Source organism: Pseudopipra pipra, chromosome W (assembly GCF_036250125.1).
Source record: "Pseudopipra pipra isolate bDixPip1 chromosome W, bDixPip1.hap1, whole genome shotgun sequence".
NCBI lineage: Eukaryota > Metazoa > Chordata > Aves > Passeriformes > Pipridae > Pseudopipra > Pseudopipra pipra.
In genome coordinates this window covers 63,931,362-64,003,450 of record NC_087580.1, presented here as the reverse complement: position 1 = coordinate 64,003,450, position 72,089 = coordinate 63,931,362, and the positions used below count along the sequence as shown (strand labels likewise).

At 42.4% G+C, this 72,089-nt stretch overlaps 1 protein-coding gene across 2 annotated transcripts; it reads left to right on the top strand.

The window, feature by feature from the left end:
- Positions 1-23,714: 23,714 nt before the first annotated feature.
- On the top strand, positions 23,715-57,179 carry LOC135404389 (ubiquilin-1-like). 2 transcript variants are annotated; one of them, XM_064639120.1, is made up of 11 exons: positions 23,715-24,076; positions 33,686-33,837; positions 42,175-42,290; positions 43,410-43,672; positions 44,467-44,625; positions 45,250-45,490; positions 45,995-46,137; positions 47,223-47,306; positions 49,476-49,591; positions 50,769-50,937; positions 52,623-57,179. In XM_064639120.1, the coding sequence occupies exons 1-11, from the start codon at positions 23,918-23,920 to the stop codon at positions 52,773-52,775; spliced, it is 1,755 nt and encodes a 584-aa protein (XP_064495190.1). In that variant the 5' UTR covers positions 23,715-23,917; the 3' UTR covers positions 52,776-57,179. The 2 variants fall into 2 exon arrangements, with proteins under 2 accessions (XP_064495190.1, XP_064495189.1); XM_064639119.1 differs by having other exon boundaries at positions 23,716-24,076; positions 52,620-57,179.
- The last annotated feature ends 14,910 nt before the right edge of the window (positions 57,180-72,089 follow it).

The window sequence follows — 72,089 nt, the reverse complement described above, 5'->3', positions numbered from 1 at the left end:
TTTTTCTTTCTCCATACTTCCTCAATTGGAGCCTCTTAATTTCGGATTTACAATTGCTTAGAGGGAGGAGCTTGGTCTTCCTCATAACTTATCCTCCTTAACAAAACACTTCAGTCTCATTAAACTGAGACAGTATCATGAAGCAAAACCAAGAAATGCACAACTTCTGAAAATAATACAACAAGATGAAAGTAGAGTTTTGTCACACAAACTTGAAAGTTCTTTTAAAAATCTGGAAAGCACTTTCAAAGCATCTTTCTAAAAAGAAGTTGATACAGTGACAAATTGTGGTGATTTGAAAAACCTTTTCTCTGAAGTAGTAATGGTTTACCCCACTGATAACACTGGACCAATCAATAGTCCACGTGCGCCCTACGGAAATTACATGCCCACAGAAATGGAAGAGAAGGGAGTGAAGATAGTGTAGCCATGATCTGAGCCACAAGGAGGCAGGGGACCAGTGAGCCCCTCTGGGGGCCAAGGGCCCCCAGATCCCAGCCGAGGCTACGGGAGACCCGGTATAGTGTCAAAGCTGGACCGGATCCTGTAATCAAGAGCTGGAAAAGTTTCCTTACTGTCAGCAGCAGCAGAAGACACTGAAAGCGGCAGCGGAGCAGTCCTGAACAGAGACAGCGATGGTTGAAAGCCAAAAGATAGCCAGTAGCAACGAGATAACATGAAGCCAACTGAAAGACACAGAGATGTTCCTGCAGGAGGGAGAGCTGGCAACCAAACAGAGGTAAACTCAACAGAGCTGATTTGGGGTAAGACTGTATTATTTTCCCAAAACCAGAGACTCTCTGAAGAGGAGGGGTGGACTTCCAAACCCTTAGGCAGTCCCGAAATGCAGCAGCAGCTAGAGAGAGGGAGAAAGGAGCTGAAAACCCAGAGTTTGTCCTGAGAGCTGAACCAGGACAGAATGCGGAGGAGGTGGCCATGCCCTCTGCTGCTGCTGTTGCTGTTTCTATCAAGCTGTAGAGCTGGGACAGAGCAAAAGAGCTTTGGTAAGACTGAACTGAAAGCTGCTTTCAATGTTCTAACCCAAGAGGAGTGAAGATCTACAAGGAAATTCCCTGAAGGCTCAGGTTCGGGAATGGAATTTCCACAAAGTAAGAACAAAAATCCGGACGGCCACACTTAAATCTGCTGCCTCAGGAAAATGAAGGACACTAACCAGTGCCACAAAAAACTGAAATGAAGGAACTGTGGCCTGAGAAGTGACAGAAAGACTTTTCTCTTTTCTTCTTGGACTTTTATTGAAGAAGAGGAGAAATTTAATTTAATGTAAATATATATGTGGGTGTAAATAAACCTTTGTAAATATTTTCCCCTTCCCCCCAATAACGAATGGTTGTGTTTTGTCTGAAAACTCTCCACATGGGGTGAAAAAGATATCAAGTCCATACCATCACTAATCCCTCTCACAGGGGTAAACTGTGAGGGGGGGGGGTTGAACTTAAAAATTAGATTCTTGGGAGTTTCAAACCACCACACAAATATAAAGAACTAGGAAGTTATTAATATGCAGTGACTCTAGTGAAATATGCAATTTGGACCAAACAATATTGCATTTCTTTGATTATATAATTATCTTTCAAATAATTATATTAAAATGCAACTGATTAATTCCAATAATGCCTAAAAAATGAGTGAACAGTTGAAGTAGACTTTCCTTTACCAGTGACTTAATTTCTTCTATACTGATCTGACCATAATCTCTGTTCAAACCCTCAAGGAAGCTGTTTAGTTCAAAGCTGTGCTTTGAACTGTTGGAAATGTAATACTACACCTAAGCAAATTTTTTGCCATACAATGAATAGGGCCAACTAAGCTAACATTCAAAGAGTATTATATCACATTACAAAATATTCTGAGTTGAAAGGGACCCACAAGAATCATCAACTCTTAAGTGACTGCCCCGTATGGGGATTGAACCTGCGACGGTGCATATATGTAACTGTGTGATAACTTTCTCTTGTTGCAACACTATTCATAGTTTTTATAATTCAGAGCTTGATGTCAAAGATTGAATATATAATTAAATTTCCTGGTATCTTTATACTTGTTACTTGTAGTTATTCTTTAATATTCTTCATCATATGAGACCAGGCTCACTAAATATGTTTATAAAATTGCCTTTTCAAGTTTTAATTTAGCTCTTAAGTGTAGTTTCTTCCCAGGACTAAATTTTTGAACTAAAAAAAGAGCTGAATTTTTGTTATTTAAAATATGTTTTCAAACAAACTATGGCTAAGCCAATCCAGATGTTCACAATGTCATTGAGCACTGCAAATTTTAACTTGTTGGAACTTTATTACTTCAGGTCAATGTCTGAGCCAAGATGAAATATTTCATTCTGAAAGGAAATAGATGAAGTTCTTGCTTAAGGTTGGGGTTTTTTTGAGTTGTTCCCCACTCCCCTCATGTTTGTGGAATAGTACTAAAAAATAGTAATTCTTTGGTTTTACCAAGTCTGATCTTCTTTAGAAATATTCTCTATTTGGAGGAAAGACAGTTCATTGCAGAACTGAGCTTGAAAAACCTTAGTTTCTGCATCTTGAGACTTTTAAGTTATGCATAGATATTTCATTGATGTTAACTAAATAAAAAGTTTAAATATCCTCATTTTGGTAAATGTTTAATCCTAGTATAGGTTTTCATAGCTATGTTTGAACTCACACATGAAGTTTAAAGTCTCAGAATCTTGGCCCATGGCCAAGATTCAGTTTTCCTATGGATTTTGTTCACAATGGATGTCTATCAAATCCATGCTGCCTACAGGGTTAACTATGGTGAAACTAGAGCAAGGTTGGGTGTTGTAGGAATTATGTGGATGCCACCTAGACCATGGTAGGAATTAGGCAGACACTACCTAAACAGGGCTTGTCACTAGGTTCCACTTTAATAAAAGAATCAGACAGTTCCTTTTTCTACTGATGCCTGTTGCTGATGCTAAAGAAAAAAACTCAGGAGCAGTTAACTGAGGGTGAGATAAGGAAAGGGTTTAATTTGTGCCAAGGCATAGATGTTACAGGATGCGCACCAGCTGTGCCTGAGATGTTACATTTTATAATACTATCTGTCCAATCCCAAGTGTTTCCACCCCGTAGCCTTTGCTCTCGTCCGCCCCGGGCCCACCCCCTGGGAATTGGGTCTGGGGACGTTTTGGGACCCCCTTTTCATCACCATCACCATCTTCAGAGCACAAAGGGTACACGGTCACCTAGTTCTTGACTGTGTTCTGTTGTTCAGGCCAAGATATGAGTGTTCTCTAAACAGCATAGGCCTTGCCTTGACAAAAGACTAAACATTTCTATTGAATTCAGGGGTAGAATTGATATGGGGAGCATGGAATGGGGTAAGAGGGTTGAGGAATGTGTAAACTACTTGTGCTACAGGGTGAGGGAACAAGGGCTGCTGCTTCCACTTCTTATAAAACTTATAAAGCTTACAAAATTAGAAAAATAAGAAACTAAAAGGGTCTTAAGGCATCATCATCATGGCTAGGATTCACGAACGAAGATTTGAGAAGGCTCTATCCACATTTGTTACAGGCACGTTGGTGACTTATGAGGCCAATACGAGACAGACATATCCGATTGCAAAAGGCACAGCAGAAAGACTCCTTAGATGGTATATTCTGCAAGACACAGTTCTTTCTGCGTTGCCTTTTCTCCTCGAGAGTGACCCTGCGTGTGTTCTCAAAGGAGACAGCTGCATTATAGATGGTGTGTCTCCAGGTCTCCCGGTTGGAGGCCAGAGTAGACCAGTTATGGTGATCAATATAACCAAGGCTGAGAAGTTGTTTCAGGGAGTCCTTGTATCTTTTCTTCGGGGCTCCTCTCATGCGGCAGCCAGTGGCAAGTTCACCATAAAGCAGGATCTTCATCCTGGAAACGTGCCCTGCCCATCGCAGCTGTGTTCTCAGCAACATGGCCTCTATACTTGTGACTGCTGCTTGCTCTAAAACAGATGTATTGGTCACAAAATCTGACCAGTGGATGTTTAGGATTGTACGGAGGCAGCATTGATGGAAGCGTTCTAGGAGACGCAAGTGGTGGCAGTAGATGACCCATGATTCGGAACCATACAGGAGAGTAGACAGCACTATGGCTTTGTAAACACTGATCTTGGTACTTTTCTTCAAGTGTTTATTACGCCATACTCTTTTGTGGAGTTTTCCAAAAGCACTATATGCCTTTGCTAACCTGTTGTCTATCTCTCTGTCAATCTTCCCATCCGAGGAGATGAGGCTACCTAGGTAATTAAACTGCTGGACTGATTTGAGTTCTGATTGGCCAATGGTGATATGGGGATGATGGGGGACTTCCTGAGGTGCAGGTTGATGGAGGACCTCTGTCTTCTTTAAACTGACTTCCAGCCCAAAGAGCTCAGCAGCATCTGCAAAGCAGGATGTTAAACGCTGCAGGGCTGCTTCTGTGTGGGCAACAAGGGCGGTGTCATCAGCATAAAGCAGCTCCCGGACAAGATGGTTTAAGGTCTTGGTGTGGGCCTTCAGTCGCCTTAGGTTGAATAGGCTTCCATCAGTACGATATCGAATGTAGATACCGTCCTGATCATCGAGGTCTGCTGTGGCCCTTTGGAGCATCATGCTGAAAAAGACTGTGAATAGGGTAGGAGCGAGAACGCAGCCTTGTTTCACACCATTTTTAATTAAAAAGGGCTCAGGAAGTGTGTTGCCATATCTGACTTGGCCGTGTTGATCCTCATGGAGTGAGATGATCATTTTAAGGAACTTGGGGGGACATCCTAAACATTCCAAAATCTGCCACAGACCTTTTCTGCTCACAGTATCGAAAGCCTTGGTGAGGTCAACAAAGGTTACATAGAGACCTTTGTTCTGTTCCCTACACTTCTCTTGCAGATGTCTGAGAACAAATACCATGTCTGTGGTACTCCTGTTGGCTCTGAAACCACATTGACTTTCGGGTAGGATTCCTTCTGCTATAGTGGGTATTAGTCTGTTCAAGAGTATTCTTGCCAGGATTTTGCCAGCAATGGAGAGCAGAGTAATACCACGGTAGTTTGAGCAATCTGATTTAATTCCTTTCTTCTTATACAAAGTGATGATGACTGCATCACGAAGGTCTGATGGTAGTTCGCTGAGTTTCCAACAGTGCACCACAAACTCATGAAATTTGGTGTGGAGTGCAAGGCCCCCATGTTTCCAGACTTCGGGTGGAATTCCATCAACCCCAGCTGGATTGCCGATTTTCACCTGCTGTATGGCCTTGAGGGTTTCTCCTAAAGTGGGGGCAGTATCCAATTCATACTTTACTGGTTGTTGTGTGATGGACTGAATTGCTGAGTCTTGGACTACACGGTTGGTACTGAAAAGAGTCTGAAAGTGTTCAGACCATCGATTCAAAATGGAGGTTTTATTTGTTAGAAGCGTTTGACCATCACTGCTGAGTAGAGGGCTTTGTACCTGGTATGTAGGCCTGTATGCTGTTTTCAAGGCCTCACAGAAACCTTTGTCATCACCTGTATCTGCGCATAATTGAGTTTTTTCAGCTAGATCAATCCACCACTTGTTCTGGATGTCACGGAGTTTCTGTTGGAGTTTGCTGCATGTGAGAGGAGAGGCTGTTTTTCTTGCATGACAGGATGGTAGTGCAAGGTGGGCTTGGTGGGCGGTTCTCTTCTACCTCAGCAAGTCCTGGATCTCTTGATTGTTTTCGTCAAACCAGTCCGTGTTCTTCTTGAGGGAGAACTCTAAGGATTCTTCGGAGGATTGCAGGATGCTGTTTTTAATATGGTGCCAAATTGTTTCAGGAGTGGAATCTGCAGAATCTGTGGAATGGTTTTCAAGCCTAGTTTGAAGGTTTGCCTGGAATCTGTCTCTTACTGTGGCTGATTGGAGATTGTTAACTTGGAGTCTTCTCCTTGGGATATTGCCCCTTTTAGGTATGAATTTGAGATTGAAGTTAAGTTTACAGCGCACAAGCTGATGGTCTGTTTGGCATTCTGCACTGGACATCACGCGGGTATGGTGGACATCCCGAACATCTCTCCATCGTACCAGGACATAATCGATGAGGTGCCAATGCTTAGATCTGAGGTGCATCCAGGTTGTCTTCAGACTATCTTTCTGCTGAAAGATAGTATTAGTGATGGTGAGCTGTTGCTCCGCACAGAATTCTAGCAGAAGTCGACCATTATTGTTGCAGTTTTCAACACCATGCTTGCCTAATATACCTTTACAGGCTTCAAAATTCTTACCTACTCTGGTGTTGAAATCACCAAGGATAATGATCTTATCATCTGCAGGCACCTTTTGGGTAAGGCGGCACAGGTCAGCGTAAAATTTATCTTTTTCGGCAGGGTCAGCTTGGAGAGTTGGGGCATATATACTAAAGACGACAACATGTTGTTTGTTGTGGAGTGGAAGGCATAGGGAGATAATGCAGTCAGAGTGACCTGTCGGCAGATTTTCGAGTTTAGGAACAATAGAGTTTTTGATCATGAAGCCGACTCCTGAGAGATGTTTTTCGGTTCTGGGCTTACCTGACGAAAAGAGTGTGTAACCAGCACCATGTTCTCTGAGGTTGCCTTCCTCGTGAAGGCGAACTGCACTGAGAGCAGCTATGTCGATGTTAAGACGAGCCAGTTCATGGGAGATTAGGGCAGAACAACGCTCAGGACATCCACTATTCGCAGAATCGAGCATGGTTCTGATATTCCAGCAAGCTAGAGTTAATTTAAGTACACCTTTGGAGGCAGGTGCATGCCTTTGTCTTTTGATCGTTGTGTGACCGCATTGGAAGAGGATTCCCGTTGGCCGCGGTTAACCAACCGGGTGAAGGTGGAGATGAGCTTTGTTTAGGTCACCTTTTCTAGGCCCCTCTCTGAGTGGAGTAAGCAGTGCTGTCCTTGAAAAGGCTGCTTGGTCGTTCAGCGTGCTGCCCCAAGAGACTGTCATCTCCGGTCAGTCTCAAATGACCAATATCCTGAACCGCCTGCATGCAGGGTTGGGTCTGCGGCTTCCAGTGCACCTTTCACCTGCCGTTTCGACCCTCACCCTTCGCTACAGGGCATTTCGCATGTGGGTAAAGCCTTCAAGCCTGCGCAATGGATTTTTTAGGTGAGATGCAGTATGTGCGGAACTGAACCCACCCTTTAATCCTAAGGTTCATCTGCCAGGGCCGAGCGAGTTTGGACGGTGGCAGCAAGGTCCTCAGGACGTAGGTTTAATTAGAGTAACCTTCTCTTAGATGGATGGCCTTACAGGGCTAAGCGAGCTCCATCTGCCCGGGTTTGGGATTAGAGTTGTCCTTCTCCTAGGATGACTGCCAGAAGGCTAACAAGCTCATCCTGCCCAAGGGTGTATTGTATCTGGTCCTGCGGTTTTGACCTGTCTGGCATGGGTGACCCTACCGAAGGCATATACCATCGCCAGCATAGCTCGCAACCGCATAGGATTACACAGGCTACGCTCCTACTATTACACTTCCTACTATTCTGCCACCTGTCTATATTCAATCCAAGGGAAACATCCAGGGAAACACGCTTTGTCCTGACCACCCTTTCAGGATGTAAGAAATATAACCAGAACATACTGAACCTGGGCAGTAGCCGCAGGTGAGCCAAAAACAGACAAATGAACAAAACTGTTCTGGCCACCGTACCCACCTAGGGCTTGAGTACCTCTCCAGGCATAAGCCTGGCCGAGATCCTCAACCCCCAGAGGAAACCATTATCCACCCTGACCTTATCCTCCCCCCATCGTGTTACCACATATCTTCCCACACACCGCTTACCTGCCCAGCCTCCAGACCGAGGACACCCACAGCCCGCCTGGTACCCTTTCCCTCCCCCGCCCCCTCCTCCCCCCCCAAACCAGACCGGCAAACCTCTGTGTGCTCCGAGGCTTCCACTCTCCTCTCTCTCACGAGGGCACAAAGCAATGCTGGTGAAGCTCCCTCTCCCCATTCCCCGCTGGGGGTGAGGGGCCTGGGGGCAGGGCGGGCCCGGGGGCGGCCCCGGGCCCGCGGGCCTGACGGAGGGGCGGCCCCGCAGAGCCGCGCGGGCTTCCGGGGGGGGGTGCCGGACCCCCACAAAGCCGCACGGGCTTCCGGGGGGGGGGGCCGGACCCCCGCAGAGCCCCTTAAGGCATCACTACTATGTTTAATATGCAATAGTAGTTACAGCTCGAGCTGTGTGCCTCTGAAGAGGAACCCTGCCTGTTGAATATTACTGGATTTTGTAGTCTCAATAAGTTGCTTGATTTCCTGATGGCTCTTCTGCTCATCCAGTATTGGGGGGTTGTCTTCTGATTTGCTCTTGCAGTCTTCAGACACCCTTTTTGTCTGTCTTGAGACATTTCCTTATCTTCTGTTACAGAATATCCTGTAGTTAAAATTTTACTTACACTTCCTTACCTACTGGCTACATTTCCATAGATAAAAAACAAGGTTGAAGCCTTAGGCCATTGTCATGGTTTGAGATAGTCCCAAAATCCAATTCTCTAGCTCCATTCCCCCCTCCCACATCTCAACCTAATGTGAGATGGGTTTTTCCAGACAAAATACACCAGACTCAGAGTGGGGGAAAGGGAATATATTACAATGACTGTACAAATAAATACCATATCATATTATACACACGATCACAACTATCTCTACCATGACATATAGTATTTACAATGGACCAGATCTCTTCTCCCCTCCAAATAAAAGTCCAGGAGGGAAAGAAGGACAGATCCCTTCCAGTCCTTAAGCAGCAGCATCTTCTGAGGCAGCAGGTTTCTTTTTCTCATGCATGCAGCAGCTGTGGCTGGCTTTCTGCCAGGATCCACGAGGGAGGTATCAAACTCCCTCGGCCCCCTTGACACAGGCAAAAGGGGTCTTCCGTGGGCTTCGTAACCCCAGACAAGGTCGTATCACCACGTCATATCACGAAGACACAGGGGGGTCTTCATGACGGTCTGGTATCCCAGGAGACTCAGCTCCTTCTTGCAGGGCCTCTGTGCCCTGTCTCTCAGGCTGCCACCGTGGCAGCAGTGCGAGGGGGGGAGCCAAGGTCAACTCCCCCCGCATTCCATCTGGCTGTCCCGGTCCAGCTCCGGGACGTCTCTTGAGCTTCTCAGCTCCTCTCTCTCTCCGGTGCTGCATGTCCAAAACTGCTCTCCAAAATAGGAGTCCATGTCCCTCTTCTCCAAGAGGGGTCTCAAGGGAGTTTTGGGGGATCTGGTACAGTCTTACCCCCAAGAACTCTATCTCTCAGCTGCTGGCTCTCCTTTCTCTCTCCCTTTCCAGGAGTCTTCTCTGCGGTGTTGCATGTTTCTGTTGCTTCTTGGTCTTATCTCTCCTGGCTCTCTGCCACCGTTTCTCTGGTCAGCATCGGCTGCTGCTCTGCGCCCATGGAGAAAAACATCTCCCGGCATAACTACAGGCACCTAGCCCAGCTTTATGCTGTTCCAGGTCCCTGCAGCCCCCCAGCCGGGGTTGGGAGGCCCCAGAGGGCCCAAGGGGCTCAGAACCCCTTCCTCGTGGCTCTACAACATGGCCACCTCTCCTCAACAACCAAAAACTACAACTCATCTCTTCCGGTCTGGTTGTGGTATGTTTACATTTCCGCAGGAGCGCCCATTGGATAGAACTCCAAAACTTCCAGAGGTTTCCACCCCTTGGGGTCTACCACTTCTCTTAGCCTCTGGGGGAAAACAAGGTCCAAACCACGACAGCCATATAATTGTTTACTTCAGTAACTAGTGCTAAGCTCTGGCACAAATCAGTCTCTCACTACATTGAGGATTACTCTTCAGAACTTTTCAAGCTGCTACTAATAGCACAGGTAACTAATGGTTGTTTTTTAATTAGCATCTACTGTTCTCTCAGTGAAAATGGGAGCTATTTTAAAACAGTGAAATAGAGCAATATCACAGTGCTGCTGCAGATGAAGAGCTGTAAATCTAGAAAAATCCTCACACTCAGTGTCTTTCTATGTAGTGAAAGACAAAGCAGGAATATTCCTACAGGTTGATGAATTGCAAAGTATTAAAAATGAACTGACCTTACAGGTAAGCAAGGATTTCTTAATATAAAATTTCATGATTGTTTCAAAGATGTAATTTATTGTGGCACACACCAATGAGTTGACTAACAAGCAAAAAAATCAAGAGTAACAAGCTATTTCTGGAAAGACATACTTCAGCATGCCTAAAAGGATTTCGCCCTCAACAGCACTTTAAGAATATCATCTCCTGGTAACCCAAGCTTAGGAAACTCTGAAAGATACTGCAAAAGAAGGTACTTGTTTCCCTTTTTTTTTTGCTTTCTAGTCTCAAGTTTGAAAATGGCTGGTTTACCAAATTAACTAAGCAATGAATTATTTATGGACATAACTAGTGGGGTTCCACAGGGCTCCATCTTAGGCCCTGTGCTCTTCAACATCTTCATAAATGACTTGGACACAGAACTGGAATGGGATACTAAGTAAGTTTGCAGATGACACAAAACTGGAAGGAGCTGTTGACTCCCTCGAAGGCAGAGAGGCCCTTCAGAGAGACCTCAACAAATCAGAGGACTGGGCAATCACCAACCATATGAAGTTCAACAAGAGAAAGTGCCAAATTCTGCACCTGGGATGGGGCAAACCTGGATGGTTGTATAGACTGGGGAATGAGATGCTGGAAAGCAGTGCCATGGAAAGGGACCCAGGGGTCCTGGTCAACGGAAAGTTGAATATGAGTCAGCAGTGTTCCCTGGCAACCAGGAGGGCCAACCATGTCCTGGGGTGTATCAGGCCCAGCATTGCCAGCTGGTCGAGGGAGGTGATTGTCCTGCTCTGCTCTGCACTGGGGCGGCCTCACCTTGAATATTGGGGCAATTTTGTTCATCGCAATATAAGAAAGATATTAAACCATTAGAGAGTGTCCAAAGGAGGGCAATGAAGATGGTGAAGGGCCTTGAGGGGAAGCCATATGAGGAGCATCTGAGGTCACTTGGTCTGTTCAGCGTGGAAGAGACTGAGGGGAGACCTCATTGCAGTTACAACTTCCTTGTGAGGGGAAGAAGAGGGGCAGACACCGATCTCTTCTCTCTCATGACCAGTGGCAGGACCCAAGGGAATGGCCTGAAGTTGTGTCAAGGGAGGTTTAGGGTGGATATTAGAAAAATGTTCTTCACCCAGAGGGTGATTGGGCACTAGAACAGGCTCCCCAGGGAAGTGGTCATAGCACCAAGCCTGACAGTGTTCAAGAAGCATTTGGACAGTGCTCTCAGGCACATGGTGTGACTCTTGTGTGCAGGGACAGGAGTTGGACTTGATAATCCTTGTGGGTCCCTTCCAACTCAGCATATTCTGTGATTCTGTGATAACTGTTAATAAGCCACTGTAGTAAAGAACATGCAATGTCTCCATTTATTTTTGTTTTGCAGTGACTGTTAGTTCGGAGTCCTTAACTTGCACAAACCTAGTATCATAGAACACTACTAATTTTTGAGGGTGATGTAATAAAATCATCTGTATTGCATAATATTATATCACTTAAGTGCTCTATGGCAGGAATTAATGCAGAGTCCAAAACTTGGAAGAGTTCCTAACTTTGTACCATTGCAGAGGTAAATCAATGAATGTTGCTTGGGAAATAATTGTCATTGTGCAATATTTTACTTGTACTTTCAGTTCATGCGCAATCATACTGTTAATCTTTCTTGAAACCAGCATGTATTGCCTGTTTGTCCAACATGATACTTGTGGGGGAATGCAAAGATTATGAATCCTGGAAAGAACGACTTTAGAAGCTGGTCCGTCACAGCGGCAGCTCTGCTGGATTGAGCGGAGTGGAAAAACACCGACGATTCGCATTTTTATTGTACGTTTTTCCCTTGGACTATGTAATTCCCCTACTCACACAGCTCCCCCTGCGCAGTGCCATGTTGTCTCCTCTCCCGGAACCGGTCCCCGCCCCTGCACAAGCATGATTGGTTGTCTCATCTGCTTCTCCCCAATCCCAGTTATTGGACTTTGGTCCTCCTGTATCCCCCATTGGTTAGCAGAGCCCTCAAGCCACTCCCTTTCCCCCGGACCTTGGCCCAATCATGTTCCTCCTTCTAAGCCCTCCCCCGGAGACCTTAAAAGCCCGCGGGAGTTTCAAATAAACCACTTTTTGCCCTGGAATCCAGAGAAGAGACTTGGTGGCTCTTTCCTCCTACCGAAGGGGGACCGTGCCACTGAGACCTTCTCTGAGAAACCGCGAGCGAGGAGTTGCTACAATCAATTCTGTTAGATACTAACAGACAACTATTTTAATTTGGTAAACTTGTGGATGTAAAGCATATTTTATAAATTAACATTCTATGTGTTTTTAGGTAACTATGCTTCATGTTGCATTAGAGCAAGAAAGATCCAGAATTAATAAAATATCAGGTATTCTTATTTTCTGTAGATATAAGTTTACCATTTTTTCAAGATGGTCTCAGTTACATCAAGTAATGTGCTTTGAACTGACTTAGCTCTGTTTTTTTTCAGGTTTAAAAAAAAATCTGTAGTGATTCGTACTGTAAGGAAAAAAACAGGAGCAAACCTAAAGCACAGTTTTGGCAAGTAGAACTTTGCCCATTTTGTGCTTTGAAACTTCTTGAAGTATGCTGGTAAATAAACAGCAAACCCAACAAATTCCTTTCATACTCAAACTGTGTGTACCTAGATAACTTAGACTTCATGGCTTTTTTTGCCATGTGGTCTTTCACGTATTCTATATCTTGTTTCTGTATGTAGCCAAGTCTTCATAGGACATTCAAAGCAAATTATGTTGAAACGTGAGTGATAAGATCAGCGCTGATTGTGCATATGCTGTTTTGTTCAATTTGGCTGCGAATGCATCTCATGTTAGTGAATTTCAGTTAACTTTCATATAAATAGTATGCTGCTTAAACTTCTGAGGACTTAGAGTGTAGTTATTTGGTCCCATGAGAATTATAATTTATACTTGTGAATAAAAAAAATAACCATTTTGCAATTAATTGTAATAAATTAACAGAATAAGAGCAAAAGAATTGACAAAAAACCTTGGTCTTTGTTTCATGCTTCATAATTACTACAAAATCATTCCCTCCCTTGCTCATTTTGCTCCCCCCCGTCTAATATGCTGCTATCTTTACACATCTTTCTTTTTGAAAATTCAGTCTTGTCTGCCTTGCAGGGATCATCATTACTGCTTTTGTTATTCTCTCCTATAATCCTCCCAGTCTGTCCAGAATAACTCTTCTAATACTACTAATTTTCTTGTGCTGTTGTCTTTATTAACATTGGATTTGCCTTCTTTATTGAAATACTAGGAAGCTCTTTAAAAAAAAAAAAACAAACCAAAAATGTATGAGTGGGTTCAAAACAAAAAGAAGAAGAAAAAAAAGACAAGCAAGAAACCAGTGTGGGTTTTATCTCAGATGTTATCTCAGTTGTGTTTATATCGATATCCGGTATTCAGATGGGTTTGTGTCCCATATAAATAAACTTGTATTATTTAGAAAAGTATGCAGTTTAAACAAATCCTGAGTCTTTATCTTGTAAATTTATAATACTTTAATATGGAAAATAATTGCAGATATAAAGTGTCTAGTATATTAGCTAAACATTTTTTTAAATTCTGTCACAGAGTGGAAAAATAGGGAAAAGGCATTAGAAATATGACCAGTGCAGGTGATCTCTTCCAAAAAAACCCCCCCAAACCACAAAAAAGCCCTCAAAAACCCCCCTACTCAACCATGCAGTTTTTGAAGAGAAATTAACAATTACTAGTTTGACTAACATCCTAAATGATTGATCTGTTGCACTTTCTGCTAGTATTCTAGCAAAGCTTAAACTCTAATTGAAATGCTATAATTAGTTTTTCACAATTAAATGAAACTTACTCTTCCATTTGTATGTTTGAATTCTTGCTTTCTTAAAATTTCTCAATTAGGAATACTTCATTTAATGACTATCAAGATACAAATGCATTAGCGTGCAAATGGTGAAAGTTTCACCAAACCAAAACTAAAAATGAGGCAGCTCATGCAAAGCCATCTTCCTGTGGCTGAATCTGAATCTAATTAATCTCAACAATCATTATTTCCTCTCTCTGTATAGCACATCTGTATTCTTTTATTTCCACTGTATGTGTATATATGTGTGTTTCAGTTGCAATATACAGAAGCTAGCACATGCAACTACCATATAAAAAGAGCTTTTCTATCTTTTGGCTCTGAAAAATGCCCTGTGTCTTGCCTCAGAACATGCCCAGTAGTAAATAGTTCATCTTGTGCTAAGAGACAAAATTCAAACTTTTTTTGCTCCATGTGTACTTGTTACGACCCACCCCAGAAAAAGGGGAGGGGGGTAACCCAGGTTCTTATCAATAATTCCCTTGGGGTGGATTAGAGTGAAATGACACTGAATAATCGGTGTCTGAAAACATATATAGGTAGGGTTTATTTTAACAATTTTGTTTGAACAGGTATGTTAGCATTTTGGGTGTTGTCATCTATATTATCTATCATAGGGATAACCCCGGGGGGAAAATGCATAAGGGAGAGAAAGGAAAGACAGGATAAGTAAGGGTAAGGGAGAGTAAGGGAAAGAAAAGCTGAGAGTGGAAAGATGTATATAGTCACTGCCCACGGGGTCCAATGATGAAACTTGGTAGTTGCAGCTTTCATGTCTGTCAGTTAAAGTGGTGGCCTTGATCCGTTGGGGGTGAAGGAGGGCAGCCCCCACACTCAAAGAAGTTATGAGTCACAGGGCATGCCATGAGCCTCCAACACCTCCTGGGTCTGAGCTGAGTTTTCGTGAGGGGCCTGGCCAAAGGGTTTTTCCCGCCCTACAAGACTGGCAGGGGGGGGATGGGCTTTGATGGGCCATCAGAGGTATAATGCAAAAGTCCTGCAGAAGCCTGCAAAGTCCCTTGGCAATCCTAGAATGCATAAATCATTAACCGTTTCAGTCTCTGACAGTACTGTCAGTGAGTATGATATGGTTATGAAAATGCAAAATTGTTTGTGCAGCACTGAATTTAGAACTAAATCCTGGAATCTTGTTTTATCTTATTGGGATAGTTGTTGAAGTGGTGTATTACAGAGTACAAAAAAGGAGCTGCCTGACTTAAATTGGGTTAGCAAATCCCTATTAGGTGCCTGGGCAGTCAGCAGAGAACACAGGAGCTGGAAGGAAAAAAGCAGAGAAGAGAATAAAGAGGAAACAAAGCAATATAACTGTAGTTCTAAAATTGGAAAATTAGAAAAAAGATCAAAAAAGAAATTTTTTTAATGCAATGAAGCACTGAGCAATTTCCAAAGCAAGATATGTATGAATATGGCACTTCATTAGGAGACAGGAAAGTAGGAAAAAGGTCTTTATCAATTGATTTCTTGATACCATGACTCTATTAAACTTTTATAGTTATCAGTGACTTCTGAAAATTAATAGCATGAAGGTGCTAACAGTGGAATAAAAGTTCAAGAAATTAGACATTATAGTTAATAGTCCAAAATTATTTAAATGTCATAATACTGGCAGTCTTGCTTCACAGACTTATTTATCCTAGGTTGTAATAGTTTTGTGGTTGTGTGTGTGTGTGTTTTGTTGTGGTGGTTGTTGTTCTGACCAGCTCTTCAAAATTTACTTCCAAATACTGCATCCTAGGGACTGATGACACTTTGGAATTAGTGTAACCTGCACTGATACTGCTTTTCCAAACTGTGTTCTGTGACCAAATAGGAACTGCAGCATCTTGACCTAATAGATAAAACATTACTAGGTGGATCAAAGTAATGTTTTTTAATAGTCTAATTCAAATTTAAAAACTCCAATTCTTTTTTGCTTCCTTGTTTGTTTTTCATTTTCTGTTGTTCCTTGAGAAATATTTCTTTTCCCCAAAAAAGGCTTGTAATTTTAAGATATGCCTTCTTTCAATATATTCATATTTGTGAGCAATTTTGAATTAGGAAATCCAGGATATAGCTTTTCCTGAAATCCAACCACTGTTTCAAGTCATCACTAAATTGTTAAATTATATTTAGAGATAAGAATTCAGAGCTGTATCACTTCAGATGTCTCGAGGCCAAAAGCCAACAGATTGTCTTCCTCTACTCTTTAACTTTGTCTTCCTGTAAATTTTAAATTACCCTTCTGTCCCTCCTTGACATAGATTTTACCACTTGTTGTCCATAAAAATCGAATTCATTATCCCATGTGCAACAAACTAATAATTAAACACTTGAGAGAGTAATTGATTATTTATTTATTTCAGAGTTGCACAAGCCTGGGTGCTCAGTGGTATTCCACAAATCAAGGATGCCCCTCTGGACTTTCCGCACCATTATTTATACATAGAAATTCAGTGTAAGTAACCTCCCAAGTACAACTCCTCTATTACAATTGGTTAGTAATTTCCATACAAATTACGTAATCCCATCTAACTTCTACGCATGCCCAGGGGAAGGATCTTTACCTGGGCAGGGGTCTTTTTGACCTGTAGGCTTGATTTTTAGTACTATAATGAAGATAGTTCAGCTATAGGATACATGGACCTTGAGTCTTTTGCCCAGTTGGCAACATATACATCAACATCTCAATTTACTATATCCTTAAAGCTTGTTAGTTACAGGATGTCCCTGACTAAGGGATGCTAACTACCACCTGTTCTACTGATGAAGTTTCCTTTCTTGCTGAATAGGTTTGAAAGTATACAAAGATCAAACATCAAAGAAAATCCTGACAAGATAATTTTGACATATTCCACATTTTGCAACACCCTGACCATCAGTAAAAGGTGTCTGTCCGTTGTCATGTGTCCTCCCCCCAGCACTGTGGAACAGTGATTTTTCTTGTCTTATTGAGTTTGACATAAATGAAAATTAGCTTGTATAATGCTTGTTGATTAGCAGCAGAAGGAATTCTATTAAAAGGAAAAAGAAGTAGTATTCTAAAAATGCATGTTCATCTCCTCATAAAAAGCTTATTCTGTTTTTAACTGCTAAAGAAATAGAGACACACTTCTAATTTGGGCAATGCTGAATACAATTCTCATTGTTCAACAATTAATCTCAGTCCTCCTTTCCCATTTCACCACTTGATATATTAGCTAAACAGTTCAGTATAAATTGCAAGGAAATTCTTTAATCAGCTGATTTGTTCTCCACTATGTCACCTTTATTCTTAGAAGTTAGTTGTGTATGACTGTTGGGGGGGAGGAATGCTATTTTTCCATATCTTGTTCCTTTTACATTTGTAATAACTGAATGTTCATAAAGAGAAAGCTTATTTTATAGTTGTTGCAGCCTGTTTTGGGGGGCTGGGATGAGAATAGGGGAGAGGGGGTACAGGGGGACAGACACACACAGACTCCCAGTATGCTTTCTTCTGAAAATTTAGCAATTCTCTTGCTACTTTTCCATAATATGATTCATTTTAGATTGCAAGTGTATAGGCAGATTTGATAGTTGGTGCGTTTGATTTATGGAATACCACTGAGCACCCAGGCTTGCACAACTCTGGAATAAATAATCAATGCCTCTCTCAAGTGCGTAATTATGGGGTTGTTGCACACCAGCTAACAAATCTGATCTTTGTGGACAACACTAATAAGAGCCATGCCTGGCATGAAAACAACCCTGAGGAGATGCTGTTGGTCAAGAACCTTTGCTTCTTTTCTGCAATCGACAGATTTATAGCTGATAACAAAGTTCAGAAACCAGGTCATCAGTGGATTTCTCTACTTAGTACAGCAGGTGAAGACTGGCAAGGCAGCTGGGGTTGATGGAATTCCACCTGAAGTCTGGAAACATGGGGGCCAAGCACTCCATGTTAAATTTCACAAGTTCATACTACGCTGTTGGGAACTTGGCGAACTACCATCAGACCTTCGTGATGCAGTCATCATCACCTTGTATAAGAAGAAGGGAGATAAATCAGACTGTTCAAATTACCAAGGTATTACTCTGCTCTCCATTGCTGGCAAAATCCTGGCAAGAATACTCTTGAACAGACTAATACCCACTATAGCAGAAGGAATTCTACCTGAAAGCCAATGTGGTTTCAGAGCCAACAGGAGTACCACAGACACGGTATTTGTTCTCAGACATCTGCAAGAGAAGTGTAGGGAACAGAACAAAGGTCTCTATGTAACCTTTGTTGATCTCACCAAGGCTTTCAATACTGTGAGCAGAAAAGGTCTATGGCAGATTTTGGAATGTTTAAGATGTCCCCCCAAGTTCCTTAAAATGATCATCTTACTTCATGAGGATCAGCGCGGTCAAGTCAGATATGGCAATGCACTTTCTGAGCCCTTTTTAATTAAAAATGGTGTGAAACGAGGTTGCGTTCTTGCACCAACCCTATTCACAGTCTTTTTCAGCATGATGCTCCAAAGGGCCACAGCAGACCTCGATGAAGAAGATGGTATCTACATTCGATATCGTACTGATGGAAGCCTATTTAACGTAAGGTGACTGAAGGTCCATACTAAGACCTTAAATCATCTTGTCCAGGAGCTGCTTTATGCTGATGACGTTGCCCTCGTCGCCCACACAGAAGTAGCTCTGCAGCATTTAACATCCTGCTTTGCAGACGCTGCTGAGCTCTTTGGGTTGGAAGTCAGCTTGAAGAAGATAGAAGTTTTCTATCAACCTGCACCTCAGGACGTCTTCCATCATCCCCATATCACCATTGGGGAATCTGAGCTCAAATCAGTCCAGCAGTTTAATTACCTAGGTAGCCTCATCTCCTCGGATGGTAAGATTGACGGAGAGATAGACAACAGGTTAACAAAGGCATATAGAGCTTTCTGAAAACTCCATAAAAGAGTTTGGCGAAATAAACACCTGAAGAAAAGTACAAAGATCAGTGTTTACAGTCATTGTACTGTCTACTCTTTTATATGGATCTGAATCATGGGTCATTTACTGCCACCACCTGCGACTCCTGAAATGCTTCCATCAACGCTGTCTCCGTACAATCCTAAACATCCATTGGTCAGATTATGTGACCAATACGTCTGTTCTAGAATGGGCAGCACTTACGAGTATAGAGGCCACATTGCTGAGAACACAGCTGCGCTGGGCAGGGCACGTCTCAAGGATGAAGGACCACCGCCTCCCTAAGATCGTGCTCTATGGTGAACTCGCCACTGGCTGCCGCAAGAGAGGAACCCCAAAGAGAAGATACAAGGACTCCCTGAAACAACATCTCAGCCTTGGCCATATTGATCAACATAACTGGTCTACTCTGGCCTCTAATTGGGAGGTCTGGAGACACACTATATAATGCTGGTGCTTCTTTTGAGAACATGCGCAGGATCATTCTCAAGGAGAAAAGACAACGCAGAAATAACCGTGTCTTGCAGAATATACCACCTAAGGAGTCTTTCTGCTGTGCCTTTTGCAACCAGACTTGTCTATCTCGCACTGGCCTTTTTAGCCACCAGCGCGCTTGTAGCAAATGTGGGTAGAGCCCTTCCCAAATCTTTGTTCGTGAAGCCTAGCCATGATGTATAGGCAGATTTGTCACTCTTCTGATTTCCAGTACAAATCTTCAATAGTATTCTGTATTTGTCCTTGTTGCTTTGAAATAAGCTGTAAATTGTGTATGTAGCAACATATATAGCAAGACTCAGCAAATAAAGATTATGCCTTTTAAAAAAATAAAATAAAAATTCCCAGTTTCAAGACCAAAGATGAGATGAGATGACAGAAATTCAGAACAGAGAGAAAGAAGAGAAAGACTCATATTTACTGAGATAATACTGTGCATAAAACAACAAAAAATAAATAGGGCTAATGCTTAGATAGTAGAGTCTAATTGGAAACTGCCTGTCTACTGCTTAGGATAATAAAACTGATGAATGTTGGGGGTTTTTGGTTTGTTTTTTTCTTTTTTCTTTTTCTCTCTCTAGACTTTGAAAGAGTGATTCCATCTAAGAACTAGCAGTCTTAGTTCAGAAGCTCAGGGCTCTGTTCCTGTCTAATGCTCCTGTTGTCCGCAAAATCAGAATCATTACACAGTGTGCAACAAGACAATAATTACATACTCAAAAGTGACACTGATTATTTATTTCAGAGTTGTGCAAGCCTGGGTGCTCAGTGGTATTCCACAAAGCCAGCATACCAACAACTGGTGAGATGCTTGACTTGGAGTAAATCAGGTCTATTAGATAAAAGGCAGAATTTTTTTTATTTTCAGATATGTATTAACAAGAAACAATTAAACAATTTTGAAAATTATATTATTTGGAATTATTAGGAGTATAAAGTATTTTAAACTTGTCATGGTTTGAGATAGCCCCAAAATCCAATTCCCTAACTCCATCCCCCCTCCCACATCTCAACCTAATGTGAGATGGGTTTTTCCAGACAAAACACACCAGACTCAAAGTGGGGGAAAGGGAATATATTACAATGACTGTACAAATAAATACCATATCACATTATACACACGATCACAACTATCTCTACCATGACATATAGTATTTACAATGGATCAGATCTCTTCTCCCCTCCAAATAAAAGTCCAGGAGGGAAAGAAGGGTAGATCCCTTCCAGTCCTTAAGCAGCAGCTCCTCTTCTGTCCTCCATGCAGCAGTAACTGGGTTGTTGTAGCTGGATCTCTGTTCAACATACACAAGGGGGTCTCCAAGCCCCTCGGCTCTCCTTCGGTCCAAGCGAAGGCCTCACCTGTGGACTGCCAGCAGGGACAAGACTCGCATCACCACAGGCATATCACGAAATGCAGGGGCATCTTCGTGAAAGTCCCTTCCTCAGGGGATTCAAATTCCCGTTTGCAGAGCTCCGTGCTCTGTCTCCAGGCAGCGGGGGGGGCGAAGCCCTCCTCTACATTCCTTTGGCTGTCCTGGTCCAGCTTCAGGACGCCTTTGAGCTTCTCAGCTCCTCTCTGTAAGTGCTGTAGCACTCCAAGGCTCTTTCAAGTAAGAGTCCGTCATCTTCCGCCTTCCAGGAGGTCTCAAAGGAGTTTTGGGGGGTCTGGTACACTCTTACCCCAAACTCTGTCTTTCAGCTCCTGGCTCTCTTTCTCTTCTCTTCCCAGGAGTCTTCTCTCCGGTGCTGCATGTTGTTTCTGCTGCTTCTTCAGTTCAGGTTCTTATCTCTGGCTCTCTGCCACCGTTTCTCTGATCAGTCCCGGCTGCTGCTGTGTGCCCATGGAGAAAAAAAACATCTCTTGGCATAACTACAGGCACCTAGCCCAGCTTTATGCTGTTCCAGGTCCCTGCAGCCCCCCAGCCAGGGGCTGGGAGGCCCCAGAGGGCCCAAAGGGGCACAGAGCCCCTACCTCGTGGCTCACAACATGGCCACCTCTCCACCAACCAAAACTACAACTCATCTCTTCCGGTCTGGTTGTGATATGTTTACATTTCTGCAGAAGCGCCCATTGGGCAAAACTTCAAAACTTCCAAGGGTTTCCACCCCTTGGGGTCTACCACTTTTCTCAGCCTCTGGGGAAAAACAAGGTCCAAACCACTACAAAACTATATGGAAGAATGCTCAGAATTTGACTTCTAATGAACATTTACAGCACCTGGTAAAGTTCACATTAGTGGTCTGACCCAGATGCTTAAGTTTAGAGACTTCACTGGAAGGAGAGATGTGCAAGATTTCTGTCTTTTTACCATCAAGCCAAACCCACAGATCTCTTTCTGCAGGGCTGCTCTCCAGCCTCTTGTTCCCCAATTTGTATGTATAACCAGGATTACTCTGTCCCTGTCTATCATAATAGATGATTATTGAAAGAGGGAATAAAAGCACAGGAGGAAGGAAGTAGGGAAAAAAATAAACCCAAGAAATTAAAAATAAAAAGAAGTTCAAAATAAAAACAGCCTATGGAAGAGAAAGAACTCAAAATACTTTGCTGGATCATTTTCATTTTCTATGTATTGTGTATTAGCTGTATTCTGAACTATCTCAATTTGAACACACAAGCATGTTGACATGTTTCAGGGTATTTTCTACCTTGACTCAATATAGGCAAATAAACTCACTTTTTCATTTTATCTGTACTAAAATTAAGATTATGAAACTACCATTAAAACTTCCTCTTTGCTTAATTAAGGGTTTTTTATGATTTGCAAGTTATTCTTTTATATGTATTTGTATTCTTTGTCCCTTGGATATTCTCATTAAATAACACTGATTATTAATTCTCTCATCTGACTTGTAAACATGAAAATTAGTAAATCTCCAATAAGTTAAAGCAGGTAGCATTTGTGCTATTTCAGTACAAACTGTACTCAAAGTAATAATACCATACAGCAGTGTAAAATGATATAGTCAGCATAAGCTAGCATATAAACTAAGAGCCATGGATGAGGAACATCTCCTTGTCCTTTGATTGATTTCTGCTTGAAATCACTACTTGATTGCAGTGCAAAATGTTATTTCATAATGGCCCTCAGTCTGCTTGTTAATAGGACAATGTATCACTAGCATGTGTCAAGTGCTCTCCTGGATCAGAATTCAATACTTGGTAGGGTCAAGTTCTAATGTGTGGAAAAGGAAACAGCATGACCAAGGAAAGGCTCAGTGGTTAAATAAGCCTGAAATAATTTAAATAGTTTATGTGAAATTATCCCAGTAGTAGACCAAGCCAACAAAGGATAAGGAAGAAAGGACATCTGACTCTAGAATTTAAAGCTATCCATATATTTGATACTAAAACAGGGATATGAATGTGGAATTTCCTATCTGATGGATAGGAAAATCACTAATGTTTTGGGACAGGATCTAATTTGGTGATACTAAATTTAAGTATGAATTGGGGGGTGGGGGCGGTGGTATGTGGGGGGGTTGTGTCTTTTTCGTCCAAGTTTGAGGAAAATCTGATTCCCAGCTATGGAACACTTCCATAGTAACTATAGTTCTAAAGTAGTAAAAGGTTGTTATTTGAGATATTAAGTTTTACCCTTAAGCTGATGCTAAACAAGTAACCTAGAAGCAAAAGGCAAATTTATGATCTCTCTTTACATAGGTTCAGAAGCTGTATGTAATTTTTCTCCCTCTTTTTAACAAGAAAGTCATACAGGTCATGATACGGCTTTGTTACTTCATACAATATCATTGTGCATTATATTATAAGCAAGTAATAGTGTAATTATATGTAGGACATCAACACTTTAATATTCTAAAACTCATAACATTTTACTGTATTTATTTGGATCTTCAGAGTACTGAAGTCACCTGACTATATCGAAAATAAATTTAAAACTTCCATATGGTGATTCAAAGAAACTTCTGCCAATCTGAAAAGCACTTTTATTACGGTCGGGGAAATGCAAAAGGGGCAGGTGTTCTCCCCTAGAGCACTCCGCCGAGCCAAGAAATAACATAGCCTTTTATACAGTTTGAAAGTAGCAAGTTCAAAATTATCTTTACACACACTCTTTTTGCAGTCTGTCTTATCTAAGTAGACACTTAGTTTTACCCTCTATTCTTACCATTATAGAGTAGTTACAGAAAGTTTTATCATTTCAAGCAGTTTCAGGTTCCCCACCCCTCTCTACGTGCTAAAAAAAACCTTCCCTATTTTCTAAGTTATTTTATCTCAATTGCCCACAGTTTGGGCAGAAACTTTTAAGCAGTTTTACATTTTGCAAAGTCACACTTACATTGCTGAATACCTAAATTTTATTTCATTTTCTATTTCAATGGCAGTTTAAGGAACTGTTTGTCACTGTTTCTTTTTCAGATTTAAAATCTTCAAACTACCGCCCCTAGCGCGCAAGCGCGCCGAAGATGAACTCGCCCGGGGAGACAGTTCCCCCTTTCTAGTAACTTCCCTGATTCGGATCGTCATCAGTGCGCGCCGCGGGTGAGTTGGGTTGTTTCTGTCCGCCGCTTTAGGACTGAGGCCGCGGCGCGGAGGACTCGCCAGGAACCGTGTGGTTGGAGCGAGTCGGGCCCTACCTGCCATGTCGGAGAGTGCGGAGAGTTCTGCGGAGACCCACAGCTCCTCTGAGTCCTCCGCTCAGAGCTTCGCTGCTGCCGAGCCGCGGATCATCAAAATCACGGTGAAGACTCCCAAGGAGAAGGAAGAGTTCGCTGTGCCCGAGACCAGCAGCATCCAACAGGTGAGGGGTTGGGGGCGGGGAGTGCAGCCAGGGGCAAGAGCCTTGGCCTGTGGTTTCCACCTTCCACGCTGGAGGGTGAGGGTCCTTCGCGATGACAAAGCAGCTTCTGCTTATCCGAGCTGTTTTCGGTGCTGTTGGGCGAGTATCGGGGCTGGCCCGGCCTTGTGGAGGGCCGCTGCTTACAGGCTATTGGGAGTGGTGAAGTAACCTTCTGCGTCGTCTCCTCCACGGCTCCTCCCTTTTGCGATTCTGAGAGCCGGCCCGGGAGGTGGACGTAGCTCGTTTCGTAATTCTGAGTTGCCCTGCTGAGCTGACTCGGTCTGGCAATAGGAGGCTCACTGGCTAACTAGTACAACTGTAGAAAACATGCAGTCACCTACGTGGTGGTGCTATAGTGTCAATAACTATCTTGATCTAAAATTTGCTTTAGAAACAGCAAGTAGGCTATGGCAATGATCTCTTAATTTTAGAAAAGCCACGTCTTTAGACTGTACAAAACTTCCCGACAAATAAAGCACAGCTTCTGCCGTGCTTCAGTGTAGTAGTGTCTGATAACTGAATTGTTAGGGTCTTTGCTCTAAGTTTCTATGAAAGTTAGTATCTTGTGCCTTTGTTTCAAGAGAAACAGTGGCACCTACTGAATCGTTGACACTATTTCCTGCAGCACTTCAGTTTTTTGGAGGCCTTCCATGGGAGTATTTACCAGGATTTCATTAGTTTAGATTGGGAGGCTACAAATTGTAGGAAAGGTGTGGTCAAAGCATAAGGCAGATATCTATAAAGCCACTCTGTCCTACTTGTGAAGGATGTAGATATTGCTATGCTAAAATACTTGAAAAGGTGAAGGTCCCTGAAGGATATTCAGAGCTTACTTCATTTTCTATAAAATTTCTCTGAAACTCAGTGTGTGCAGCTTGACATCATGTTATTTTTTTTGTGCAGTTGATAACTGTGAACCTCACAAAAATGATTACATATGTAAGAGTGCAATTGATATATTGAAATGGAGCTTTAAATCGTTAATTGCTGATGAGTCAGAAAAATTTATTTTCAGGAGGGAAATACAAAACGTGAGTTAAGCTCTGAGTGATCTTCTAGCCAGGGTGTGCCACCTAATTTTAAAATTCTTTGTAGTTGCATTTTGGTTTTTTATATAATATGCTGGTTCTAATTTAAAGATCACATTTGACCTGAAAAGCAGTTTGATTGCAATAATATTGGGGGCTTCAGGAATTATAACTAAATTCATTTAAGATGTAAATTCATAATATATCTAACTTTAACAGCATGATTTCAAATGTGAATCCCAATAGGAATATCAGGTTTTTCTAATAGATGGTTGTCTTAAAAACTGAAATAGTTATACAAGCTAACAAACCGATATTTTTTTACTGAAAAAACTAATAAAAATTAAGTGATTAATAGAACATATTGCTTTAAAATATCTTCATTGTCTATAGATATCTTAAACTTTAAATATTACTTTGATGTCCCTTTGAGCTGATATTAACAGATTAAATATGCAGTTGAATTTTCCTCTGAAGTAAGACTGCTGCTGCCCCTGTGGGTCCACCATTTGCTTTTTCTGCACAAAGTTACAGCTAGTACAAAAAAATATGCAAGACTGTAGTGTGACTAGTATTTGCTGTATTTCTTAAACAGTCAAAATAAACTGTTGTTAATAATAAGCATTATGTTGTATAATAACAATATATTGGCATAATAACAATAGATGTGAGGTTTCTAGAGCCAGCCCTGAAAATAGATTAGCCTCAAATAAACAAATTGAGTATCTGTTCAAATGCATATGGGATCAGCAAGTGGGTTGTTCTGTTGGTATAGGCAAGCTGACAATGTCTGCCCTGTTGGAGGGGAGGAAAGGTCTAAATTCATACAACCTAATAGCTTTTAGTTTGCTGTGTGTTCCTGTAGCTAATAATATCACTTAGTGACTTGATTTTGTTTACAGTCACTTCAGAATACAGCAAACCCCCCCCCCCCAAGTCTTTAAGATAAATATTTTGGGTTATCTAGCCTAAATTTAGGGCTACACAAAGTGTATTTTATGTTGCTCCATTGATGTAAGTCAGGTTTGCAACAGTTCAAATTTGAGGAAGATTTTCCTGCGTTAGAAGACTTCAGTAACAAAGGGTTTGTTATTGCTGATCCTATGTTGTGTCTCTAAGAACAGGCAGTTATGTAGGTTAGAATGGAAAATAACCCTCAAGTACCAAACTGCTCTGAGAGGTCAGTTTATTGTAAGTGCCACCCATCTGTCTTTATTTTCCATGGAACTTATTTGATTATGTTGAGCACAGCTTGGTTCAGTATTAGGACAAGGACCAAATATTTGCTTTCTTGACTTGGTGTGATACTGAACTTGCAGGCCCATATACTGCTCTGTATAAAGACTTCTATTCATGGTAGATAAAGATGAATACCTATAAGTCTGCTGGTTTGAAATCCCAATATGCAGGAGACTAGCTCTGCTTGTCTTCCATTTTTTTTCCTTTGTTTTATTTTATGGGTTCTGTGGGCTTGACTTAACAGTGTGTTTTGGTAAAACTCATACACAGAGAGAGTGGGCAGTCATATTACAGACTACTCATGCACTGCTGTCTCCTCTTAGTGAATGACTAATTCGCTGAGTGATGATATGTTGGAACCGGTTCCATTAAAAGCAGCTTTACTTTCTTAATTTAGTTTACCCTGTAGGCATTCTTGGAATGCCAACATAGCAACATTGGCAAAGTTCAAAATGTTATTGTAATTGATTTAGTGTTACTATCCACCAGCACATATGCAGACTTTAAGGTATCAAAATGATCCATTTTGTGAACACTGTAACTCTTAGAGAATAACATTGATTACTTTATATTTTTAATTATTAGGCTAACAGAGTTTGGATATAGCAAATGTATGCTATTAATTTTAAAAGCCTGCAGTTCTTGCAGAGAATTATTGTCAATCCTATGATTATCTGAAAATTTCAGGATAATGTCTGTTTTGAAATGTTAGTGAAATCAAATTTCATCCATATAACCATAGAAAACAGTTTAAATTATTTTTTCTCTATTTTTAATGTCAACCTTTCTTCAGTGAATATAGTTTTCAGTAGTAATAAATTATTATCAGCATGTAGTATATTTTTAAACTAATTATATACCTGAAAATTGTGCTTTCTGTACTGCACTGAATTATAAATAAACTCATCTACTGAACTATATGTGTAAATGTATACATTGCATTGGGACTCTGTTCATTGACAAATCTGGTTAGAGTTCTATTCTCTGTTTAAAATTTGAATAAATATTATTGTCAAAACTCTAAATCCAGAAGTCCAGGGTTTCAGATTTGTGCCTGGTTTTTACAATCACAAGTTGGCCATGTTTGGCATATAAAGTTCATGTGTACATGTTAAGGAGAACATTGGGTGATTTGATAGTAGAACATCTTTCCTAACTTCTGTATGCTTTTGATATTTCTTATAATGCTTTATTTCATAAGGACAACTTAATTTCAGTTCTTTTAATATAACCAGTTCTGTCTTGCCTGTAGTACAGAGTTTATTGAATGGTATGACCAAAAGAGGTTGGAAATCACGTAGTCCAATCTATTGTTCTTTTTCAATATTATGATCTATCTAGTTCAACTGTCAACCTCGTACCACTATAATCGCCCCTAAACTATATCTCTGTGTGCCACATCCAGATGCCTCTTGAACATTTCCAGAGACAGTGACTCCACCACCTCCCTGGGCAACTTATTCCAATGCCTGACCACTCTTTCAGTGAAAATTTTTTTTCTAATATCTAATCTGAACCTCCCCTGGCGCAACTTAAGGCTATTTCCTCTCGTTCTTTCACCTGAGACATTTCTTTGAAATAAAGAAATCCTGTGCGATTAACTATTCAGGACTTGGAGAAACATATTTTAAGTCAACTTTATAATGGTAATATTTAGACTTGCAAGCATTCTAGAAAGCCATTTAATCTGTTCCTGCCTGAAGTAGATTACTTACCTAAATTATTCAGACATTGCAGTGTGTTTACCTTGGCTAGCCGCCAGGTGCCCAACAAGCCACTCTATCACTCGCCTTTCTCAACTGGACAGGGGAAGAGAGAAAATACGATGAAAGGCTTCTGGGTCAAGATAAAGACAGGGAGAGATCACTCACCAATTACTGTCACAGGCAAAAAAGGAAAGAACCCATGCTGAAGCAGTTTGTGAAGAACTGCAGCCTGTGGGAAGGACCCACATTAGAGAAGTTTGTGAAGGACTGTGTCGTGTGGGTGGGACATCAATGCTGGAGCAGGGGAAGAGTGTGAGGAGGAAGGAGCAGCAGAGACAATGTGTGATAAACTGACTGCAACCCCCATTTCCTGTCCCCTTCTGCTGCTTGGGGGGAAAAGGTAGAGAAGTCTGGAGTGAAGCTGAGCTTGGGAAGAAGGGAGGGGTGGGGGGGAAGATGGTTTTTAGATTTGTTCTTTCTCATTATCCTACTCTGACTTTGATTGGTAATAAATTATATTAATTAACCCAAGTCAAGTCTTTTTTGCCTGTGACGGTAATTGGTGAGTGATCTCTCCCTGTCTTTATCTTGACCCAGAAGCCTTTCATCGTATTTTCTCTCTTCCCCTGTCCAGTTGAGAAAGGCGAGTGATAGAGTGGCTTGTTGGGCACCTGGCAGCTAGCCAAGTGTTTTGGTTCTGGCCAGGTGTAGTGGGTTGACCTAGGCTGGATGCCAGGTACCCACTAAAGCCACTCTCTCAATGCCCTCTGCAACTGGACAGAGGAGAGAGAAAAAACAGCAAAGAATTCATGACTTGAGATAACAGCTGGGAGAGGTCACTTACTGATTACCTTCACAGGCAAAACAGACTCAAAGTAGGGATAGTACTTAAATTTATTACTAACAGGATCAGAACAAAAGAGTGAGAAGTAAAATAATCTTAAAAACACCTTTCCCCCACCCCTCCTTCCTTCTAAGTTCTCCCTGCTCCCCCACAGCAGTGCAGGGAGACAGGGAATGGGGGTTGCGGTCAGCTGTTGTTTCTGCCGCTGCTCAGAGAGAGGAGTCCTTCCCCTGCTCCCATGGGGTCTCTCCCACGGGAGACAGTCCTTCACAATCCTTGCTGGCATGAGTCCATCCCACAGGCAACAGTTCTTCCCAAACTGCTGTCCTGTGGGTCACTCCTCCATGGGGTGCAGTCCTTCATGAATGAGCTGTACTGACGTGGGTCCCCCACAGGGCCTCAAGTCCTACCCAGGAAAAACCTACTCCAGTGTGGGCTCCTCTCTCCACAGGCTGCAGGTCTCTGGCAGGACCCTGCTCCATCATGGACCTCCCATGGGGTCACAGCCTCCTTCATGCATCCACCTGCTCCAGCATGGGCTCCTCCATGGGCTGCAGATGAGTCTCTGTACCCCGATAGTCCTCCATGGGCTGCAGGGGCACAGCTGCTCCACCATGATCTGCACCACGGGCTGCAGGGGCCTCAGCTCCAGCACCTGGAGAACCTCCTCCCCCTCCTTCTGCACTGACCTTGGTGTCTATGTTGTTGTTCCCATGTTCTCACTCCACTCTTCCCTGGCTGCAGTTTTCATCTGTGCAATAACTTTCTGTTCTTAAATATGTTATCATGGAGGCATTACTATCATTCCTAATTGGCTTGACCTTGGACAGCGGCAGGAAGCCTGTCCCGGAGCTGGCTGGCATTGGCTCCACGGGACAGGGGAAGCTTCTAGCAGCTTCTAACAGAAGCCATCCCTGTAGCCCCCCCACTACCAAACCCAGCCACAGAAACCCACTACACCAGGACAGGGTTAATTTTTGCAGTAGCCAGGAGGGGGCATGACCAGGACCCAGAGGTTATTCTATACCCCCTTAACAGAGGTTGAGAGGGGATCACGGCTCCCTCACTCGTAACCTCTCCATGCCGGGGCCGGGTTGTGCAAGCCCCGTGCTGGTGGCAGAAACCACACTGTGCATTGAGGTCCGATGGTGAAAAAGCAATTTATTCAAAGCAGCAGGGGTTTTTATCCCCTCTGTGGGAGGGATTAGGAAGGGGGCTGTGATTGGGTACAGGCTCGGGGGGGGGGGAAGGGAATGGTTTGGAGAGTCGGCTAGCCAACGGGGAAACAGGGGGATTGAACTCCAATAGAAAACCAGGGATTGGGGAGAGACAGGTTGTAGTGGTTTGAACCTTGTTTTCCCCCAAGAGGCTAAGAAAATGGTAAAACCCCAGGGGATGGTAACCCCTGGAAGTTTTGAAGTTTTGTCCAATCTGCGCTCCTGCGAAATGTAAACATACCACAAGCAAACGGAAGAGAAGGTTAGTTGTAGTTTGGTTGTAGAAGTGGTAGCCATGTTCTGAAGCCACGAGGAGCAGAGGGCAAGAGCCCCCTTGGGGCTCTGCCCCCCCGGCTGGGGGACTGCAGAGACTTGGAACAGTGTTAGACTGGGCTAGGTGTCTGTAGTTATGCCGCGAGATGTTTTCTCCACCGTGGGCAGTGGCAGGAGTAGCGACAGACCAGCACTGACCGGAGGAAAGCGGTGGCACAGGGCCAGAAGAGATAAGACGAAGTAACAAACAGCATGCAGCGAAGGAAGACTCAGAGTTGCTCGAGTCGAGATAGAAAGCCGGCAGAAGAGAGAGAGAGACAGCAGCAGGGAGACAGAGTTGGGGTAAGAACTGAATTAAAAGACCCCAGACTCCTTTGAGACCCCCTCCTGGAAAGGAGGAAGATGATAGACTCTTACTTGAAAGAGCCTTGGAGTGCTACAGCACTTGCAGAAAGGAGCTAGAGAGCTCTGAGAGGACCACTGCTGCCAAGGTGGCAGCCTGAGGCAGGGCACAGAAGCTCTGCAAGGGGCTGAGTCCCCTGAAGATACCAGACCGCCACAAAGACCTCCTGTGTTTCGTGGTATGACCGTGGTGGAACGACCTTTGTCTGGGGTGAACGTAAGCCCACGGAAGACCCCTTTGCCTGTGTCAAGGAACTGAGGGGGATACCCCCCTCGTGAGTGCTGGCAGAAATCCAGCTATCAGCTGCTGCATGTGAAGAAGACAGATTGCTGCTGTAGAAGATACTCCTGCTTAGAGACTGGAAGGGATCTGTCCTTCTTCCCTCCTGGACTTTTATTTGGAGGGGAGAAGAGATCTGATCCATTGTAAATACTTATGTCATGGTAGAGATAGTTGTGATCGTGTGTATAATGTATTATAATATTTATTTGTACAGTCACTGTAATATATATTCCCTTTCCCCCATTCTGAGTCTCGTGTTTTGTCTGGAAAAAACACATCTTATACTAGGTTGAGATGGGGGAGGGGGCTTAGACTAGGGAATTAGAATTTTGGGGTTCTCAAACCATGACACAGGTGAGAAGACCAATAGGGTTACAACAGGGGCGGGGGCTGGCTCAGTGAGGAAGACAGCATGGCACTGTACAGGGAGACTGCATGGGTGAGGGAAACAACAGAGCTTTCAGGGAAACTTGTACAATAAAAATGCAAATAAACTGTGTTTTCAGTTTGCCGAATTCCGGAGCTGCTGCCATGGTGGCTCCTTTTCTAAAGGCGTTCTTTCCATGATTCATATTTCGCATGTTCTCCCACACCCCCTCACGTCATTGCCGGTGGTGGGGAGAAGGGAATCTCTTCCAGGGAGAAGGGGTCTCTTCCAGTCGGGGTAGTGTGGCTTCGGTCAGGCTGGGCCAGGCTCTTCCACAGTGAACATTTTGCATGTGAATCACTCTCTCTTTTTTGTACACTTTGTTTTTAATATTGTTGCTGTTACTGTTTGTTTTCTTATCTCATTGCTGTTTCCAGTAAATTGTTCTTATCTCAATCTGCAATCTTTACCTTTTGTGCCTCCAATTTTCCTCTCCAGCCACCCGCAGGGGGAAGGGGGAGGGAGCAAGTGGCAGGGTGGTTTGGAGAGTCTCAGTGGGAACACTAAATTGGGGAGTACTATTGCTAAACCATGACACCAAGGTAAACCCACTGCAATGTCTGAATAATTTAAGTAATCTACTTCAGGCAGGAACAGATTAAATGGTTTTCTAGGATGCTTGCAAGTCTAAATGTTACCAGTTGTCATGGTATAGGAATGGTATTCCCCAATTTAGTACTCCCGCTAAAAAGACTGTGACCCGCTCCCCTCCCCTCCTCTCTGATGGGAGGCACAAAAGGCAAAGATTACGAGTTCAGATAAGAACAATTTACTGGAAACAGAAATAAGAAAATGAACAGTGACAGCAACAATATTAATAACAAAAGTATAGAAAAGAGAGGGTGATTCACATGCAGAAATGCTCACCGCAGCCCTCAGGCAAAAATGAACAAATAGTGGACAGCTTTCGCCCTCCTGCCACACTTTCTCCACCAGAAGCCCCGACCTTCTTCTTGGAAGCCAGAGTCCCTTACCCCCACCCCTGGCAATGACTTGAGGTGGTATAGAATAACCTCCTAGCCATGCTCACATGGCTCCAGGCTCCGCCCCCTCATGGCTACTGCAAAAAATTAACTCTGTCCTGGCCGGAACCAGGACACCAGTATAGACTTAAAAGATGTTTCTCTAAGAACTGGAACCAACTCTGTGTGAGCAGACTGCTAACTGAACAAATGCTACCTTGCTACCCAGGCACAGAGATTTCCTACCTCTGTTGTATCTCGGGTTCATTTTTTGGGGTTCTGTTTTGTCTCTTACTATACTATAAACCTTTTCAATTAGGGACTTGCCTTCAGAGTAACAATACAGTGGGGGTTTCCATTTTGGTTTTTTTTTAGCCTTGCCTCTTATATAATTATTTAATAATAAGTCATTGCAAGATAAATGTTTGGAGTTCCTGTATGAGAGTTCACTAGGATGTTTGGAATACGATTCTTTTAAAAATCAAGTTGACTGTACTACTTGAAAAATGTTAAATATTATTAACTTCTGGAGGACTTTCCAAATGCCTAAGATCCGTTCAGAAACATTTAGTCTACTGACTAGTCATGTTGAACAAATTTATTTGATTTTCTTATATTTGCCTTTTTATATTGTGTTTTTTCTGTGAGAGTACTTTTATGTAGAATAATGAATCTCAGAAGTCAGTCAAAGCATAACATGGTTGTTATTGGTTAAGAAGGCAGGAAGAAATACAATTGCTTTTCCAGGTTCGGTTGTTTTAATCAAGGTATGATTTCATGATCAGCTGAACTATGTGTTCACTATGCCCTGGGCTGGAAGCACATTTTATGTAGCTGTCATGAGTTGGATGAGAGAGCAGAGTGACCCAAGAAATAGTTTTTGACTGTGTGTAAAGGATTGCTAGTTTTGACGTGTGAAAGGTAGCAGTAATATGTCCAAGAAGAAAGGATATCGCTCCTTTCAGTATCTGCACAAATTTGGACTGAATTAACATAATGTTTTGTTGCATTCCCAGCATGTCAGCAATGGATTGTTTCAATAACATGTTTTTAGGTTGTATAAAGCAAAACATATTGTGGAAGTGGATTAATATAATAAATGTGAGCAAAATAGTTCTTCCTCAAATTATTAAAAAAATAATAGTTCAGTATTCAATTATATAATTATATTATATTAACTTTTGTTTAGTTCAAGGAAGAAATCTCTAAGCATTTCAAGTCCCACACTGATCAACTTGTTTTGATATTTGCTGGAAAAATTTTAAAAGATCAAGATACTTTGATTCAGCATGGGATTCACGATGGACTCACTGTTCACCTGGTCATCAAAATGCAAAACAGGTAACCTGACTGATGATGAACAATCTTATTTTTACCTCAAAGTAGTAAAAATATTCTTAATTTCTAATGTGATAGCTTTCTGATGGGCAAACCTAGGTTTGACTAAAATGTTTTGAAAAGCAGTGCAAATATTCTTGCACAAGAGAAGCAACCCCAAAATGTGTGCGGTCGTGTCCCTAAATATCATGCATACACTTTTTGAAAGTTAATGTTATCTTCTAAACTGAGCCATTACTATTAAATCACTTGAATTGGCTTCTTAGTTGTAGTTGGTGCAGAGTAGCAGTCTGAATACAATCTGAACAGTCCTTGATCTGTTTCACTGTGTGATAGCATCCATGCTTATGCCCCTACAGTAGACAGGTGTGGTGAGCATACAAATTGGGCAAGCAGCCTCTAGTGCTTGTGCTAATTTATGATGGCATTAACTTTGTGTAACTACATTGTTACCATGCTCTTACAGTATTAAAGAATATTTGATTTCTGATATTATTCTAGTGATGAAATAAGACTTTAACTTAATTTGATGTTCAGTGGGGTGACCTACTAATTGTATGGTATGGAATAGATCCTGTATTATAGATCTTGGTAGCCTTCTCTCCTTTAAGGATAGTATAAAAAGATGGTAACAGTGGCAGTGATGCTCATCCATTTTCTTAGTGTTAGAAATTACTGTTCTGAAGAAGTGATGAGATTATAGATATCTGAGAATCACAGCATGATAGAGGTTGAAAGGGATTCTCAAGGTCATCTGGTCCAACACCCCTGCTCAAGCAGGGCCACCTGGAGCCATTTGCCCTGGAACATGTCCAGGTGGCTTTTGAACATCTCCAAGGAGGGGGACTCCTCAAGCTCCCTGGGCAACCTATTCCAGTGCTCAGTCACCCTCACAATAGAAAAAAAAGTCTTTCCTTCTGATCAGAAAAGAACCTCCTATGTTTCAATTTGTGCCAGTTGCCTCTGGTCCTGTCACTGGGCACCACTGACAAGAGCCTGGCTCCATCTCTTTGCACCCTCTCTTCAGGTATTTACATACATTGATGAGATCTCCCCTGAGCCTTCTTCTCTCCAGTCCAAACAGTCCCAGCTCTCTCAGCCTTTTCTTGTAGAAGGGATGTTCCAGTCCTTTCGTCATTTTTGTGGCTCCTTGTTGGACTCCCTTCAGTATGTCCATGTCTTGCTTGTACTGGGTAGCCAAGAACTAGTCACAGGACTCCAGGTGTGGCCTCACCAGTGCTGAGTAGAGGGGAAGGATCACCTCCCTCTACCTGCTGACAACACTCCTAATGCAGCCCAGGATACCATTTGCCTTCTTTGCAGCTGTGGTGGGTTGACCTTGGCTGGACGCCAGGTGCCCACCCAGTTGCTCTATCCCTCCCCTTCCCAGCCATAAAGGGGAGAGAGAATAAGCTGGAAAACAATTCGTGGGTTGGGATAAGGCAGTTTACTAGAGCAAAAGCAAAGCAAAAGCTTGCATGCGCAAAAGCGAAGCAAAAAATAACAGGATTAATATTCTACTTCCCATCAGCAGCGATGTCCGGCCACTTCCCGAGAAGAAGGGCTTCAGCACATGTACTGGTTTTTTAGCAGGCAGCCATTGGAAACAACAAATATCCCCTTTCCTGCTCCTTTCCTTAGCTTTTATACCTGAGCTGATGTCATATGGTATGGAATATCCGTTTAGTTAGTTGGAGTCAGCTGGCCTGGTTGTGTCCCCTCCCAGAATCTTGGCCTTGATTGAGGAAGGAATCTTACAGTACTGGTGCTGTGCTCAGCAGTAGCCAAAACACTGGTGTGTTATCAACACCCATCTAGCTATCAATGCACAGCACAGCACTGTGAGGGCTGCTATGAGGAAATGAACTCCATCTCAGCCAGATCCAATACAATCTCCACCCCTTATTCCATACCATTTGTGTCATACTCAGATCCCACATAATATATATATCTTCTGATTATCTCCCATGGTTTCACAGATAGATATTATTTTTTCCCATTTTATGACCTTCTTTCACCCCTCCAGATCTTGGGCTCCATTCCATCAGGAGGGGTACTCAGGACAGGAGAAGCAACACAATTGGTCATTGGGCACTGACACCAGCCCAGCTCGGGTCATTGTCACACTCTCCTTCCTCCTCGCAAAATTTGTTCTTCGCTGTCCTGCTACTTTACTTCCTGCAACATACAACTTAAAACACAGATTATTTTTCCCACAAGGTTAAATCTCCTTGAGGCACACAGCAGGTCTCCCCATCCTCCTGCATTACCCATCAGGTACACCCTGACCCCTGAGCAAAGACAATCCCATGGATGGGTTTGCCTTTTCTCATGGGAGGAGAAACTCACACCAACTTCCCCAGCTACTTCCTTACGTGTAGTACAGGAACCTTATCCCCTCCCACAGTGTATAGGGGTTTTGTTTGGGCAGGACCAGGGTGGTTGGCAGATCCCCTGGTGTTGACCAGCCAAGTGCCTTCAGGTAAATTTGCCTCCCAATGCTTCCATGTCCAATTACCTAACGCTCTTAACATAGTCTTCAACAGTCCATTATACCTCTCGATCTTCCCAGAGGCTTGTGGGTGATAAGGGATATGATAGATCCACTTGATGCTGTGTTTCTTTGCTCAAGAGCTTATAAGATTATTCTGAAAGTGAGTCCCATTATCTGATTCAATTCTCTCTGGGGTCCCATGTCACCACAGAATGTGCCTCTTGAGGCCTAAGATGGTGTTTCGAGCAGTGGCCTGGTTTACAGGATATGTTTCCAGCCAGCCAGTTGTTGCCTCCACCATGGCGAGCATGTAGCTTTTGCCCTGGCGTGCTCTTGGCAGTGGTCCAATGTAGTCAATATGCCAGACCTCACCATATTGGAAACCCAGACACTGCCCTCTATTTCAGGGAGATTTTACTCACATGGCTCGCTTGATTGCCCCAGTGTTTCACATTCCTGAATAACCTGTGTGATGGCCTCCATGGTCAGGTCCACCCCTTGATCAAGAGCCCATCTGTATGTCGCATCTCTTCCTAGATGTCCTGATGTTTCATGGGCCCATTGGGCTATAAATAGCTCACTCTTCTGCTCACAGTCTAAGTCTATCTGAGCTATTCCAATCTTGGCAGCCTTATCCACCTGCTCATTGTTCTGATATTCTTCAGTGGCACGACCTTTGGGCATGTGAGCATCAACGTGATGCACTTTCAGAGTCATGTTTTCCACCCACGCAGCGATGTCCTTCCACAATGCAGCAGCCCAGATGGGTTTACCCCTGCATTGCCAATTGGTCTTCTTCTATTGCTGTAGCCACCCCCACAGGGCATTAGCCACCATCCAGGAGTCAGTGTAGAGATACAGTACAGGCCACTTTTCTCGTTCAGCAATCTTTAGGGCTAGTTGGATGGCTTTCAATTCTGCAAATTGGCTTGACTCACCCTCTTCTTCAGCAGCCTCAACGACCCATTGTGTAGGACTCCACACAGCAGCTTTCCACCTCTGATGGTTTCCTACTACACGGCAAGATCCATCAGTAAACAGAGCATAGTTTCTTTCATTTTCTGGTAACTAGTTATATGATGGTGCTTCTTGGGCATGAGTCGCCTCTTCAGGCCATGCTCCAAAATCTCTGCTTTCTGGCCAGTCCATAATCTCTTCCAGGATTCCCGGGAAATTGGGTTTTCCCATTCGGGCTCATTGTGTAATCAAAGCTACCCACTTACTCCATGTAGCACTGGTTGTGTGATGTGTCAAGGGAATGTTTCCTTTGAACATCCAGTGCAGCACAGGCAATCGCGGTGCCAAGAGGAGACATGCTTCTGTCTCAACAACTTCTGAGGTGGCTCGAACCCCCTCATAGACTGCTAATATCTCCTTTTCAGTTGGCATGCAGTGGGCTTCTGATCCTCGATGACCCCGACTCTAAAACCCTAATGGTTGACCTTGGGTTTTGCCTGATGTTCTCTGCCAGAGGTGGAGACATAGTTGCTATTTTGTTCACCACATCCATGGGCACATGACGACATCCATCTTGCCATTTTATTCCCAAGAACTAGATCTCCCATGCAGGTCCCTTTACCTTACTTTGTTTTATGGCAAAACCAGTTTTCAGAAGAATTTGGATTATTTTCCTCCCTTTCTCAAAAACTTCTGCTATCTTGCCACACACAATGATATTATCAATATAGTACAGGTGTTCTGGAGCTTCCCCCTGTTCCAGTGCAGTCTGGATCAGTCCATGGCAGATGGTTGGGCTGTGCTTCCACCCCTGGGGCAGTCAATTCCAGGTATACTGGACACCCCTCCAAATGAAGGCAAACTGTAGCCTGCACTCTGTTGCTAGAGGAATGGAGAAAAACGCATTAGTGATGTCAATTGTGTCACCACTTGGCTGCTTTTGAGTCCAGCTCAAACTGAAGTTCCAACATGTCCAGCACAGCAGCACTCAGAGGTGGCATGACTTCATTCAGGCCACAGTAGTCCACTGTCAGCCTCCATTCTCCATTAGACTTTTGCACTGGCCATATGGGGCTGTTAAAGGATGAGCGAGTCCTGCTCCTTGCCTCTCCAGTCAATGAATTAGCTCATGGATGGGAGTTTATGGAGTCTTGGTGCAATATTGCCATCGGTGCACTGTTCTGGTGGCAATTGGCACTCATTGGTCTTCAACTTGCATCAATCCCACAATGAAGGGATCTTCTGAGAGGCCAGGCAGGGTAGATAACTGACCTTCTCTGTAGCCACAGTAGCTACACCAAAAGCCCATCGATACCCCTTTGGATCTTTGAAGTCTCCCCTCCTGAGATAATCAATGCCAAGGATACAAGGGACCTCTGGGCCAGTCACAATGGGGCGCTTTTCCCACTTGGCCCCTGTTAAATTTCAGCCACTAATAAAGACAACTCCTGGCATTTCCCTGTCACTCCAGAGATCCAGATGGGTTCCGCACTTCTGTGCCTTTATGGCATCAGTGTGCACTGAGCACCAGTATCCACCAAAGTTCTATACCTCTGTGGATCTGATGTGCCAGGCCATTGAATCCACACAGTCTAGTATGCCTGGTCATCCCTTTCTTTCTCTTGGCCAAAGGCAGGGACCCTCTATTCCTGTTCCTGGTCAGAGTATTCACTGTCTGACCTTTGTGATGCCAGACCAGAGGTCCCCTCACCAGGATCAAAGGAGTTGATTTCAGTCCTTTTACGTCTGAGAGGTCGCTGATTGCTTTCCTGGGTTTCTGCAGCAACTACATGGACAGCTTTCCTGGGTGACCCCTTCTTAACAGTTCTCTTCCCTCTTAATTCACGTACTTGTGCTTCCAGATTAGAGGTGGGTTCACCATCCCACTTCTTCATGTCTTCCCCCTGGTCACGCAGAAAGAACCAGAGTTCACCACGTGGCCTGCACTTGGGGGTTCCTTTCCCCCTGACTGGGGCAGGAGAGGACCGATCTCTTGGGCTGCCCCTGAGAGCTGAGCTGCTGGCCTGTGGGAAAGAGGAAGTGTCTAGAGTTTCTTCTAAGTTTCGGAGCCAGGAGGATGTCACCTCTACGGTTGGTGCATCCATCTTTGGGTAATATAATGCTACCAGGCTATTGGAATATGATGCAGGGGCACTTTGAACCACCTTCCTCCACATGACCATCGTGCAAGGAACATGCTCTGGATCTTTAGGGGTGTTATCACTTCTTAGGTTACTATAGATGATTTCCAGCACTGCTAATTCTCTCAAGTACTGGATAACTTCATCTGCAGTGGCCCACTTTCCTGGGGAGTTCATTAGATCTTCCTTGAACAGATACCTTGCCCTCACATCTGAGAGGAGCTGTCTCCAAAGACTGCAAATTGTTCTTTCTTTTCCAATTCCTCTTTCAATTTCCCGTTCTCTAGCAAGGGATCCCAGCTGTTGGGCTTCATGACCTTCTAGTTGCTGACTATCAGCTGTTATCCCAGCATTGAAGCAGCCAGATAGGACTCCGTTCACCTGCCTGGCAGCTGTAATCTTTCCGCATGTCTTGAAGTTCTGATGAGGTCAAGGACTGGCTAACTTTGGTTTCCTGTTAGATTTGTCTCACTCCTTTTGATTTCTTTGTTGATGGACCAGTTTCTTGATCTGCTCACTCCCCTCCTTTTACTCCTTCTCCTTGTAATCAATATGCACCTGTAGCTTGCCTTATCCATTTTTTCCTTTTCACTACTGGGGCAAATACTATATTTGTTGTGGTTTGAGTCCCTATCTCAGCCATAGTGTCCTCCAGAGCAGTTTGAGTCCTTGCCTCCACTACAATCCTCTGAGAGTACTGAACTGTGGCTCAATAGGCACAGGCCAGGCCCCAGTACAGGGCGAGAAGTTGCTGGTTTTGATCAGGGCACAGTCCTGGCTCATGTTCACCCTGGTGTTCACCGAGACCTAGGGCCTTTTCTACCAAGGTGCTTTCCAGCTGGGTGGTCCTCATCCTATATTGGTGCCTAGGGGTTGTTCCTTTCCAGGTGCAGGACTTTGCACCATTTCCACTTGTTCAATTTCATGAGGTTCCTGTCAGCCCATTTCTGCAGCCTATCAAGTTCTCTCCAGATGGCAGCATGACCCTATGGCATATCAGCTACTTCTCCCAGTTCTGAGTCATCTACAAGCTTGTTGAGGGTATACTCTGCCCCATCATCCAGATCATTAATGAAGATGTTAAACAGGACCACTGGGGTCCGCTGCTAGTCACTGGCCTTCAACTAGACTTTGTTCCACTGATCACCACCCTCTGGATCTGGTCACTCAGCCAGTTTTCCATTCTTCTTATCCTGCCCCTATTTCTTCAGCTTCTCTATGAGGATGCTATGGGAGACACTGTTGAAAGTCTTCATGAAGTCCAGCTAGAAGTCCACTGCTTTCCCCTCATCTACAGGACCAGTCATTTCATCACAGAAGGTTATCAAGTTGGTCAAGCGTGACTTCCCTTTGGTGAATTCATGCTGACTACTCCTGATGGCTTTCTTGACCTTCATTTGTCTGGAAATGGTTTCCAGAATTAGCTGCTCCATCACCTTCCTGGGCATCGAGGTGAGGCTGGCTGGCCAGTAGTTTTCTGGGTCCTCCTCCTTGCCCTTCTTGAAGATAGTGGTATTTGCTTTCGTCCAGTCTTCGGACACTTCTCCCAGTAACCATGATCGATCAAAGATTATCAAGAGTGGCCTCACAATGACATCTGCTGGCTCTTTTGGCCCTCATGGGTGAATTCCATCAGGGCCCATGGACTTATGTATGTCCAGTTTGCTTAAGTATTCTCTGATCTGATCCTCTTCCACCAAAGGTACATTTTCCTCACTCCAGCCTTTTTCCCTGGTCTCAGGGGCCTGGTTTTCCTGAAAGCCAGTCTTGCTAGTAAAGACTGAGGCAAAGGCAGCATTCAGTACCTCAGCCTTTTCTGTGTCCTGGTGTCCTGTGTAACCAGGTCCCATGTCTCATTAAGCAACGGTTGCATGTTTTCCCTAGTCTTCTTTTTGTTACCTATGTACTTATAGAAGCCCTTCTTGTTGTCTTTGACATCCCTTGCCAAATTCAATTCCATTTGAGCTTTGTCTTTCATAACTCGATATAAGAAAGAGAGACTGACAATCTTTGTATTCCTCCCAGATTGCCCATCCTTGCTTCCACCTCTGTATACTTTCTGTTTGAGTTTGGCCAGGAAGACATCTAGAGTTTATGGGGGTTCTAGAAATAATAAAAAATGTAAATTAGGATTTTCAAGTATGATACTGTTCCTGTATTAAATGTCATTATTATATTAAATGCCAGACCTTGTGTACTAGATCTGGTTCAGATGGAGTTTTACTTTCTTCATAGCAGCCTGTATAGTGAGGTGTTTTGGATTCTTGACCTAACAGCATTGATAACACACTGATGTTTTAACTATTGCTGAACAGTGCTTGTACAGCATCATGACCAGTGAGTAGGCTAGCGTTGGGAATGGGACACAGCTAGGACAGTTGAACCAAGCTGACCAAAGATATTGCATACCAGATAATGTCATGCTTAGCAATAAAACTGAGGGGAAATTTTTCCGAAGTAGCTGTTGCTCAGAGACTGGCTGGACAGTGGTCTGCTGGTGGGAGGTGGTGAGTTATTGTCTTCGCATCACTTTTCTCATTTTATTGGTTGGGTGTTTTTTTTTTTTGCTTATTAGACTGTTTTTATCTCAACCCATGAGTTTTTCTCAGTTTTGCCATTCTGATTCTCTCCCCCATCCTACCTGGGGTGAGGGGAAAATAATGTTGTAACTGGGTGGGGATTTAACTGGTTGGGGTCAATTTACTGCACCTTGTTCAAATTGTAATTTTTTAATCTTGCTTTTTATAGATCACAAGACCATCCGGATCAACAAACGCACACCACTGGCAGTATTGCTACCACATCAATATCGAGCAGTAATACCTCAACACCAACTTCAACAAATATCAATTCTTTTGCCTTGGGTAAGAATATTTGTTAGATAACATGGTGGCTATCTTAGGTATCTTGGTTTCAGTTAAGTATCCCTGGAGCTTTATTCTAATGTAAACTGGACTTAAAAATATTATAAAATTACTGATTGCAAAAATCTGTGGTGTTGGTTGGAATAAGTTTTTGATCAGTAAGTTATCAGAGGTAAATTGTTTCCTTATTTTTTATGTACAGAACTTCAGCTTGTGTTGTTTCATCTTCAGTAATAAGGTGCCATTGATCTTGTATTCTGGCACTACAGGTAATTAAACTCCTTCCAGTCTCCTTCTCCTCCTTAACAGTGCATTTGAATTGGCCTGAAGAGAGTACTGAAGTTGGACCCATAACATCATGACTTGGAGCAGAAGTAACAAAGTTACTCATATCTTACAAACCAGTATTTCTCAGGTTCTGATTGAATTATTGGTCTTCTTTATCAGGAATAGAGACAGAAGTCTATTGATTTAAAAATATATTTTTTCAGAGTTGCTACATTTTGTTCTTCATCCTCTTTCTTTGCTTTCTTTTTAAAAACAAAAAACGAAACAACAGAAAACTGTGGTAAGCAATTACTTTTTTTAGTTGTTAACAGTTCTCCAGACTGACTAGTACCTTCTAAAAATGTGAAACTTTTGTTTGCTGAACTCTGCAAAGGAGAATTTAAAGCATTATTAGTTCTTGTTGCATCAGCAAAAAGAAGAGTTCTACTTTTTGTTTAGAATAGGGTATGCATCATGTTAAGAGATTCCTCATGGTGGTGGTCTCTATAAATGATTATTACAAATGTATTGGAAAGTGTTGGGAATTAACCTGAGGCCTTAAAACTCAAACATCCCTTGTACCTCAGCTACAGTAAAGTAGAAGAAAAGCTGTTAGAATTGTAACAAGTTATATTTCAGATGCAATTTGGATTTCTAGATGTCTCGTTATGTACAGAAGCAAACTCCTAGTGAACGACTCCTTAACAGCCTTGCAAAGATAGAATTTCCATTGAATTTCATTATTTTGAAGCGTGGGTTATGTTTATGTATTTTGTACTTAAAAAGAACCTGGATGTGTTTAGAAATATATTAGAAGCTGAAAGTTTAATTTTTTTTCCTTTCATCTTAAAGGTGGCCTTGGAGGTTTGACAGGCCTGAGTAGCCTGGGTTTAAATGCATCAAATTTTTCAGAGTTGCAAAGTCAGATGCAACGACAACTTATGTCCAACCCAGAAATGATGGTTCAGATAATGGAAAATCCATTTGTTCAGAGCATGCTTTCAAATCCTGACTTGATGAGACAGTTAATTATGGCTAACCCTCAAATGCAGCAACTGGTACAGAGAAATCCAGAAATCGGTCACATGCTGAATAATCCAGATATAATGAGACAGGTATGTAGAAAGAACTCTAAGGTCATGACTTTGATTATATTGTAACTGGGAATAAAAGAGCAAGAATTGGACATGCTTATATGAGTGCTGAAATACTGTTGAGGAATTTAGGCTTGTTAGACAATCTGTAAAAGGTCACTATAGGAAATAGATGGGGTTTTTTTCTAGCTGCTGGTGTCTGAAATAAGCTGATAATTTTAAAAAAACCCCAGCATAGTTTTAAAAGATGCCAAAGACTGTATAATCATATATTCTGAGTTAAGAGTCAAATGCCACTTGAAATCTTCTGTTGTCTAGTCAACAGTGAGTTTACTATAAAGTAATAATTCTCCAAAGTACTGCTTATCTCCAGTTTATGTAACTGTGGGTACTTCTGATTGCTTCTAAAGTTATGTAAGATATGCCTTATGTGACAGAGGGCATCAAGAAACAAGTGGAGGCTTTGGAAACTGTAGGTATTTATTTTTCAAGATGCATGCTGTACTGAGGTTAGAAATGGGAGAAACATAGTGTTGAGATGAGACAAGAAAGAACAGGATGGCACATTCAAGAGCTTTTTCTTCTGTTTAGTCAATGCATTGTGATTCAGCTAGCATACTGACAGTTGTGGCAGAATGTTGTCTAAATACAAAATTCTATTGAGTCCCCTCTCACTAAACTGATGTCTTGATTTGACTTTAATCTTAATTTCAAATGGAGTTAGACATTAGTAACTGAGGTACTGCTAAATGCTGATGTTTTCACTTTAGAATGGATTTTTTTATGAATACAAATTACATGTTCTATTTCATTAGACACTAGAACTTGCTAGAAACCCTGCAATGATGCAGGAAATGATGCGAAACCAAGACCGAGCCTTGAGCAACCTTGAAAGCATACCAGGTGGCTACAATGCCTTGCGACGTATGTACACAGATATTCAGGAGCCAATGTTGAATGCAGCTCAGGAACAGGTGAGAAATGATTGTAGGGGCCACTGAAAGTAAGTGGGTTTTAGTTGGTTGTTGGGGTTTTGTTTGTTTTTTGTGTGGTTTTGTGGGTTGTTTTTCAAATATGAAAGAAGATAAATAATGTAACTTTTCAAATGTGTACTTGTCAAAACTTAATTTCTTGAAGCTTGAAGTCAATGTGTGGTTTGTTCCTATGCTCTTTTAAACTTGAAGGGATAAAGATTGTTATGTGAGTTTGATAAGCTATTTTAATGTTAATAAATTTTTCTTATATATATTCTAAATTTATGTTTAATTCTTGGACTTATAAAGTTACTGAGGTTCAGGAAAAATGAAGAGTGTATAACTTGGAACCTAAGGTGGGAAGAAAAGAGGCTTTGAAATTTTTCTAAGTTGAAAACCACTATGCAAGATATAATCTTACTGTGATCAAAGTACTAGTGCTGTAGCATATGCTGCATTTAAAACGAGGTGTAATTAACTTACTTTTCTTTTCTTGTTGAAGATAATATTTACAATGGCTTATTTTAGGATGGTGATTATAATTGATTACCGTAACTTGCCATTTCTAGCAGACTTAAAAATAGTCGACTAATAGATAATATGTGTTTGTTTCTCCTTCTGTAGTTTGGAGGTAACCCATTTGCTTCCTTAGTAAGCAATGCATCATCAGGAGGGGACAGTCAGCCATCTCGTACAGAAAATAGAGATCCTTTACCAAATCCCTGGGCTCCTCAGTCCAGCTCTCAGAATTCCACAAGTACCAGCACCAGTGGTGAGAACAGTGGCAGCAGTAATGTCGGAAATAGCACCTCTGCTAGTATGGGACAGAGCTCAACTATACCAAATTTGGGATCTGGACTAGGAGGTGTGTCTGTTATTGCACTTGTATATATTTGCAAATATTCAGGAGTTAAGTGAAAATATTTTGTTATTATTGATGTTTTGATTAAAAGTTTGTGTTGCTGTTAATTTCCATTGAATATTTAACTAGTATCAAAGTCCTCTGTGGGAAAACAAACATGAAAAGTAAACCAAGAGTGCTAACAATACTTATGTACTGTCTTAAAATAAAAGTAGGGAATCTGTACATGAATGATAATATTTTTTTCTGTTTGGAGACAAACAGGAAAACAGTTAATAATGTAGATACTTAGCCTGACTGTTTGTTGGATATGACTTCTGGCTTATTTTGTTTCTAGGGAAGATGCATCTGTGTAAGCAGAACCACACAGATGTATTTAAGGGGCTAAAGCTCATCAAAAAAACCCAAAACAAAACCACACAGTTGTATCCCAGTTCTAGGCAGTCTAATTAATTTGATTATAGTCAAGGTTTTTACTAAAGTGACCTTTTACTTTTTTTTTTTAAGTTGGTATGTTCAACACACCAGGAATGCAGAGCTTGTTCCAGCAGATAACAGAAAATCCACAACTTATGCAAAATATGTTGTCTGCACCCTATATGAGAAGCATGATGCAGTCATTGAGCCAGAATCCTGATCTTGCAATACAGGTAAATGCTTTTTGTGTAGGAATGAGTTGTGTACACTGAAGTGAAAAAAGGAGTTGAATTTATCATAGTTATATTTTCAATACAGAATAACCGTGCTAACTTCTCAACAATAATCTGTTTGTTGCAAATGGTCCAGTTTTTAAATTATGTTAATGTCTGACTTCTTGAAATTATTACCTAGTTACCTTTAGCAATCTGTTGCAGTAAGTTTCTTCAATTTGTCGTTGGACATCATGTCAGGCATTTTCTTGTAACAACTTGTGTTTGTGTATGTTCCATACAGCCCTATAATTTTGTGGCCTAGCATAAGAACCAGTTAAACAAAACAAATGCTTTGATTATAAATTAAGGTAGATCTGCTTGTAAATAAATATCCATCTTAGCTTGGGAGGACAGAAGTGGAGGGGAAGGATTTGGTGCCATATCTAGCTGTTATTCTGGTTTTCCTTTCTCACCTGTGATCCTTGCGTGCAATAAAAGTGCTGATACTGCTGTTTTATGAATGGTATTGTAGAAGTGCTTTCCAATTTTACTTACAGCAATAATATCCAAAATCAAATCTTGACCTGAGATAATATTATTTTGTATACTAAACAGTTAATTGGAAATATCCCAGGCTTTTTGCAAACAATATTTACAGGGAAACCATCACATCGGTAGTGGAGGTTGATTAGAAAAGGCATTTCTTGTTGCATAACTGAGGTTGCTTTGGTGAGGATCTGGCAAGGATTCACTTCAGAAGTTTAATGCCACCACTTCCCCATCCCAAAAAAAAACCACAACAAAAACTACAACCAAAAATAAATAAAAAAAAGACACAAAAAACCCAAACAAAGAAAAAACTGAACAACAAAAAAACAACAGCCACACCACCAATTATTTCAGTCAATTCTCAGGGTGGTGGTTCATTGTTTCAGAACAAGTTTTGGCCAAAGGAGATGATTACTCTGAGGTTATCACAGGCTATTATCTTGTTATCTTGTTATCTGATTTGTATATGGTGAATAGTTGTCTTAAAATCCACTCTAGTATTTACTTTTTGATCTACTGCTTGATTCATGATGTTAAATATTTTTGGCCCATAGACGATGTTGAATAATCCTTTATTTGCTGGAAATTCTCAACTTCAGGAGCAAATGAGACGACAGCTTCCTACTTTGTTTCAACAAGTAAGATGAGATACTAAGTCTTCTTAATTAATGTCTGAAATTCAGTGAGCAATTTTTGCAACAAACTGCTGCCTTTCCTTGATTTCACTTAAAACTACATTCTGTGTTCTCATTAGCTTTAGACACTGAGTTGCATTATCCCTTGTAAGAATTGATACACACACAAGTTAACCCAGATGACCAAACCACAGCTAGAATATTAAGGAAAAGTTTATTCTGAAGTTGGAAACCCTAAATACACTGCTAAATCATGCAGTGGGCAAAAAAAAAGAAGCAGCGGGAGGCCCGTTATGGTGCTTTTATAACATCACCTTTTGCATGCACATAACATCAAGTCTGTGTTCTCCTCTATGCTTTTTATGGTCTCCCTCTCTCTCAGCAGGACCCTCAAGCATGTCTGTGAGAACTTTTATCTCTTCTTGCAACAGGGGAGTTAACTTCTCAAAGCAAGCAGGCAGAAAAATAGGTAGCACTATTCATGGGAAAGAATTTTCTCCCACACTGGGTTTTTCCTAGGCCTAGTTTTTCCAGCAGCAAAAATCTTGAGCAAAATTCTTTTTCCTCCTCGAATATATCTATATATCTTCCACGTTTAAACTTTCTGTCCCTACATCCCTTGATAATTAAATGCTTGATTTATCTCTCCATCCCTTTCAAAATTTAAATCTGGCTTTTAGTGGATGTTTTTGTCTGTGACTAGCACAACTGCTTTGATTTGCTCTTGCGCCTTTGCTTAGAAGTAATTACTTGTTCTTACTGCCCACCAGCCAGAGAGAACCTGTTTCCTACATGATTTCTTTTGCAAAATAAAGAAAAAATATTATTCCTTTTCCCACTACTAAGATAAGCTTTAACGGTACTTTTCTCATACTTCCTCCACCCTGCCCTGATTATCTGGGGTAAAGAGACCTTACAGCATGCCTTGAAAGATGCAAGTCATAAGCTAATTCAAAAGAAGTGAAGTGGATTCTGAAGATGTTTGCCTCTAAAGATTGCCTTACCACCAACTTTCCCTCTTACACTGTTGTGGTTGCAGTCCCAGTATTTGCTTTATCTTAGCTGTCACACTGTATACAAGGATTGTGTCCTTTAAATAGGACTAAGCAAAATTTTTAGGAATTAAAAATTGAATCCAGTGTATGAGTTCTATCATTAGGCATTCTTTACAATTCAAAGTAAATGTGTACTGCTGGGATCTCATTGCAGTGTTATGAGTAAAATAAATAACATGAATTTCATGCCATTGATGATTGTCTGATGCTCCAATCTATCTAGATCCCTCTGCAAGGCCTCTTGTCCCTCACAAGAGTCACAAGCACCTCACAGTTTAGTATCACCAGCACACTTTCTAATGGTGCATTCAATTCCTGCATCCAGATTGTTGATAAGTATATTGAACAGAACTGGCCCTAGAACTGAGCCCTGAAGAACACCGCTGGTGACTGGTAACCAGCCATATGTAGTCCCATTCACTACAACCTCTTGAGCCCTGCTGTTCAGCGAGTTCTTCACCCAGCACCATGAACCTGCTCATCCAACAGCTGGACAACTTATCCAGAAAGGTGCTGTGAGGGACAGTATCAAAAACCTTCCTGAAATCCAGAAAAACTGCATCCACTGCCTTCTTTTCATCTACTAGGCACGTGTCCTGATCATCAAAGAATGAGGGTTCATGAATATTATGTTTGCTAGTATGTTTTGCAGAGTAGATGTTGATGGCACTACAGATAGGAACACGTGCACAAATTATCAAATAGATGTAGTCTGAATTTAGCTAGAAAAAGATGTTTTATAGCTTTCTGTATTAGATACCTTCTTAGGTTTCACTGTATTCAGCCCTGTTGTTTACCAGTATTATGATATAGGAGACTAATTTAGAATTGTGTTTAACTAATAAATTCCTATGGCTTTGGAAGATGATAAAGTCTACTAGAAGAAGTAATGAGAAATACTTTTCCTTATGTTCTCCTTATTTAAAAAGAGTCTAGAGAGCTCATTCATCTCCTGTGAAAGTTTTCTCAAAAAAACCCCAATCTGAAGGATTTAATATAAATATTCAAATACAAAGTTGAAAAACAGCAAGTTCTGAAAGGATATCAGAGTCTATAAAACATCTAGTGATAAAGATCAACTTTGAATATCTGTATATTATGAGTTTCCTGTTTTTAGATGCAGAATCCTGACACGTTATCAGCTATGTCAAACCCTAGAGCAATGCAGGCTTTGCTACAGATTCAGCAGGGCTTGCAGACATTAGCAACGGAAGCACCAGGACTTATACCAGGGTAAGAATTGGTCATACAAATTTATACAAGAACTTTTCTCTTGTGTTTGGGTTTTTGTCAGCTTTTGTCTTTCTTTTTAACATATAGAGGTTTATCCAGTTTTTACAGACTGTTCCTCTTGCATTTTTTAGTTTCACTCAACTTATTTTAGAATCTGTCACACTGTGATGGTTTAAAAAAACAGCTGGGAATTAAACTCTAAATAAACCACTCCCCTTCCCCTGTGAGAGAGGGACAAAGGCAGAGACTATGGGTTGAGATAACAATTTACTGAAAACAGACAGCAGCGAAATAAGAAACACAGAGTAGCAGCAACAATGTTAATAACACAAGTATACAAAAGAGAAGGTTCTTTACATGCAAAAAACGTGTTCACCACCTTGACTCAGTTCCACATGGCTACTGAGACAAAGATGAGATGGCGGACGTTCCCGTGACTAGTGTTACATAGCGTCCCAGGACAAAGACAAGATGATGGATGTTCCCACAACTAGCATTTCCCACCCCTGAGCCTGAGACAACAAGAAACAATCCTGGACAAACTCCCAAAAAGCTGGATTGTCTGCATTGCGCCACTCACTTCCAGACTGCTCCAATCTGCTAGTTCAATCCCACACTGCACTGCCGCTTCAGACCACTCTGCTCCACTGTGCTCGGGCTCGACTCCTCTCATCTTGGTTTGCCACTGCTTCGTTCCCCGCGGCTGCTTCCAGCATTGGCGCACGCATGCGCTCCACTGGGTTTAGCTGTGTTTGATGCTTGGAGTTGCTTTCTTCCCAAGGGGACGGGAAGGGATGGGTGGCAGTGGCAGAAGGACACGGTCCACAAGGCTGGTCCCAGCAATTTCCCCAAAGCAAAGATTGAACAAAATGGCACTGCTTCCAGAGTGTGTTCATATTTTCTTACCCCCAAAGCCACCCCCCCAGCAACGAAGTGGGTGGTGTCAAATAGCAACCTAGCCATGCCCACAGAGTTCTAGGCTCCTCCCTGTTCTCGGTACCTGCAAGCAAAACTAGGACATACACTTTTGTTTGCAACACACTTTTAAGCAATGGTCTATGGTCTTGTTTTAGTGCTTAAGTTGTCATCCATTTTTTATTTGACAGAATTTTTACTTAGTAATTACAACTAAGCCATTTTTTTACTTTAGTGATGTATTTCTCTGTCATTTGTGCAGATTCAATCCTGGTTTAGGTGGATTGGGAAGCACTGGAGCTCCTACAGGGTCCACTGTACCTAGTTCAATTCCCAGTGAAAATACAAGTCCAACATCAGGGGCCACTGATCCTGGTCACCAGCAGTTTGTCCAACAAATGTTGCAAGCACTTGCTGGTGCAAATGCTCAGGTAAAGTAGATCACTGTATTCTAGCGTGTGTGTCTGTTGTGTGTGTGTGGTTGGTGGGGTTTTTGTTTGTTTGAGTTTTTTTAAATATCCAGTGAAACAGACACACAGATACCCACACACACACCCCTCCCCCCCATCCCACATACACCCCCTTCTCCACTGTAAACAAACAGAATGCTTCTGGTCAAAGGAGAGCAGAGGACGATTAAAAGTGATGTTCTAGCTGTGCAAATAAATGCTGGGAAAACATCACATTTGAGTAAAAGTGTCCTCTGAATGGTTGATTGATAGGTACACCTATCTTCATACCCTTGAGTTTCTGAAATGCCTGGAAAGAAGGGAGATTAAGGTGTTAAAGGGAGGACTGGTTCCCTGGCAACTGAAATGTGGGCTCAGACAAGAAAAGAACTTAAGTGTACTGAACATCATTATCTCTGTACTTTGTGTTGCTGGTTGTAGCTCAGGTTATTTGGGGCCTGAATTTGTAGCATGCTTCCCTGACATCCTGCAGATTCAGATTGCACAATGTACATTGTGTTAACATACCAAGTGGGATTTAGGCTTTCTGGAGAGCTCCAGAAGTCAAGCAAAGGTGGCAGCTTTGTAAAACAGAACCATTACACTGTGGTACATATCCAGTGTAATGGTAGACTGCTGATAAACCCGCTGTTCTTATCTCCTCTGTTGCCACAGAATAAGTCAGTTCAGCTTGCTGATCTGACAGAAAAATGTTACTTTATGTAACTATGAGAAAGCGGTGGTAAGAATAGCTATAGGAAGCCATGTTCTCAGATATTTTTATCATTCTAGATCTTATGCTACCAATGTTTATATTTCAGCCAGTATGTTTGCATTTTATTAGTTTGGAAGTATATGCAGTTTTTAAATACTGGTAGGAATTTCTCAATTGGATGAAACTTTAAGTAGAACAAAAGGAAAATTAGCAGTAGGTGCAAAAATCTTGTGTTGATATGTAAACTGTTTCACTCATTTCAAAAACTAGCTTTTCAGAATTACTCTGACCTTATATACCTAAAGTATATTTTCATATAATTGTTCTGTTTCACAAATGCCTCTGAGATGAAGATGATACAACTGAGAGTATTCATAATTTTATCTTTAGTTTATGAGCAATTTATTTGAGCAAGATCAACTCATAAAGCACAGCTGTCACTTTGCCTTAGGCTGAACTTTTTAACTAGAATTTTGGTAAATTTAGTCAACAATGCTCCAAGTATTTGTTGACTAAATTTACCAACTGACTTTTATGTCAAGGAAGAAAAAAACCCTACCACATTCACTGTTGCCAGCAGTGAAATTCTCAAAAGTTTTCTATTCCATGCTACTAGATTAGATTAATTCATAAAAAAAAAAGTCTGCATGTGCATCATTAACAAACTGTTCTTGTGACACATTTATCAGATGTAAGTGTTCCTTTTTTATCAAACAAGCAGCTGTGCTTGTAGTTCAAAAATGTCACATAAGTGAAGGTATTCTTAAAATTTGAGGCTAATCTGACTTGTTTCATCAACAATTCAGTTGTGAATGAAATTTGGGGAATTTGGAAAAGATGCATTCAGAAATTAGTAAAGACAAGAAGTGGTTCTGAAACAACTATGTTTGAATCCTGTACTTTGCCAAATATGTATTATGCTTTTATAGCTTGAGATTTTTTTTCTTAGCAGTTACAAAATCCAGAAGTTAGATTTCAGCAACAACTGGAGCAGCTGAGTGCAATGGGCTTTTTGAACCATGAAGCAAACTTACAAGCTCTGATAGCAACAGGAGGAGATATCAGTGCAGCTATTGAAAGGCTACTTGGTGCTCAGCTTTCATAGCACTGTTTCTTTAACTTGAAAAAATGTAATTTATTTTTGATAACAGCTCTTAAATCTTTAAAACAGTTGCTTTATTTCATTCTGACTCTTGTGTTTTCCTTGTTATAACTAAGTCATGCATTTTAAGGTCAAGTGCAGTAGTTTTCTTCAAATAGGGAATTGATGCATTTTCACTCAGTTGTTGTGTGCATCACTTTTGTTCTTCATTATTTCTTAATTTTTTGGAACAATATCAGCTTTCACAGTTGATTGAGTAGGTTTTGTCTGACTTGCAACTGTCCAATTTATTTACTACTAAACCATTAGCCTTCAGTAGTAATTTATGTAGGATACAAATTCAAAAGGAAACAATTGAAAGCTATAACATGTGGGTACCAGTGCTGCTTATGATGATTTCGGCATGTATTTTTTCTGCTAGAAAAATGCTGTAAAATTTATACCACTTTGAGTAATCTACCATTTTTGCTTTTATTTGTATGAAGTATAAACACGACATATACAATGAAGACATCTCATTTCTATAAATTTATACATTGCAATAGAATGAAATTATAAGTAACCAAAAAAGACCAGGGGAAAAAAAAGTATGAAGACATGGGGTTTAGTGTAGAATCTTCCAGCATATTAGGTAAACATCTCAGAAAAAATGCTTAGGCAAGTTCATTTAAAATATATTAGAATTACTGTTCTAGTTATATCTTCACATCTAGCCATAAAGAAACTTGCACTGTAACATTGTCTCATCGCAACATTGTTACAGGTTAACTGTAAATTACCTTTGTGCAAATTAAAGGAGCACTGCCTTGTGCTCTGAAAAGGTTTCTAAGGCATTTTGGCTTGTTCCATTGAGATTCTAACAAGCATTATGATTTTTAGATGGAAACATTACTTTCAGCCATTGTCATGTGATATTCTAATTATTTTAACCACCATGAAAAAAAATACTGTATATCTCTTGAGTTTTTATTGGTAGTTACCTCTCGTGCACAGGTAATAAACTAATTTAAAAGTATTTAAGCATCTTGTTTCAGTGTGTTTGCAATGGGTGATTATCCAGCATTCAAGATGACCCAAGATGATTGAAGTGTCAGCTCTGGGACTATTTACAGACTTTGGGCTAAGATTAACAAACAATACTTGGAGTATAAAGTGGAGGACAGAGAGGAAGGCTCATATGATACTGAAGACTGTTTAGATAAAGTGAAAGTAGTGAAATAAAGCATTCTGCTGTGTGTTACAGAATAGCACTTACTTTTTATTGGTCTTTGGTGTCAGTGTAATTGTGAACATTCTGATTTAATTCTTGTATTTCATTAGACACTTCATCTGAACAATCTTTTGGTACATATATAAAGCCAGTTTGTTCTAAAAAAACATTGCTTGCAAATGGTTTAAACTTACTGGTCTTGACTCAAAATTGTTAATAAGTTAAATGAAACAAATTTATAATGGGATATAAAGGAGGGCGTTGAGCACACTTTCTTTTACATACAATGAAATTAATAAAACTTGGCAAAACCAAGCATGCAGATTTTACAGGGAGTAACTGTGTTGTATTCTTCTCTCAGAAGTTTTTACTGTCCAGTAATCTTGGCTCTTACTTCAGCAGTAAGTAAATAGATCAAATACTGCTGATGCACAGTGCTGCGTAACGTTCAAGAAAATATATTGGTTGGCAGACCTCTCTGCCTCTAGATCAAAGTCTCATAGATAAGCAACATAGAATATTAAACAAATAAAACAATTAAAATAGAATCTCATGGTGATTTGAGTTTTATATGATCAAAGCTTTTAAAAATACTTAAAGTGTGGATAGGAAATTATTATTACTTTTATTTCTTAGTCAATGATAGTAAACATGCAAGGCACTAGACCTTCGTAGTGCCTCCTGTTTGGGTAAGTATCTTTCACTGCGTTGAGTTTGAGGCTCTTAGGGAAGTGATAGCAAGTAGTTTCTGTAGAATAATCACTACTTTTTAACAATTACTTTTAGGATCTTCAAAGTAACTAATTCAACTTGACCTTATAGCATGCCCTATAGGAAGTTTGCTTTAAAAAAGTGAGATATCTAGTAATTCAGAAGGTATATCCTTCTAAGAATACAATCCATAACTTGCAAAAAGGCCACTGTCAAATGGAAAGGGAAAAGCTGAAGTAGGGAGGGGAGAGACTTTTGCCAAGCTTTGCTAAGGTATTGAATCTTAACTCCATTGAACATTCTTTTGAGACAAGATCCAGTTCACCTATGTAAGTAAAACAGAGATGCGATATTTTAAGTCAAATTCAATTAGAATTTAAGAAAAAGTAGAATTTGACCTAAACTGTACAATGAACCATTGAGCTAAGTTGAGATACAATTAATAATTAATTTAACTATGTAACTACTGTCAACTAGTAATAACAATTAGTAACTGAGTAGTGGTAAAACACTGAGACATATTTAGTGTATAAGGACTTTTGGTTTTGTAGGAGAAGACCTTAATTGTTAAAAGTGGCAGTAGATGAAACAAGGTTTGTAATAGGGGTAAAAATGTATTGTGTTCATTAATAAAAGATACATCACACTTGGTTTAATGGCATAATAGAATGTTTGTTTGCACACTCTCTCGCCACTGTCTCTCTAGTCTTTTAGGCACTCACTTTTGAAGATGTCCAATTTCTTGTTGGTTATAAAGGTTTGAAACATAATATTACTGCTTGGTAAATATGTCATGCAGCTGCTTTCCTATCACTGTAGTTTCCTGAATTATTTAGTTATATTGTGTCTAAAAAAAATAAGCATAAATTTGCATTTAATAGTGAGTATATTCAAAAAGTTCTTTGCTTGTAGAATGGTATACTGGGAAAATAGGAAGACTTCATTAAAAGCAAAGGTACCACAAGAGGTTGCCTTTGCTTTAATTTTCATAGTGACTAAATTTGCATGGCAAAGTTAAAAATAATAATCTATGCTAACTGTATATGGCGATGATTCTGTTCAGGTCTGACTTGTAGAATCTTACATAAACTATCTATAGAGTTTTCATGAAGTTAAGCTAAAGAGGCATCTCTTGTTTAACAAGGACTTTAAAAACCCTTTTGTCAATTCAAAAGAGGATTTTAACCTTAAATTTTGTGAGTTATGTAACTGACTATATTTAGAAGTTTCTGATCACAAAAAAAGTTGAAATATGTATTTGAAGTTGCTTGATCTTAGGTTTTAAAGCAGCTGTATGAAAACCTATCCATAAGTGTATATTGGACTGGGTATAGGCTGAGATGGAAGCGTGAAGTAAGATAACACACAGGTACCCCCAAAATGCCAGGCAGTGGAAGGATTGCAGGAAAATATTTCCGAAGTTGAGAACACTAGACTTAGAAGCAAATTCCTAATGGCGCTTCAAACACACCGGGCCTGAGAAAAGACACTTGCTGATGTCAAAGTCCCTCTCAATGTAGCTAGATCGGCAGTTATGTGGAAGCAGCACATGCCATCAGGCTCAAACAGTGCACGTAGCAGTGAAACAGAAGGCAGCATAGCAGCAATTGGACTGGGTAAGTTCTCAGGTGCAAACACACTGCAGGTGCTCTATATCTACTGCATGGAGAACATTAATAAGATCTCCTCTTGGTCTTCTCCAGGCTAAACAGGCCCAGTTCCATCAGCCTTTCCTTGTAAGTGAGATGCTCCAGTCCCCTAATCATCTTTGTAGTCCTCCACTGGACTTGCTCCAAGATCTCCATGTCCCTCTTGTACTTAGGAGCCCAGAACTGAACACAGTACTCCAGATGTGGCCTCACCAGGGCTGAGTAGAGGGGCAGGATCACACAATTTCAGTGTGCACAGATGGAAGTCAGCCAACCCTGTTGATGCCTTAGAATTTTTAAGATTTGTAGCAAATATGGATTTTTAGTATGGCTGCAAAGTTTCTCACACTTTAGAATAGCAGTTGACAGTTCCTAAACCCTGTTCTCACGCTTCATATTGAATTTTCTAAATTCTTTAGGTTTGTGTAATGTTCTTCTCAAGGAAAAAGACTCTAGCAAACACATCTTGTTTAGGACATATGCACCTGGACCGGGAAAATAAGATATCATTGTAGCCAAAGCAACCTTGAAGGCCCAGAAACCTTGGAGAAGCTCCAAAGACAATGAGGAGGAGGAGGAGGAGGAAAAAAGGGATCTTGAGACCTCCAACTCAATTCTGGGGAGGCCTGCCGGGGGGGCAGATTTGGGTAGAATCTGAGGGCAGATAGTTCTCGGATTGGATGGATTAGTACTATAAAATTGTAGAATCCCTGGACACAGGGGTTGCGCCTATGTATTGTGTGCACCTGAAGGCCTTCATTAAAGGACTGCTCTCTATCTTATCTATACTAATATTGTTTGGAGAATTTTTCTTCCATTTTAGGCATCACTGCGATTGGCTGATTTTTTCCTTCGGACCAGGAAGTGCTCAGATATAAACTATATACATTTCAATAACATATATACATATATAGAAATATATATAAAAGAGTGTATATATATTTTATTTATTTATACATTGGTACATTTTTATATATATACTTCTATATGTGTGTATATTTATATGTATACACATTTATAAAGCTATAGAATATATATATCTCCAGGTAAAAGCATACATGCGAAATGGATTAAACATTTTTTACTAAGAGATAGTGGGATGAATAAATAAAGTTTAAATGTGAATAGAAACGAATTCAACAGAAGTTGCACAGTGCTGGCAAGACACAGGCAACGCTGGCTGTGAAAATTAAAAGCCAGAGCAAAATGCCAACTTGAAAAGAACATGTGAGTGGGGGCAACAAGGAAAAGATCTGAAGGGATTCCCAAAAAGGACCATGCAAACCAGAACAACTGGCCAATGAGTCCATGATCTGTAAACTGAATTTTGAGATGAGCCACACAGAGAGGATTGGTGGTGGGAGGCAGCTACCTTTGTCAATCATTGCATCAGATCTTACAGCTACCTGTAAGACCATTCTGGGATATAGGCTGATGCTATATGTGTTTCCTTATAGTTAGAATAGCCAATAGAATGTTTCATAAAGCTCCATCCGACTGGCTGAAAAGTCTGGAGCATGTTGTGACTGGTCTGCCTTCCTGTTTGGGCCTGCATCAACCAAAGAAAGTGAGCATAGAAGTGACAAATGCGTTCAAGAAAAAAAAAAGGAAAAAGCCTGGAGAAGACTGACTGGCAACTAACTCCCCACTTACCCTGTTAATAAAGTTTCTCTGTTTTTGAGTTAAATTGATTGTCCAGTGTTTAATTTTGTGCATGTGTGAAGTAGCAGCATGTCAGTAGACATGTGTACACTGCTGCTTCTGTAAAAAGAGATTTACTATGTTCCTGGGGACATGGGAAGCTTTGGGGGTATAAATCACCTTTTTGAAGCTGCTAAAAAGAAAATTGCCAATCTGAAAAGAAGGCAAGCAGCCACCTGGCTTGCAAGCCAGGATGCTTGCAGCTTACACAAGCCTACAAGAAAGCACTTTAAAAGAAGCAAGGTGATTGTGGCAGAGGTGGATGCACAGTGCAAGCAGACTTGGTGGATGTGCAAACTTTTCCAAACACAACAATGCTGTTAAGTACATCTGAATGGTGATAGACATAGTATCCAAGAATGCTCAGGGTCATTAGTCTAAACAAGTAAAACAGGTTCTGAAATAGCTAGGGCTTTTAATACAATTTTTAGCAGGGGGTACAAGACTCAGAAATTACAGACTGACCAAGGAAAAGAATTTTTAAACCAGCCTTTAAACAAACTGTTAAAGCAGTGTAATGTTCACCCATTACTAATGATGAAGTAAAAGCCTCAGTCATAGAACATTTCAACAGGATGCTCAAAAGCAAGATGTGGAGATATTTTTACAGCATTCAACATTTTTGCTACATTGACGTGTTGTCAGAGTTTATAAAGAGATAAAACTATAGCTTCCACTGAACTATCAGAGCCAGGCCTGTGGATGTGAACACTTCAAAAATCCACAAGGGTATGGAAAACCGTATGTGGGGGTGTGTTTAAAATTAAATAATCTGCACCTGTGCTCAAAAAGGGGGGACACAAAACATATTTGAGAAAGGTTGTGAGCAGACATTCTCAGACGAAATTTTCATAGTAGCTGAAATTGTGAGAAAGGGGACAGATACCTGTGTACCACTTATTAGACTATGATAAAGCAATTGAGGGGACATATTGCCCTAAAGAACTTCATTGAATTCTGAGGACAGAATCTACAAAATTGGGAGGAGCATTGATGCAAAAGGGAAAAAAGGAAAGAAACATGTGCTCATGAAGTGGCATGGCTGGACCCCAAAATTTAACAAATACAAGCTTCTCAATTCCAGGACATCTAGTGGCTAGCAGTGGAGCAGTGGGGGAAAAAGAAGGATGGCAGATAGGGTTTTCTACACCATACTACCCACCATGGCCCACAAAATACCAACTTGATGTTTGCTGTACAGCGGGTGAGGCCCCTGGAGATGTCGGAGAAGTGGGAGATAGGGTTGGGAGAAATATGGTACTGGCACACCTGAAGTAACGTCAATGAAGATGCCATCTTTGAAATAGGGCAGTAGGGCAAGACGTGGCAGTATACTTTGCAGAAAAGCTATCAACCATCCCTCTCCACGTTAATGGAACATGTGAACCATCCTATTAACCTCCCTACAACAAAGCTTCAGTTGTCAACTCTCCAGCAGTGGGCCTGGTCTATGATCCCATGATAAAGAAAACAGAGATCAAAATATATGAAAAACTTTACACTTTCTCCACAACTGGGGAACTGGCACATATTTTGGGGGCTTCTCCAAGGGTTGCTGCTAAGAAATTTCCCTTTGTGGCAGACATCAATGGATGGTTTAACTCGTTCAACCTCTACATGGACCTTGCAGAGCATCAGCTTTCCATGGAATTTGGGGTTCCTTTATTGCACTGTATTCCAACCAGTGGTAATAACAAGATCATTACAGTGACATATGAAAAGTTGACCTATGTGCCTGTAAACTGCCACCACATTGACACAATCTGCACTGAGATACAGACCCAACACAAGCTCACTCAAAAGAGAGATTATGTCAGAATAACAATTTAATAAAATAATACAATAAATACAATTATACAGACAAACAATTGGTTTTAACCCACAAAACCCAAATATATAACCCAGCACCCTGGGGCATGAACAGAGTGGTGTTTGTTGGGCCCCCTGAGTCCAAAGTAAAAGGAGAGGGAAAACCTGTTGGTGAGAGCGCTGTTGCAGTCTGGTCGAGAGTGGTGGTTGCAGTCTGGTTGAGAGTGCTGGTCTCAGTCTGGTTGAGAGTGGTGGTCACAGTCCTTCTCTGGATCCCACGAGTGGTAAAAAAGTCCCAAGAGTCCAAGATTATATATATCCTCAGGTTCAGGCAGGAATGCTCAGTACCTCCCTCAGGGTGGGTAGTTCCACAATGGGTGTGAGGACAGGAGCATCCTCCTATCTCACAGGCCTCTTAACACCCAGTTTATAGCCTGAGGAGTCAGGCGTGCTCTGGGCAGGTGGTGTAAATGGTCTATTGATAACAGTTTCTGGGAAATGGCATGGAGGGTGTAGAAAACACAGTTTTGGGTTATGCCCATCCAGTGATGAACTGGTCCCACCTGTTCTAATTAGGGCATTATCCACCCCTTATTCTATGCCCTTATTCTATATCCCTTTAAAAACTATATACATATATATATATATATATATACAATGAAACATTACAGACCATTCTCACTCAAAATTAGGTCCCCTTGTGGTACACAATGTGTCTCCCCATCTTTTTGCATTACCCACCAAGTGAAACCAGGCCCTTGAGCAAAAACAATCCCTCGGATGGGTTTGCCTTTTCTTGAGGTGGGACTAATCCAAACAGTCTTCCCTAACATACCTCTCATATGCACCCCGGGGACTTCATCTACAGTATGCAAGGGTTCTGATTGGGCAGGACCAGCTCGATAGATGGAGCCTCGGGTGTTGACCAATCAGGTGGCCTTTGCTAAATGCAGCTCTCAGTGTATGAAAGTCCCTCCACCCAGTGCCTTCAAGGTGGTTTTCAGCAGTCCGTTGCACTACTCAACTTTTCCAGCAGCTGGTGCATGGTAGGGGATATGATACACCCACTCAATGCCGTGCTCTCTGGCCCAGGTGTCTACGAGACCATTCTTGAAATGGGTCCCATTATCAGACTCAATTCTCTCCGGGGTGCTGTGTCACCACAGGACTTGTTTTTCAAGGCCCAGGATGGTATTCCGGGCAGTGGAGTGAGGCACAGAGTATGTCTCCAGCCATCCAGTGGTTGCTTCTACCACGGTCAGCACGTAGCGCTTGCCTTGGCAGGTTTTGGGGAGCGTGATGTAGTCAACTTGCCAGGCTTCCCCATACCTGTATTTCGACCACCGCCCACCACACCATAGAGGTTTCACTCGCTTGACCTGCTTGATGGCAGTACATGTCTCACAGTCATGGATGACCTGTGAGACACTGTCCATGGTTAGATCCATCCCTCGGTCACGAGCCCATCTGTATGTTGCATCTCTCCCCTGGTGACCGGAGGCATCATGGGCCCATCGAGCCAGAAATAATTCTCCCTTGTTCTGCCAATCCAGATCTAGCTGAAAGACTTTAATCCTGGCAGCTCGGTCCACCTGCTCGTTGTTACGATGCTCTTCATTAGCCCGACTCTTGGATACATGAGCATCTACGTGACGGACCTTCACACTCAGCTTCTCTACCCAGTCAGCGATGTCCTGCCACATCTCAGCCATCCAGATGGGTTTCCCTTTGTGCTGCCAGTTGGCAGAACCAAGGTGGGTCAAGTCAGGTCCTTTGGTCGCTTCTGCAACTCGCCGTGTGGGACTCCATACGGCTGCCTTCCATTTTCGGTTTGTCCCTACAATGCGGCAGGAGCCATCCGTGAAGAGAGCATATCGGTTTTCATTTTCTGGTAGCTGGTTAATATGGTGGAGCCTCCTCGGCCCGTGTCACCTGCTCCTTTTCTTCTTCAGAGGATAGTCCAAAATTCTCACCTTTGGGCCAATTGGTGATAATTTCCAGAATCCCAGGGCGATTAAGATTCCCTGTCCGGGTTCGCTGTGTGATCAGAGCGATCCACTTACTCCATGTGGCATCGGTGGCATGATGTGTAGAAGGAGCTCTTCCCTTGAACATCCAGCCCAGAACTGGTAGTCGGGGTGCCAGGAGGAGCTGTGCTTCGGTGCCAATCACTTCTGAGGCAGCTCGAACTCCTTCATAAGCAGCCAAGATCTCTTTCTCAGTTGGTGTATAGCTGGCTTCAGATCCTTTGTATCCCCGACTCCAGAATTCCAGCGGTCATCCTCGGGTCTCCCCAGGCTCTTTCTGCCAGAGGCTCCAGGAAGGGCCATTCTCCCCGTCTGCAGTGTAGAGCACGTTCTTCATGTCCTGTCCTGTCCTTACTGGCCCAAGGGCTACCACATGGGCAATCTCCTGTTTAATTTGTTCAAAGGTTTGTTGTTCAGGGCCCCACTGGAAATAATTTTTCTTCCATGTCACAAGGTAGAGAGGGCTTACAATTTGACTGTACTCTGGAATATGCATCCTCCAAAAGTCCACAGCGCTTAGGAAAGCCTGTGTTTCCTTCTTGCTGGTTGGTGGGGACATGGCTGCCATTTTGTTAATCACCTCCATTGGAATCTGGTGGCATCCATCTTGCCACTTCACTCCTAGGAACTGAATTTCCTGAGCAGGTCCCTTGACCTTACTTCGTTTGATGGCAAAACCAGCTCTTAGGAGAATCTGGATTATCTTCCCTCCTTTCTCGAAGACTTCTTCTGCTGTGTTCCCTCATACAATGATGTCATCAATGTACTGTAGATGTTCTGGAGCCTCACCCTTTTCCAGTGCAGTCTGGATCAGTCCATGGCAAATGGTGGGACTGTGTTTCCACCCCTGAGGCAGTCGATTCCAGGTGTACTGCACACCCCTCCAAGTGAAAGCAAATTGTGGCCTGCACTCTGCTGCCAAAGGAATGGAGAAAAAGGCATTGGCAATGTCAGTGGTGGCATACCACTTGGCTGCCTTGGACTCCAGCTCGTATTGGAGCTCCAGCATGTCTGGCACAGCAGCACTCAGGGGTGGTGTGACTTCACTGAGTCCACGGTAATCCACCATCAGCCTCCACTCTCCACTGGACTTACACACTGGCCATATAGGACTATTAAAGGGTGAGCGAGTCTTGCTGACCACCCCCTGGGTCTCCAGGTCACGGATCATCTTATGTATAGGGGTCACAGAGTCTCGGTCGGTGCGGTATTGCCGATGGTGCACTGTTGCTGTGGCCATCGGTACCAATTGTTCTTCAACCTTCAGCAGTCCCACAACAGAAGGGTCCTCTGAGAGACCAGGTAAGGTGTTCAACTGTCTAATTTCCTCTGTCTCCACAGTAGCTATGCCAAAAGCCCAACGAAGTCCTTTTGGGTCTTTGAAATACCCACTCCTCAGGTAATCTATGCCAAGGATGCACGGGGCCTCTGGGCCAGTCACGATGGGGTGTCTGTGCCATTCCTTCCCAGTCAGGCTCACTTCAGCTTCCAGTACAGTCAGTTGTTGGAATCCCCCTGTCACCCCAGAAATAGAGATGGATTCTACCCCTACGTATCTTGATGGCATCATTGTGCGCCTCTGTCAACTAAGGTCTTATATCTTTGTGGGTCTGATGTGCCAGGCCACCGAATCCACACTGTCCAATAGACTCGATTGTCCCTCTCCTCTACCTGGCTAGAGGCAGGGCACCCCTAGTCCTGGTCATGGTACTCACTGTGCTCTTCTTGTAAGTATGACCTGGAGGTTCCTTCAAGAGGATCAGACATATCATCATTCCTGTACCGTCTGGAGTCTTGCCCACGAGAGACCAGAGCAGCATTTATCCTCAAAGAGTTCCTTGTGGTACTTGTTCCTCTTTTCAATTCACGTACCCGGGCTGCTAAGGAAGAGGTGGGTTTTCCATCCCACTTCCTCATATCTTCTCCATGCTCATGGAGGTAAAACCATAGATTGCCATGTGGAGTGTACCCTCTCTCCTTAGCTGGGGGACGCCTGCTCCTGATACCAGAGACTCTTGTTTGTCCTGGCGAGATATGGAAGATCCCTTCCTTAATTTCCTCTCTTAGCTTCTGGTGGCCCTCTTCAATCTTCTCTTCCAGGCTTCGGACATGTTCAGCCAGTTTGGTTTCCACAGATGGGCTCGTAATGGGGAGGTGACAGTGTCTTCATAAATCCTGAGTTTACTAACCAATGCACCCACCTTGTCCTCTCCCTCCCTCCATTGCAGCGTTGTTAAGTAGTGGGAATATGTTTCTGGTCCGAGCCGTGCAAACTTTAATCACATCTGGCATGTGCACTGTACACCATCTGGACTTTTAGGGAATCTTTCGTCCTCTGAAAAGATTATCTCCAGTACAACTAATTCCCTTAAGCACCGGATACCTTGTTCCATCGTGTTCCACTGTCCTTGCTGTACGTGGAGGTCCTCCTTACAAAGGTATCTCTCCCTCACACTGGACAACAGTCGCCGTCAGAGGCTGAGAGTTTCCTGCCTCTTTCCAATCCCCTGATCAATGACTATCTCTTGAGACAGGGATCCCAGTTGGCTTGCTTCACTCCCATCTAGAATTGTATCGTTAGCTGTGGCATTCCAGATTCGGAGCAGCCAGGCCAGAATGGACTCATTCGCCTGTCCCATGAACTCTCTCCGGAGCTCACGTAGCTCACCCAGGGATAGAGACCTGTAGCATGGGACCCTTGTATAACAAGGAATGATTGATGCTCCTCGTGCGATGTTGTGGACAAAGAGACTTTATTCAAACTCGCGCGCCCTTTTATCCTTACAGATCATGTGACTTTCTTAACCAACCAGTTTACTAACTCTGGGGCATGCTCCTTGGGCTCTGTACCTGGGCACATCCTCTGTGCCACCTTTGACCCGCCTCCTACACATCCCCTCTTTTAATTATATTAAGAAGTCACAAAAACAGTATGAACAAAAATGCAAACAACAATGCAAACAACAATTTCAACAATCAGAACATTATAAAACTACTAAGCTTCGCAGTGATCTGGCACATTGCTTTGCTCAGTTTCTTAACTCTAATGTAAACCTTTTTAAAACCTTCTTATATTCCTATAGGGTAGTGCAACTTGGATAATTACTTTATTAACTTGGGGCTTATCTTAACTGTGTATAAACTTATAACTTTATTAATCTGAGGGTTTTTATAACTGGGGAATTCAACTTTATTTAAGAACAGGGTAATCTTAGCAAACTACAATTCCTTAAAAGCGACCTGTGGCTGAGGTAATGTTATTTGTGAGGTGTTTGTTTTTTATTATTTGACCAGTCAAACAACTATTTTCATTCATTCACTCATACATACGTCGGTGGCCACCGCACACTGAACATACACGCGAACACACACACACACACATTCCAGAGATTGCTTTTCACCACGTTGGTCATTTCCTAATGTAAACTTGAAAACATAACTCTTTTCCAAACTTCTGCGTTGCTCTGGTTCCTGCTGCTGTGGTCACATATTTGAATAGGGTTTTACACACCTGGAAGAAACCTGTTTGAGTTCTTTTCTATAACTTTTAGGCATAGCTTTCTCTCCATGTCACAAACCTAGGTATCTCATCCATCGTCCTGAAATCAAATCTTACTATGATTAGCAACTTGGGAGAAACAAATGCCTGAGGTGTGTGCTGCTTTTCAGACCTGCTTCTTTCAGTACTGTCACAACTCAAAAATTGATAACATACATAGCTTTATACAGATGTTCTCACAGGTTACACCAGTTCTCCCCCCTTTTGTTTAAACTTAGCACGTGTTTCAATATGTGCTTTTACTGTTTTATGGATTAGTGTGAAATGCTTGACGTGAGAATTTTCCTATCTCATAGGAATTTAGCTGCTTAATATTAATGTTAATTTATTTTAGAGTACCAAAGGGTTGCTAAGCAACTAACTCATGTGTTTTACACCTTTGTGTTTTGTCTAGTGAATGTAATAGCAGTTATGTTTTGTGAATGTATATCTATTTGCATGTACAATTTCAATATGTCTAATTCAAAAATGTATATCTCTGATCGCCAAGCCTCATTTGCTATTAACTCTCTAGGGTGGTTTCCTGACAGTGTGGCATACCTTGATGATGTAGTTTTATTAATTGTTATTTTGAATGGTCTCTTAGAGAACCTGTATTCTAATGGAGAATGAATGAGGCAATTGCTTGCTTTAAAACTCTGGGTATAGTGTTAAACATTGCTGCTTTAGCAGCTTTTCAGTTTCTGTCAGTCATTGGCTGTGGCGTCTCAGGATGTGATTTTGCGTGCATTTGTATAGAAATCATACCTTTTGTAACTCACAGGAACCAACTAGAACGCATTTCAAACAACAGGTAAGGGTTAACAATATCTCAAGGAAATTAACTTTCAAAACAGGTTATCAACCTTATAGCATAATAAGCACAATCATAACATCAAAGGATTGTTTTAAAATTTTCCCAAGGTAATGACAATCAGTCCAGAACTATACAGAAGCTTAGTTCATGGCTTGTAGTTTTCTTACTGTTCCGTGGCAGGATTTATTTAAGTCTATTGCAGCATATCGTGCTTTCCTAGATGCATGTGTGAAGGCCCTGAGGCCTTTCACTGGTTCAGTTTTGCATCTGGTGTGGTCTTTAAAGGTAAACTGTTGATTTCTGCCACAATCTGTGCTTAAGGAGATGGATTAAAATATTACCACCAAAACTTGCCAGGGCATCTTGAAATCCAGCGTCCTCAGCTGTCATCCTATCCAAATTGTCCTTTCAAGGCTGGAATGTTGGTAAAGGCAGGATTTCTTCCATCCAGTTCCTCAGTCGTGCTCTGCCCTAAATGACAAGCTTACAAACTCAATAGCAACTTACACAGATTTAGGTGGTGGGGTATGACTGAAAGAGTTGTTTTAGAACCAACAGCGGGCTTCTCTCAGTTTGATCCCACTGAGACAAAGCTGCAATGCTTCATACCTGCTGGAAACAAAAACTAGGTAGATTTGCCTGTCGGGATCTCTCCTGTTTTGTTTGTTTTTCATTACCTTGGTATAATTCTCTAACATTTGGTTTGCCTCTGCAGTTAGCAATTCGTCAGACTTTAAGTTGGAGTTCTCCCCTAGCAACACAAGGAGAGGGTGTAGGTCCTCTCTGTTTATGGTTAAAACTGGTTTTAAGCAACTGGTAGCCCTCTGAGGTTTCTGCAACTCGTGTAAATACAAATGTTTTTTACCTCGAGCTGTGTCACCTGTGTAGAGCCTTTTTGCTGTGTTGTCTTGTCCATGGCAAGTCCAGAGTTGTGGTTGTTGGATCCTTCCTGAAACAACCTGAAGATCTGCACTTCGGGCAGTTTTGGTTAAAACAGCAGAAACAATTAGCAGTTCATTTCTTGTGGCCTTGGTTATTAATGTGTCCTCTGCATAATGGTGTATTATGGCTGTCTGATACTTCATCGAGGTATTTTGCATCCCCTGAGGAGGTGCAACCCAGCAATAAGTTTGGATAGTTTGTGCACTGCTTAAAACCATGATGGGAAAGAGGGGTTTCTGGGCATCCTCAGGGTGACAGAGAATGGTAAAGGAATGTTTTTTTGAATCAGTTACCACTTGTGACAAATTTGCTAGAAGCTTTATAGATAGAGGCAGTCCGATTTGCAAGGCTTCTGTATGTTTTTTGACTGCGTGTTCTGCTGTTAACATCTGTAATGTTTTCCACCTGTCACCTTTCTTTGGGGTACAGGGTACATGGTTATTTTGGGGGCTGGTTATTGGTATATTGTGGCTTGCCTTAAGTAGTTTTCTCTTTTGCACATGAAAAGTGGTGCTAAAAAAGAGTACAGATAGCAATGCTATTACAAGCAATACAATGCTTGTAACATATCTTTTGTTTTGCGTATGGCACCCTTGGTACAACTGAGTCATTTCTCTGTTGTTAGGGTGTTTATGGAATGTTGCAGTTAGGGGGTTCCAGGGACAATTCTGATAGTGATTCATTTCTCCACAACTAAAACAACTAGTTGTGTGTCTGACTTCCTTGTGTATTCTTATCTGGGCATCTAAAACTGCAGCTAGAGAGGCAGGTAGCTGCTTCTCAGAGCTAGCCTTTTGATAGGGTTGCACCAGCTCAGTAAAGTCACAGTTCTCCCTTGCAGGAGAGCTCTGCAAAACTCTTGCATTTTCTCTTTCAAAAGCCAAATGCTTGTACAGCATCTCTCTGGCTTCATTGTATTCAATTTGCTTGTTTAAAGTCGACTGCAGCTGGTCCAAACATCTTAAATTCAACTCAGTATAACCTTGTAACTCTTTACTGTTGGACAGATAATCATTTGGATCAGCAGTGATAATGTTTTCCATAGCTTTTAGGGCTTGCCTGGCTATCTCTTTATGGTATTTTGATTGTGAATCTAAATTATAATTTGCTTTCTCGCCTGATTGGTGTGCCGTGGTGTCTGCCTGTAGGTATTTAATATGAATAGAGCAATTTTTCTGGAAATCAGCTAACCAGACTGTATATTGGGTGTCACTGAGAACTAGTTTTATCAGTTCTTTCCAGTCATATGTGGTGAGTGGGTAGATGTGACTCAATGCCTCCAAATATTTAAAAATATTGGTTAAGGACAGACCAGAACCTCTTATCAAATGCCTCAGGTTTTCTGTGGCCTCATACAAGGTCTGACTCTGAGGGGCTTGGCTTTGGCTCATATCGTCTGGGCATGCCTGATTAATATTCAGGTTTTCCATTCGGAGTGCCTTGTCCAGACATTGTTCCCACATGTTAGCTGAAATCTCCCCCTGTGCTCTATTGATCCCTCCCGTTGGAACCATGTTTGGATCTTTCTCCCCCTCCTTCTCCCCTTCCTTCTTTCCCTCCCCCCATTCCTCCCATTCCTCCCATCCCTCCCCCCTTGTGGTCTCGGTAAAACCAGTTCCCTGTGGGGGGATGGTGGTCGGTGCAGGCGGCGAGTGGGGGGCGGGGCTGGCTCCTCGGCCGGAAAAGAAAGGTTGGAGTTCAGTCTGTGTGGGGGAGGAAAATGGCTGCGGCCATGGCTGCCCACGTGGTCGCTGTTCATTTGCAGCGAAATGGGACGAATACACTGAATTATTCTCCCCATTGTTGTAACAGGACTGCCTTGTGTGGACTCGGGGGTCAAAAGTTCGCATGGCAGTGTCTGTCCCTTCCCAGCGACTCGTTTTACGTGGTTCTCGTGTCTCCCGGTATGATCCCTGAGTTTGTATTACCATGTTGTGCTGTGTTCGCTATTAGCAGTGTGTGTGTGGGGGGGTGTGGTGTGGGCTGTTTTGTTCTTCCCTGTGTGCCTCGTGCAGGCAGAGTTTATCAGAGTAAAACTGCTTTATGTTGCAAAGTTTAGCAAAACGCTAGAGTTTGAGTTTTGCTTCAATGTATCATGAGGTTTCTATGGAAACAGGGTGTCTTATGTTACCTTATCTCGAGCGACTGGGAGCACAGCTGGGGGCAGCTGCAGCGTGGGGCAGCTCCCGGCGCAGGGTCAGGCTCGGCAGATGCTGGTTCGGCAATGGCAGGCCGTGGGGTTCCGGCGCTGGCGGCTGGTGTCCCGGTGCAGGCTGCAAGCTGCGGGCTCGGGACAGCAGCAGCGGCGGGGCCGGGGCAGGACCCGCGCGGCCGACTCCGGCGGCGTGCTCGAGGCAGCGGCGGGGCCGGGGCCACGGCGGGGCAGGGTCGGCAAGCGTGGGGCGTCCTCAGCGCACGCGGCTCGGCAGGCGCCCCGAGGCGCGGGGTCGGCGGGCGGTCCTAGTGCCGGGCCGGCGGCGAAAAGCGGCGAAAAGCGGCAGAAAGTTCTTTTGGGGTTTCCGCAGTTTCTGAAAGGTTTTTCCTCAGCTTGGAGGGTCTACACTGTCATCACAGACAGGCAGGGGTCGGCAGGAGGTGGCGGCGCTGGGGGCCGTTAAGCGGACGCTCCCTGCGCGGGCCCCAGCTGCGGGCGGCCAGCACACGTGCGTGGCTCGACCGTTTCCCGAGTACTTTCAAACTACAGTTTTAGTAGTTGCTAGGCAACAGGCACTAGGTGCCAGGCCGGCGGTGCAGCGGGCACGGAGCTCTGCTCTTTCCGCTAGGCAGAAAGGCAATGCGGGGGTCGTGCGGTGGGATTGGGATGGTACGGGCGGCAGCGAAACCGCTTCTCGCACGTGATCCAGCAGTCGGTAGTGGGATGCCGCTTTTACCAGATGACCGACACTTAGGGGATCAACAGGCTTTTCCCTGACGATCTTAAGGTGCTCCGCAGCTCGGGTCTCCGAGCTGCAGGCACGTCTCGCCCAGGGAACAGTCTTAGGCGTGCGGGGTGCATCCCAGACAGACTCACCGCTTTTGATGTTGCATTGGACCCTCTCCGCTCTCTCCAGTTGCCTGCTCTGACCTCTCGACTTCTTCCTTAACTCTTTCTTCTCTTCTTCCGTGCACTACCTAATATTTTTTGAGCTCGCTAAACTAACTGTCCGTCTCTTAGATGCCACTAAGACCACGGGGTTTACTGACGTCAAAGTTTTTTGTGGTCAAAGATTCCCAAGTAGAACTAATAGACCTGATAACTGGAAACTACCACTTATATACCTGATCCAGGGTGAAATATCTCGCTTAATATAAGCTAAAATTGTCCCGTTCGAGCGTCATATGTAGCATGGGACCCTTGTATAACAAGGAATGATTGATGCTCCTCGTGCGATGTTGTGGACAAAGAGACTTTATTCAAACTCGCGCGCCCTTTTATCCTTACAGATCATGTGACTTTCTTAACCAACCAGTTTACTAACTCTGGGGCATGCTCCTTGGGCTCTGTACCTGGGCACATCCTCTGTGCCACCTTTGACCCGCCTCCTACAGAGACCGAGTGATCATTTCTGGATCTGTCTCCTCCGGTGGATGTGAAGGTCCTGCCTCTTTGTCATCATTCACTATACAAACTGATTTAGTCTTTGATTTCCTTTTCTGGACAGGGGCGACTGCTGTTGGTTTCGGTTGTCCTTCTTGGCTCCTCGACGTTTTGTGTGGACACAGTGCTGGTTGATTTATTTCTTTTTCCCTCTGACTCAGCCGTGGTTTGGGTGGACATGGTGCCTGTGGATTTGCTCCTTCTCTCCTCCCCCTGACAGTGCTGTACCATGTCAAGTAGTGTCCAGTAGGCAGTGGCCAGGGCCCAGCAGGTTGCTGTGAGCTGGCCATCTCTGGAGTTGCCAGAGCATTTTTCCTTCACCAGTCATCTTATGCTAACAGGACCCTGCAGTTGTTCAGGGGTGAATTTCCAGGTCATTGGAGAAGAAAACTTCTTCAATTACTGGCCAATGTCTTCCCACTTCCTGGGCCACTCAACATTATCCACTCCCAGGGCAGGCCTCCAGACAACCTCCCTAGAAGGCCCTGTTCTGACCCTAAGCATGGTGTAGACAGTACAGAGCAGACAAAGCAACACTAACAACAACATTACGATGTCTTTAACATCAAAAGGGAACTCAATATTTTCAAAGACTTGTAGCAGGTCTGAAGGGGAAGAAGGAGGTGAGAGGCTGGAAACAACCATTCCCTCCTGTTCCCCCAAAAGGCTGGGTGCGATTTTTAATGAGGCCCCAGAGGTAACAACCCAAACCAGGACAGGTAAACAAGACTGAATACACATTCACAATGAAACTCATTGCTTCTGATGTTATGATGACATAAATATAGTATATTAATAAAGCAATTTTGATCCCTCTCCCTGGTATTAAAGAGAGCATCAAAATAGGCAAATAATTCCCCATCTGTGGAAATATGAACAGGTTCAAATACAACATCCATATGAATACATCAAACAACATGGTGATCAGGGAGTTTCTGTATCCAAATAGACAAATGCTTAAAATGAAATTGTTATTCTGACTTCTCTCTCTGCCTCACATTGGGCGCCAAAAATGTGCTGGTTTAAAGGTAAACTGGCAGGGGAAATGAATCCAACTCAAAAGAGAGATTATGTCAGAATAACAATTTAATAAAATAGTACGATAAATACAATTATACAGACAAACAATTGGTTTTAACCCACAAAACCCAAATGTATAACTCAGCACCCCGGGGCATGAACAGAGTGGTGTTTGTTGGGCCCCCTGAGTCCAAAGTAAAAGGAGAGGGAAAACCTGTTGGTGAGAGCGCTGTTGCAGTCTGGTCGAGAGTGGTGGTTGCAGTCTGGTTGAGAGTGCTGGTCTCAGTCTGGTTGA

What these genes read in the sequence shown, in the direction of transcription:
- LOC135404389 (XM_064639119.1), top strand. Translation starts at nt 23,918, where the DNA reads ATGTCGGAGAGTGCGGAGAGTTCTGCGGAGACCCACAGCTCCTCTGAG. An exon ending in TATCAATTCTTTTGCCTTGG is followed by an intron (nt 42,291 to 43,409) that starts GTAAGAATATTT and finishes TTCATCTTAAAG; the next exon opens with GTGGCCTTGGAGGTTTGACA. An exon ending in TTGCTGGTGCAAATGCTCAG is followed by an intron (nt 50,938 to 52,619) that starts GTAAAGTAGATC and finishes TTTTTTTCTTAG; the next exon opens with CAGTTACAAAATCCAGAAGT.